General features: G+C 43.8%; 2 protein-coding genes across 2 annotated transcripts; both read left to right on the top strand.

Annotated features, from left to right (window-relative positions):
- Positions 1 to 41,749: 41,749 nt before the first annotated feature.
- Positions 41,750 to 43,265, top strand: LOC123418464 (mannose/glucose-specific lectin-like). Its single transcript, XM_045107009.1, has 4 exons — positions 41,750 to 42,072; positions 42,273 to 42,459; positions 42,570 to 42,770; positions 42,860 to 43,265. The coding sequence occupies exons 1-4, from the start codon at positions 41,792 to 41,794 to the stop codon at positions 43,103 to 43,105; spliced, it is 915 nt and encodes a 304-aa protein (XP_044962944.1). The 5' UTR covers positions 41,750 to 41,791; the 3' UTR covers positions 43,106 to 43,265.
- A 17,333-nt stretch (positions 43,266 to 60,598) lies between these two features.
- On the top strand, positions 60,599 to 62,109 carry LOC123418463 (jacalin-related lectin 10-like). Its single transcript, XM_045107008.1, has 4 exons — positions 60,599 to 60,940; positions 61,141 to 61,327; positions 61,434 to 61,634; positions 61,724 to 62,109. The coding sequence occupies exons 1-4, from the start codon at positions 60,660 to 60,662 to the stop codon at positions 61,967 to 61,969; spliced, it is 915 nt and encodes a 304-aa protein (XP_044962943.1). The 5' UTR covers positions 60,599 to 60,659; the 3' UTR covers positions 61,970 to 62,109.
- The last annotated feature ends 9,980 nt before the right edge of the window (positions 62,110 to 72,089 follow it).

Below are 72,089 nucleotides of genomic sequence, written 5' to 3'. Positions count from 1 at the left end.
CGGAATGCCATCTAATTCCTCTTCCGACAAATGGGCACTTGATATTTCCTATTTATAATAAAAGTCATGATGAAATCCACAAAAAATCACTCTCTGTGCTTGTGGGCCTATTGGGCCTACTGCGGGCCTGCATCCTGGCCCTAGTAATGGGTTTCTAGTCGTATGCAGGTCGTGGTGGCCATGTAGGTGGCACTTTTTAAAAAAAAAATCCTGTTTTTTGCTTTCTTTTTTGTTTCTAGTTACTTATTTATTTTCTTTTACGATAATTATTTTTGCTATTAAAGTTTGTAACAAAATTCTAATTACTTATTTATTTTCTTTTATGATAATTCTTTTTGCTTTTAATGTTTTGAACAAAATTCTAATTACTTATTTATTTTCTTTTATGATAATTCTTTTTGCTATTAAAGTTTGTAACAAAATTCTATATAATTTTAGTTTCAATAATACTAGAGGCAAAAACTGGATGCACTTCGTGTACAGAACGGACAATCTCTTTCGAAGTATCAGGGTTTCATACGGAAACTCATCTGTTATAAAGGGATTTCATTTTTTTGAACTTATTTGAACTCCATAGTTTTTCTGTGTTCAAAATGCACCATTCAAAGCCACATCATCAATTGACAACCATTTCTGACTTCATTTGTTATTTTTCATGCATTTACTGATTATTTTGAGTTATAAGACCATGAAATTAAAAAACATTTGAAATGAACTCTCAAAAGGTTCCAAGTTGGCATTGGTATCTGTTGGAAATATGCCCTAGAGGCAATAATAAATTAGTTATTATTATATTTCTTAGTTCATGATAATCGTTTATTATCCATGCTATAATTGTATTGATTGGAAACACAATACTTGTGTGGATACATAGACAAAACACTGTCCCTAGTAAGCCTCTAGTTGACTAGCTCGTTAATCAAAGATGGTCAAGGTTTCCTGGCCATAGGCGAGTGTTGTCACTTGATAACGGGATCACATCATTAGGAGAATCATGTGATGGACTAGACCCAAACTAATAGACGTAGCATGTTGATCGTGTCATTTTGTTGCTACTGTTTTCTGCGTGTCAAGTATTTATTCCTATGACCATGAGATCATATAACTCACTGACACCGGAGGAATGCTTTGTGTGTATCAAACGTCGCAACGTAACTGGGTGACTATAAAGATGCTCTACAGGTATCTCCGAAGGTGTTAGTTGAGTTAGTATGGATCAAGACTGGGATTTGTCACTCCGTGTGAACGAAGAGGTATCTCGGGGCCCACTCGGTAATACAACATCACACACAAGCCTTGCAAGCAATGTAACTTAGTGTAAGTTGCGGGATCTTGTATTACGGAACGAGTAAAGAGACTTGCCAGTAAACGAGATTGAAATAGGTATACGGATACTGACGATCGAATCTCGGGCAAGTAACATACCGAAGGACAAAGGGAATGACATACGGGATTATATGAATCCTTGGCACTGAGGTTCAAACGATAAGATCTTCGTAGAATATGTAGGATCCAATATGGGCATCCAGGTCCCGCTATTGGATATTGACCGAGGAGTCTCTCGGGTCATGTCTACATAGTTCTCGAACCCGCAGGGTCTGCACACTTAAGGTTCGACGTTGTTTTATGCGTATTTGAGTTATATGGTTGGTTATCGAATGTTGTTCGGAGTCCCGGATGAGATCACGGACGTCACGAGGGTTTCCGGAATGGTCCGGAAACGAAGATTGATATATAGGATGACCTCATTTGGTTACCGGAAGGTTTTCGTGCATTACCGGAAAAGTTTCGGGCTCATCGGTAGTGTACCGGGAGTGCCGGGAGGGGTGCCGGGGACCATCGGGAGGGGTGTCACGCCCCAAGGGGGCTCATGGGCTATGGGAAGAGATAAACCAGCCCCTAGTGGGCTGGAATAAGTTCCCACTAAGGCCCATAAGGTTTGAGAAGGAAAAAACACAAGGTGGAAAGAGTTTCCAAGTGGGAAGGTGGAATCCTACTCCAAGTAGGATTGGAGTAGGACTCCTCCACCTCCAATTTCGGCCAAACCTTTGGGTTTTGAGGCTGCCTCCTCCCCTCCCTCCCACCTATATATACGGAGGTTTTAGGGCTGATTTGAGACGACTTTCTCACGGCTGCCCGACCACATACCTCCATAGTTTTTCCTCTAGATCGCGTTTCTGCGGAGCTCGGGCGGAGCCCTGCTGAGACAAGATCATCACCAACCTCCGGAGCGCCGTCACGCTGCCGGAGAACTCTTCTACCTCTCCGTATCTCTTGCTGGATCAAGAAGGCCGAGATCATCGTCGAGTTGTACGTGTGCTGAACGCGGAGGTGCCGTCCGTTCGGTACTAGATCGTGGGACTGATCGCGGGATTGTTCGCGGGGCGGATCGAGGGACGTGAGGACGTTCCACTACATCAACCGCGTTCACTAACGCTTCTGCTGTACGATCTACAAGGGTACGTAGATCACTCATCCCCTCTCGTAGATGGACATCACCATGATAGGTCTTCGTGCGCGTAGGAAATTTTTTGTTTCCCTTGCGACGTTCCCCAACAGTGGTATCAGAGCTAGGTTCATGCGTAGATGTCTTCTCGAGTAGAACACAAAAGTTTTTGTGGGCGGTGATGTGCGTTTTGCTGCCCTCCTTAGTCTTTTCTTGATTCCGCGGTATTGTTGGATTGAAGCGGCTTGGACCGACATTACTCGTACGCTTACGAGAGACTGGTTTCATCGTTACGAGTAACCCCCTTTGCTCAAAGATGACTGGCAAGTGACTGTTTCTCCAACTTTAGTTGAATCGAATTTGACCGAGGAGGTCCTTGGATGAGGTTAAATAGCAACTCATATATCTCCGTTGTGGTGTTTGCGTAAGTAAGATGCGATCCTACTAGATACCCTCGGTCACCACGTAAAACATGCAACAACAAAATTAGAGGACGTCTAACTTGTTTTTGCAGGGTATGATTGTGATGTGATATGGCCAACGATGTGATGTGATATATTGGATGTATGAGATGATCATGTTGTAATAGAAATATCGACTTGCACGTCGATGGTACGGCAACCGGCAGGAGCCATAGGGTTGTCTTTATACTAACGTTTGTGCTTGCAGATGCGTTTACTATTTTGCTAGGATGTAGCTTTAGTAGTAATAGCATAAGTAGCACGACAACCCCGATGGCAACACGTTGATGGATGATCATGGTGTGGCGCCGGTGACAAGAAGATCGTGCCGGTGCTTTGGTGATGGAGATCAAGAAGCACGTGATGATGGCCATATCATGTCACTTATGAATTGCATGTGATGTTAATCCTTTTATGCACCTTATTTTGCTTAGAACGACGGTAGCATTATGAGGTGATCTCTCACTAAAATTTCAAGACGAAGTTGTGTTCTCCCCGACTGTGCACCGTTGCGACAGTTCTTCGTTTCGAGACACCACGTGATGATCGGGTGTGATAGACTCAACGTTCACATACAACGGGTGCAAAACAGTTGCACACGCAGAACACTCGGGTTAAGCTTGACGAGCCTAGCATGTGCAGACATGGCCTCGGAACACATGAGACCGAAAGGTCGAGCATGAATCGTATAGTTGATATGATTAGCATAGGGATGCTTACCACTGAAACTATTCTCGACTCACGTGATGATCGGACTTGAGATAGTGGATTTGGATCATGTACCACTCAAATGACTAGAGAGATGTACTTTTTGAGTGGGAGTTCTTAAGTAATATGATTAATTGAACTAATTGTCATGAACATAGTCTAATGGTCTTTGCGAATTACGATGTAGCTTGCGCTATAGCTCTACTGTTTTTTTTATGTTCCTAGAGAAAATTTAGTTGAAAATTGATAGTAGCAAACTTTGCAGGCTGAGTCTGTAAAACCGAGGATTGTCCTCGTTGCTGTGCAGAAGGCTTATGTCCTTAATGCACCACTCGGTGTGCTGCACCTCGAGCATCGTCTGTGGATGCTGTGAACATCCGACATACACGTTTCTGATGACTACACGATAGTTCAGTGCAAAGTACTTAATGGCTTAGAAGCAAGGCACCGAAAACGTTTTAAACGTCACGGAACATAAGTGATGTTCTAAAGAGATGAAATTGTGATTTCATGCTTGTGCCCTTGTTAAGAGGTACGAGACCTCCAACAAAATTCTTTGACCACAAAGTAAAGGAGAAAAGCTCAATCGTTGAGCGCGTGCTCAGATTGTCTGAGTACGACAATCACTTGAATCAAGTGGGAGCTAATCTTCCAGATGAGATAGTGATGGTTCTCCAAAAGTCACTGCCACCAAGCTTTGAGAGCTTCGTGATGAACTATAACATATCAAGGATAGATACAATGATCTTTGAGAGATTCGCGACGTTTGACACTGCGAAAGTAGAAATCAAGAAGGAGCATCAATAGTTGATGGTTTGAAAAACCACTAAGTTTCAAGAAAGGCGAGGGCTAGAAGGGATACTTCGTGAAACGGCAAAACAGTTGCTGCACTAATGAAGAGACCCAAGATTAAACCCAAACCCGAGACTAAGTGCTTCTGTAATAAGGGGAACAGTCACTGAGGCGGAGCAACTCTAGATACTTGGTAGATAAGAAGGCTGGCAAAAGTCGAGAGAAGTATATTTGATATACATAATGTTGATGTGTACTTTACTAGTACTCCTAGTAGCACGAGGGTATTGGATACTGGTTCGGTTGCTAAGTGATTAGTAACGCGAAATGAAAGCTACGGCATAAACGGAGACTAGCTAAAGGCGAGGTGACGATACGTGTTGGAAGTGTTTCCAAGGTTGATATGATCAAACGTCGCACGCTCCCTCTACCATCGGGATTGGTGTTGAACCTAAATAATTGTTATTTGGTGCTTGCGTTAAGCATGAACATGATTGGATCGTGTTTATTGCAATACGATTATTCATTCAAAGAGAATAATGGTTACTCTATTTGCTTGAATAATCACCTTCAATGGTTTATTGAATCTCGATTGTAGTGTTACACATTGGTGCCGAAAGATACGAGTTAATGATGATAGTACCACTTACTTGTGGCACTGCCGCTTGAGTCATGTTAGTATAAATTGCATGAAGAGGGTCCATGCTGATGGATCTTTACTCACCTGATTTCGAATCACTCGTGACATGCAAATCATACCACATGAGCAAAGCCTTGTTTTCATTGAGATGAAACAAGATAGTAACTTGTTGGAAGTGATACATTTTGATGTATGCAGTCCAATGAGTGCTGAGGCACGCAGTGGATATCATTATGTTCTTACTTCACTGACGACTTGAGTAGATACAGGAGTATTTACTTAATGAATCACAAGTCTGAAATGTTGAAAAGTTCAATTTCGTTTCAGAGTGAAGTTCGTCGTAACAAGAGGATAAACTGTCTACGATATGATCATGGAAATGAATATCTGAGTTACGAGTTTTGGTACACAGTTAAGACAATGTGGAAATTGTTTCGCAGTTCATGCCACCTGGAACATCATAGTGTGATGATGTGTCTGAACGTCATAGCCACACACTATTTGGTATGGTGCATACTATGATGTCTCTTATCGAATTACCACTATCGTTTATGGGTTATGCATTAGAGACAACCGCACTCACTTTAAATAGGGCACCGCGTATTTCCATTGAGATGACACAGTATAGACTGAGGTTTAGAGAAATCTAAACTGTCGTTTCTTGAAAGTTTGGGGTTTCGACACTTATGTGAAAAAGTTTCAGTCTGATAAGCTCGAACCCAAAGCGGATAAATGCATCTTCATAGGATATCCAAAACAGTTGGGTACATCTCCTATCTCAGATCCGAAAGCAAAGTGTTTGTTTCTAGAAACGGATCCTTTCTCGAGGAAAGGTTTCTCTCGAAAGAATTGAGTGGGAGGGTGGTAGAACTTGATGAGGTTATTGAACCATCACTTCAAGCAGTGTGTAGCAGGGCGCAGGAAGTTGTTCATGTGGCGCCTACACCAATTGAAGTGGAAGCTGATGATGATGATCATTGAGCTTCGAATCAAGTTACTACAAACCTCGTAGGTCGACAAGGTCGCGTACTGCTGCAGAGTAGTACGGTAACCCTGTCTTGGAGGTCATGTTGTTGAGCAACAGTGAACCTACGATTTATGGAGAAAGCGATGGTGGGCCCAGATTCCGACAAATGGCTGGAAGCCATGAAATCCGAGAGAGGATCCATGGATGAAAACAAAGTGTAGACTTTGGAAGAATTACTTGATGTTCATAGGACTATTGAGTAAAGATGGATCTTTAAAAGAAGACAGACGATGATGGTGATAAGTCACTATTAAGAAAAGCTCGACTTGTCGCAAAGATGTTTTCGACAAGATCAAACAGTTGACTATGATGAGTCTTTCTCACTCGTAGCGATGCTAAAGGTCTGTTAGAATTATGTTAGTAGTTGCTGCATTATTTATGAAATATTGCACGTAGGATGTCAAAACATTGTTTCCTCGACGGTTTCCTTGAGCAAACATTGTATGTGATACAACCAGAAGGTTTTGTCGATCCTAAAGATACTAGCAAGTATGCAAGCTCCAGTGATCCTTCAATGGACTGGTGCAAGCATCTCAGAGTTGGAATAAGCACTTTGATGAGATGATCAAAGATTTTGGGTGTGTACAAGGTTTATGAGAAACTTGTATTTCCAAAGAAGTGAGTGGGAGCACTATAGAATTTCTGATAGGTATATGTGGTTGACATATTGTGGATCAGAAGTAATGTAGAATTTCTGTAAAGCATACAAGGTTGTTTGAAAGAAGTTTTCAAAGGAGTACCTGGATTATGCTACTTGAAGGTTGAGCATCAAAGATCTATGGAGATAGATCGAAAGCGCTTAATAGAAGTTTCAACAAGATGCATGCCTTGACAAGTTTTTGAAAGAGTTCAAAATAGACCAGCAAAGAAGGAGTTCTTGGTTGCGTTGTGAGGTGTGAATTTGAGTAAGACTCAAAACCCGACCACGGCAGAATAAAGAGAATAGATGAAGGTCGTCTTCTATGCCTTAGCCGTAGAATCTAAAGTATGCCATGCTGTGTACCGCACCTGAAGTGTGCCTTGACTCAAAGTATGTTGAGAGGTACAGAGAGTGATCCATGTTTGAATCACTAGCAGCGGTCAAAATTTATCCTTAGTAACAAATGGACTAAGGAATTTTTCTCGATTATGGAGGTGGTTAAAAAGTTCGTCGTAAAGGGTAACGTCGATGCAAGCTTTGACACTAATCTGAATAACTATGAGTAGTGAAACGGATTCATATAGTAGAGTGGATATTTGGAGTATTTCCGAATAGCACGTAGTAGCAGCATCTATAAGATGACATAAAGATTTGTAAAGAACGCACGGATCTGAAAGTTTCAGAACCGTTGACTAAAACCTCTCTCACAAGCAAGACATGATCAGACCCCATAACTATATGGGTGTTGGATTCGTTGGAATCACATGGTGATGTGAACTAGATTATTGACTCTAGTGCAAGTGGGAGACTGTTGGAAATATGCCCTAGAGGCAATAATAAATTAGTTATTATTATATTTCTTAGTTCATGATAATCGTTTATTATCCATGCTATAATTGTATTGATTGGAAACACAATACTTGTGTGGATACATAGACAAAACACTGTCCCTAGTAAGCCTCTAGTTGACTAGCTCGTTAATCAAAGATGGTCAAGGTTTCCTGGCCATAGGCGAGTGTTGTCACTTGATAACGGGATCACATCATTAGGAGAATCATGTGATGGACTAGACCCAAACTAATAGACGTAGCATGTTGATCGTGTCATTTTGTTGCTACTGTTTTCTGCGTGTCAAGTATTTATTCCTATGACCATGAGATCATATAACTCACTGACACCGGAGGAATGCTTTGTGTGTATCAAACGTCGCAACGTAACTGGGTGACTATAAAGATGCTCTACAGGTATCTCCGAAGGTGTTAGTTGAGTTAGTATGGATCAAGACTGGGATTTGTCACTCCGTGTGAACGGAGAGGTATCTCGGGGCCCACTCGGTAATACAACATCACACACAAGCCTTGCAAGCAATGTAACTTAGTGTAAGTTGCGGGATCTTGTATTACGGAACGAGTAAAGAGACTTGCCAGTAAACGAGATTGAAATAGGTATACGGATACTGACGATCGAATCTCGGGCAAGTAACATACCGAAGGACAAAGGGAATGACATACGGGATTATATGAATCCTTGGCACTGAGGTTCAAACGATAAGATCTTCGTAGAATATGTAGGATCCAATATGGGCATCCAGGTCCCGCTATTGGATATTGACCGAGGAGTCTCTCGGGTCATGTCTACATAGTTCTCGAACCCGCAGGGTCTGCACACTTAAGGTTCGACGTTGTTTTATGCGTATTTGAGTTATATGGTTGGTTACCGAATGTTGTTCGGAGTCCCGGATGAGATCACGGATGTCACGAGGGTTTCCGGAATGGTCCGGAAACGAAGATTGATATATAGGATGACCTCATTTGGTTACCGGAAGGTTTTCGTGCATTACCGGAAAAGTTTCGGGCTCATCGGTAGTGTACCGGGAGTGCCGGGAGGGGTGCCGGGGACCATCGGGAGGGGTGTCACGCCCCAAGGGGTCTCATGGGCTATGGGAAGAGATAAACCAGCCCCTAGTGGGCTGGAATAAGTTCCCACTAAGGCCCATAAGGTTTGAGAAGGAAAAAACACAAGGTGGAAAGAGTTTCCAAGTGGGAAGGTGGAATCCTACTCCAAGTAGGATTGGAGTAGGACTCCTCCACCTCCAATTTCGGCCAAACCTTTGGGTTTTGAGGCTGCCTCCTCCCCTCCCTCCCACCTATATATACGGAGGTTTTAGGGCTGATTTGAGACGACTTTCTCACGGCTGCCCGACCACATACCTCCATAGTTTTTCCTCTAGATCGCGTTTCTGCGGAGCTCGGGCGGAGCCCTGCTGAGACAAGATCATCACCAACCTCCGGAGCGCCGTCACGCTGCCGGAGAACTCTTCTACCTCTCCGTCTCTCTTGCTGGATCAAGAAGGCCGAGATCATCGTCGAGTTGTACGTGTGCTGAACGCGGAGGTGCCGTCCGTTCGGTACTAGATCGTGGGACTGATCGCGGGATTGTTCGCGGGGCGGATCGAGGGACGTGAGGACGTTCCACTACATCAACCGCGTTCACTAACGCTTCTGCTGTACGATCTACAAGGGTACGTAGATCACTCATCCCCTCTCGTAGATGGACATCACCATGATAGGTCTTCGTGCGCGTAGGAAAATTTTTGTTTCCCTTGCGACGTTCCCCAACAGTATCCATTACATCTAGGGCACAACATTACATTTGTTCAAGTTCACAACAATGCACAAATGATAGAATTACATCTAGGACACAACACACTAGCAGAAACATAATACAAATGATAGAAACACAACACACAAATGATAGAATTTCATTTGTTCGTGGCATAAACCGGGGCCAAAGCCCCCCCTTCTAAACCGGTTCAAGGCATGAACCGGTACCAATGGATGTGGGCCAGGAGCGCGGCCCATTGGTCCCGGTTCGTGCCTAGAACCGGGACAAATGGGTCCACACGAACCGGGACCAATGCCCACGAGGCCCCGTGTGACAGCCCGATGTCGACGTTCCAGAAGATTCCCCTTTTCTTTCCGTTTTTGACGTGTGTCTATTTTTATTTGTCGCGTCATCATCACATCATGCGCATCATCAGCATTGCATCGGCATCTCCGTTGCCGCCAGTTTTCAAAAGTTGCATCCGTTGTTAGTTGCCGGTTCTCGTCGTTGTTCGTTCCGAGCCTGACCACACACGCACGCGCCCGCGGCACCGTCGAAACCCTGTCTTAAAAGTGTGCATAAAACTTTCTCTGGTCGGGTTGAGATTTGACGTGCGGTCTTATTTTAATATAGCCAGGCCGCCTGTCGAATTTCGTCGCGATCGGAGTCCGTCTGGTACCCGAACGATCGACCGTAGCGGCACCGTATTCGGTCTACCGTCGGACGTCTGTCGGTGTTTTAAAATCGTTGCCGCGCCGCCCGTTTTCCCTCTCATCCCTGCTGAGCCCCTCTACACAGTGCACCGACCATACGCGTAGCCTAGTCCGGAGACCTCCCGAAACCCGAACCGGGTGCTCGTGACCGTTAGGTCCAGATCAACCCGGTTTTACTTTAAATCGTCTTCGGTTTGTCCATTGGACTCCCTACCCTAATTATCTGAATCACCCGATCTAAATCGAAAGGTCCAGATACCTCTATACCTAACCCACTAGCTTTATAGGCTACCCTAGCTCAAATAGACAGAGACCCTAGAAATTCTCCCCTGTCCTACGCCGCCGCCGCAAACCACCTGGTCTCCTTCCTTGTTTACCCCACCTTCCAGTCAGATGCTCACCTAGCTTTCCCCGCCAGGAAGACTACAGCAAGCGAGCCCCTGCATCCCCCAGCTCCCTGCCTCGGGTTCCCCTCTTCCCCAGTGCCGCTCTAGCCCAGCTCAGGAGAGTCCCGTCCCGCTGCGCCGCTGTGGGCCAGGTGGCCAGCTCTCAGGTGTCGCTCCCTCGTTGATCTCCTCGGGAGGCCGCCTTCCCGCTCGATCTGGTCGGACTTTGACCGAGCGCCGCCCCATTCCGCGATCTGGGGATCCAGATAGGGTCCCGTGTCCCGCCGCCGCCCTGACACCGCGACCCATGCTGCCTCGATCGAGTCCCGCCGCCAGTTCCTCCTCGCCTGGAACCGACGCGAGTGCAGCACTCGCCTTCCCGCCGCGTGGGCCGTCCCAGCGCGCCTGGGCCGAGCGCCCTAGGCCCAGCATCCGCGCCGCAGGAGCCCCGCCGCCATGCCCCATTGACCCGAGCCTCAGCTCCTCCCGCCTGGGCCTCGGCTCCTCCAGCGCCCGCCAATGGGCCCCGCAGCCGGCCCAGTCGTCCCGCTCGCCAGCGCCGGCCCAGGCCAGCTCGGCCCACCCCCGCGTCAGCGCCGCTTCGGCCACTCCGCCCCAAGCCGGACCGCTTCCCCGAGCCCATCACCAGGCCGACTTGAGCTAGGCCCAATGTGAGCGCCCCTCTGCCCCTCTATCCAGCGCATGTGCACGTTTTAGTATCTTGCGCTTATCAGTTTTGGCCCGATTAGAATTTAGGGATTTTCTGCGACTTAATAATTTCAGGAAATTAGGATATTTTCGTATGCCCGTAGATTTGAAACCGTGTATCGGATCGCGACGTATTGAATATGTATCTCGTGTAGTTTTTCATGTAGATTACGTATTTGAAACTTGCATAATTGTTTGGCGTCGATTGGCGTGCCGGATGCCTAGAGTAACATGCTGTTTTAATAGGATGCGCCCCGTATTTCATTTTCGCGCAAGTCCGGATTGTTCGTATGGCGTATTAGAAATGTCTATGTTTTTAGGACCATTATTCCAGGTATTTTAGAGTAGCCGTTGGTATTTTTGCGTGTAGAGAATTGCCTCTAGTTTATTTTCCCGTATATAGGTTATTTTCCCGCATTAATATGTGGCTTTATTTTGTGGTGCAAACCCCACATATTTTATATGTTTTCGGGGTAGAAAAATTCCATGGATTTTTCTGTGCAATTAGTTTTAGCTTTCGAGTAAGTTAGTTCGCGAAATATTTTGCTATATTGCCCCTTTGATTAATTCGTAGGATTTATTTCGTGCCTCGTTTGAATTAGTTGTCAACTAGAGAGTTGATTTTGGATGTTTTGTTTAGCCCCTGGTATTTTTAGTTGCAATAGAAATGCATGTTAGGGTGTGTTTTGCTTGCTCTCAAGTTGCTAGAAATAGTGCTGTTTTGGACGTGCTGAAATATTTCTAAGTCTGGAATCTGTTATATTTTGTTGCTGTCTTGTCTTGCTTGCATCTTGTGATCTGTAGCTCTTTTGAGGTTGGTCCAATGTAGTTAGTTGTACCCCTTGTGTTTCCCTAGCATGCTGTTAATTTTAATGCCATTTGGAGACCTGTAGCTTAGGGTTGTGCTGCTGTCAATATGCCTTCAGGCCGAAAACTGCACTTTCATGAGGTGTTATTTTCACTAAGTCTGAAATAGTGCGTGAGATGCCATTTTGTGTCTTCTTTTCCTAGAGCTCCTTGTTGCCATGCTAGTTGTTGTTAGTTGTTTGTAGTAGAGCTTCTTGCCCTCTTTCGTGTCATGCCTTGCTTGAGTTTAACGGAGTTGTGTAGCTCGTAGTTGTGGGGCGTAGAAAGTGCTATGTGGCTGATTTTGACAGATTGTAGTCAATTCTTGTTTTGCTCGTAGTTTTTGATCCGTAGCTCCGATTTGATCGTGTCCTACATGAAACTTGCTTAGAATCTTGTGTAGTTTCATTTTCTCTTGCTGGTTGTTTGTTTTGAAGTGCTCGTAGCCGTCGTTGCACACATATTGCTTTCATGTCATCATATCTTGCGGTGCTTGTATCTTTTGAACCGTAGCTCCGTTGGAGATGTTCTTTATGTGTAGCTTGCTCGAAATGACGCGTAGAATCACGTGAACCTATTTGTTTTGCTGTTTAACAACTAATTAAATGCATTAGTTCAGATCTGGACATAATTGTAAATTAAGATGAGAGGTCGTCTCGGAGGTGCTATATGTCATTTCCGACCTCATTTAAAATGCTAGATAGGTAGATTAATTACGCTTCACCTCTTGCCATGTTTAATCACAGTTAATATTGCCGTGTATTTAATCGGGATAGAACTAAATAATAAACGTGGAGTTTCGTCAATATGCAACTCGTTGCATATTGAACTTCATATTGGGCATCGAACTTGAACCCTAGGTGATGCACCATCGACATGTCAGATGGTAACTAGCACAAATGCCCGTACGTTGCAATGGGAGACATTGTTACATGTCTTATGACTACAGCTATTTCCCTCCTTTTTCGTCTCAATTTGTCACACGTACATGTGTTACAACTGAATAAAAAATCTTTAGACTCTTACGGTTTTCGCATATGCTCTTCGGAGAGGAAAAAAAGACCAGCTTAATTAATGAAGCACGTTAAATACCTCGATAGGTTATCAACACATTTTATTATGCTCACCAGTGTTTCATATATTTTCATTTTGAGTACTCACTCCGTTTAAAAATTTGTGCGCCATATATTTAAATTTGTGCGTGGAACAAAAACCCTTAAAAGCGGCCCACAGTTCTTTGTTTTATTAATATAAAAAATACATGCTCAATAAAAAAAATAACAAAATAAGCTTATGTGGGATTGAATCGAGGATTATGGGGTAAAAGGGTTGAGTTCTAGCCATTTGGGCTACTAATATGCTAAAATGGCAGGGGACACAGCAAGTTTTTAAATATGAATTTTGAAAATTACGTGACCAATTTTAAATGATTTTTAAAATGTTTTTCTTAGGATTTTCAAAAGATTTAAATGCAAACGAATTTATTTTGGATGGAAAAGTAGTGGGGATTGAAGTGAGATTGTTTCTATATAGTTGTTGTTGTCGTTAATATTCAAACGAAAATATGTATTAACTATGCAGAAAGCTAACCATCAAACAAAAACATGTTTTACCTATGAAAAATGCTAGCAAACAATTTTTGGCACTATTTGAAGTAGATCTGAAGACCGAACCACACACAGTTCCCTCATCATCATAGAAAAACATACTTATCTAGTAAATTTTAGATGGAGGCCACGTACACCATCACGTGTACACCTCGTCTAATCTAGTCAAATTCGTTGGCTTCCCCTTCCAAGCCTATCCTCATCTCTCTTCCTCACCCATCCATCCACCGCCCCATCCGTTGTCGCCATTTTCCTCTGAACCCTCGAGCTCTCTGCTACTTTGAGGTTCGCGCAATGCCTCTGCCCTCACTTCTGCACATCTCCACCACATCTCCACCTTCACCTGCCATCTCAAGCTCGTCTTCCAGTCACCCCTTCCCACCCCTTCCTGTCCTGGAGCTCTCCTCTGCTGTCGCCCGATCTGGTCGACCGCTTGGAGCTCTCCTCTCTCGTCTTTTCTGTTGCACTGATATATTACACTTCGGATTTTGTAGGTTTCTGCAGGTTGTCAGACATGTTTGAGACATTCAGCTAATTTAAATTTATGACAACTTTTAGTCCCATAGAATTGATTTGTTCTGCGGGCAGATGTAGTTGTTGTATGTTATGCAAATGATTGGATTCCACACAAAAATAATGCAGAAAAAATACACTGATTACACAGACTTCCACATATAGAGAAAATCAAGGATTGAGAATCTCAGGTTCTGCTGCTATTCATGTTTCAACATGAGAGAGCGTCTCTTCACTGCATCCTGTCAAATTATGTATTAAACTAAGACTATATTCCCGTAGCCAATCACTATTATATATCTGGTACTGCTCTTCGGAATATGTGTGTATCTGTACCCATATTCATGAGTGATGTCATGTTTGCCTCTTCGGCATGCATGCTCTCTCCCTCATAGCTATATGCACCCAGTCATCGGTAAGCTTTGTGCACAAAGCCTCTAAAGCAGCCATTTAATCTCTGCCATTTTGATTAGCAATAACTGAGTCCCTATCCAATCATCCCGTGGCTGAATTTTCTTCAAGATTTTTGTCTGACGTAAAGGCTCCCAGGGGTCGAGCTATATCCGCCATTGGGTGCCATTGTGCCGATCAATGATGAAGTACTACTATGTCGAGCGGGTAATGCGATTTTTATCGCAGCGGTCCTTACAATATTGTCACCAAACATAAAACGACGAGTTGCTTCAGCTTTCTACATGCTACTTATGCGTACCATTTGTTCGATTTCAAATTTGGGAGCTACTCCCTATGATCACAGATATATGATGTCAAACTAGTATAATTTTGTATAATTTTGTATAATTTTGTTCACTAGAAGCAATTAGCTACAACTAGTCGTCAACCCGTGCTACTGCACGGGCTAGAATTCTTTGGAGAATTATAAAATTGTCAATAGAGTGTTTTTTGTAAATATAATTTTGTATAAAATATTGTAGAAATTAGAAATAAGAAAAACTTATATTAAATTATACTCCCTCCATCCCAAAATAAGTGTCGTTGCTTTAATATTAAATTTATAATAACTTAGTACTAAATTTGCGTCATTTATTTTGGGGCGGAGGGAGTCTATTTAACTAACTATGTTCATTATAAACATTTAACTCCTCCTATTTTTTGCAATCGCTAAATACTTAGGAAGATGTGTTTTCTTTTTAACATTATTATACATATATAATCTATGATTGTTCTATCTACCGGTTACTATTAGCACCTCACTCCATGGTTGTGCATGCATGCATGTGGTTAAAACATTCTATTAAAACATGGTGCAACAACTATTGTGTGCCCATAGTTTATTCCAATCACTCTTCATCTAGTTGACATTTTTCACACATCCATATCTAACTTATCGATTCCCCTACCAGCCAAATGTTTATCAGTTCAATATGCCGGTGAGCTCCGCGCCATGATAAGGGGTTCGACTCAGTTCAAGCCTCTCCTTGTACTTCTAATATGTTCGTTGAACTTCTCGAGGTTTGTTTTTATACTTGTTAGCCTTTTCTGTATTTTCAATAATTTTACATTTCTAGTTTTCTGAATGAATCGTTCTTTTGCTCGACTATAATCCCTTATAGCATCCTTATATTTTAAATTTCAGTATTGATTTTTGAATGTTTTTTTGAACATTCTAGATGCTCACACTTATGTTGTCCCAAAATTTCAAGGAATAATTGGATGTCTGCATGTAAGACTTTACATTTCACTTTCTATATTTTCCTAAAAATCATCCTTATTACATCCCAACTGAGCCATTGCGAAAAGTTATGATGCCATTTTTCATCAAGCGATGACCGCTAGCTAGCATGTGTCCTAGACAATGATATATAACATTACCCAACGGAGAATTATGTACATTTCTCCTTTTGGTTAGCTACTATTATTTTTTTCTTTTATTAATTAGGGGCTTTCACATTATTTTGGTCTTTTTTCTTAGTTATTAAGCTTAAACGGCATGCCCGGACTTCTGAAACCTAGTGGATTCTGATGCGCTTGAACAATTTAGCAATATTCATTTTTTTATGATATATTTGCGATGGAAATTTCAATAATTTTTGACAATTTTTTTCTGAAAACTATGTGCATGTCCGAAACGAATTTGAGGGTGTGGGTCATTTGTAGACCGAATTGTTTTTTTTACATGCATATATCACTTTAGATTGTGCGTGTGGTGATTTCTAGATGAGAAAAATAGTTCATGTACCTAAATATGCACACCACACATTGAGATGTCGTGCGCGTCTGTCAAAAAAATATTGTATGCATATTTTTAACAAACTGGACAACGTTGGATTTGGGTTGATTCGTGATACATACGGAGTAGTATGCTTCATGCATGCATGTGTGGCTTCGCTACCGGAAAGAAAAACTATGTATTATTAGGTGATATTAGTTTAGACGTTTCCTTTGTTTTTTTATTTGAGGGGATGGAGGTTTCCGTCTCTTTTTCTTTTCATGGTCTTTTTTTATCACCTGGATGTTTCTTGCCTGGTGTAACACGTTGGACTCTTGGCCATGTTGAATATCTTTTTAAAACGTAACTACTTCTAATCATGACGTGATAGAGTATATATATGTATCTCATTTTTTCTCCAAAAAGAAAAACACATATCTCTTTTAATCCTAGACACACAATTAAGATCTAATGGTTATTTTAATGTAGTTTTTGAGAATTAATATGGAGGCTTGCTGGAGCAGCAGCTATATCTATGTTTACTGGCAAATGAAGAAGCACAACCATCCTAGATTAACAAAGATCTACTTCCATGTGTACAGTATCAAGTATAAATGTGAAATTTTCTCGTAAGACTATATACTTGCGTACCTAGGCTGTGTAATGTACCTTGAAGCAATATATAAAACACCACATACAATGCATACGTGTGGCCATCGAGCGGTTGCATATGATTGGTGTTGTTTGCAGCAAGTACACACATGAGATAAGGTATGCATGCGGATCAATCGGAGGAAGTGAGGTTGCTTCATCATCTCGCTTCCGTTATAATTAGTTGGAGACACAGGTTGTGCTAACTCATATGGCTTATCTACCCTGCTTCAGATCTCTAGTATAATAACACTAACTAATCGAAGAAAGGGTGAAGGATTGAACTCTCGTCCTCACCAGATCGAGGAGGAGGTGGAGAGGTAGAACAATCAGGGACATGCGCTAGGATTGTATTCTCGTCTTCGACAGATCAAAGAGGAAACATACATGTTGTGATGATGATCCATGAGGATGGACGGGGGGCTGCTCATGGATGACTGAATAATGAGGAGGAGAGACAGGGAAGAGGACCTATAAGCTTTCAAGCCATGAGGGATAGATGCATCTACGTTTTCTTCATCTTTTTTTTTGCAGGGTACAATTTTTCCACGTCGAACTGGATTGGAGGACTACAAATCGTATATCTCTAGGACTGTTACCACAATTACAGATTTCACGTGAACCATAGATTTAAGAGGAGAAGAGTAAATTTATCTATTTTCTCATATTTGACATGGTAAATACTTTTTGATTAATGTCTAAATTAAACGGGTTAATCTGGACCGTAATAACTCGGTCCCACAAGATTAACGGCTCATAATTACTGATTAATGTGGTAATTTCTAGGGAGTCTCTAATTAGTATAGGTACTAGTCGTCAACCCGTGCGTTCGCACGTGCTAGTGTATATTTTGTATGGATTTTTTGTTTGAATCCAAAAGTGTGTTCACATTATACATGGTCTGATTTCATACTTTCATTTTTGAACTTTGCAAGTTTACACGTAAAAGATGAGATGCCTTATTGTTAAAAATACGTGTGCAAATTTGTCTATATGAAACATTTGGTTAACTGTACAAATTGACTATTCTATATCTATAATGTGAGTGTATGTCATATTTACTATTAAATATGGAAAATAAACATTTTACTCGGTTCACAGAGTTACATATATATTTGGACTAACGTTTTATTAAACCATACATATACGTTGAATACACCTAAAGAGGAACTATTAAAAGCTAAACATATATAGTTACATGCATTAGCATTTAAGTACATGTTCAAGACTTCATTTTCTTTAATAAGTAGTTTTCATGGAGATGTCACCTAATTAGATATGAATTGACATTTTACAAACCTGAGATTTTGATATAGTTAACCCTAATTAAAGATCGATTACTGCTACGGCTGTGTATAAGATGCAGAGATCTCATGTGAAATAGAAATATATTATACAGAAATTATGATGTATAATTATCTGAGATAAATTTATATTTTGATCATCCATAACGTATGCTACCAGATTCAAAAAGATGTAGATATAATGTATGGGAATTGAATTGGGTGTTTATTGCGTGCAAATTGAGCCTGTTTTTCACCACGTATATCCTAGGGTGCTTTGATAGAGCAATTATATGGATTGAACGGTTAAATAATTTTTACTGATCTGGATTGAGAAAAAATATATTATATGGGTCGATCTCTACCGTAATAACTCGGTTCCACCAGATGAACGGCTCGTAATTTTTGATTAACATGGTAATTTCTTAAGAGTCTATAATTAGTATAAGTATAGTGTGATTATGGAAATCCAATGAAAAATCACAAAATCTAGCAAATAGAAAACAGGCGAGATTAAGTGAAGATGCAAACAGGCATGTGTATTAACTAATGCATGCACATCAACTTCAAATGATCGTTAATGAAATCTTTCGACGACAGGAAGTTATAAGCGAGATGATCAGCTGGATCGGTGGCACAATTGCCATGTGGTGTTGCATGCCTTCGTGGCGGTGGCCTACTGCGGCTGTCTAGGAGAAGAACAATCGATACCTATTTTTGTCATACGTGAGGAAAAAAGTGGTAGCCAGAAAATTGCCCACATAAGGCGATGAACGGCTAGGATAGGACACTTTGTGTTGCTGTGGACCGAACATGTATTGATCGTGCTACATGCATGAGGATTATTATATATAGAAGTGTTGCAGTATTAGGAGAGAGTACCAAGGTGAGAGTCCATGCATTTAAAAAGCTGAGAGTCCGTTGCTACTCTTTTTTAAAGTGAGAGTCCATCTCACATACGTTACACCGTGTGTCTTTGCCGGATGAACTTTTTTAATGTGGAAATTGAATTGGGTGTTTATTGCGTGCAAATTAAGCCTGTTTTTCATCACGTATATCCTAGGGTGCTTTGATAGAGCAATTATATGGATTGAACGGTTAAATAGTTTTTAGTGATCTGGACTAAGAGAAAAAAAATGTGGATCAATCTCTACTGTAATAACTTGGTCCCACCAGATGAACGGCTCGTAATTTCTGATTAACGTGGTAATTTCTTGAGAGTCTATAATTAGCATAAGTATAGATATAGATTTTTGTATATGGATAACGAGCACATGGTAGAACTTACTTATGTGTCACTTTTTTCCGTCAGTACCACTATGTTTTCCTATAGTAGATAGTAGTATATGTTGCATGTCCAATGTTTCTAAGATCTTAAAATATTTTTATTATCTTGGATGGTTTGAACCTTTTCCACAACCGATGCATTATTTTATCTAAGTTGCAACCCTGCAGTTCCCAAGAAATAGAAAAACCATACTGTTTCACTCAGTTCATACAGTAGTGCTTTTTATTGGAATCCATCGTCAGTATGTAAAACAGTTTTTTTACCACACTATTTTTGTTTAAATTGGGCCAAGTGCTTTGTTTTACTTCCTTCTATTGGAAAGTAGTGTAGTATGTTTGATCGAGCATGATGTGTGTTTATCAGTATATATAAAGTTTTCACTCTGTAATTAACAAGTTGAATTGTTCATCCTAGCATGTATCATATACTCTTTACATACTTTAGTCTGAAGATCTGTCTAATTTCTCAGTTTTTAGTTGTATAGATTTGTGTTATAAATTGATTAACTATTTGATTAATTTTGTTTTTCAAACACTTAAGCCTATTATACATATTTTTAGAAAGAAAATGGCAAACATAAACTCTATACATACATATATGGGAGACGTTCAACGAAGATTAATTGGTTATCATGGAATGAAATAAATATCACCATTCACGTACTATATATATACATGTGATTTTATGTAAACCAATTACTCTTTCTGTTCGTAAATTTAAGAAGTTTTGGACAAAACAAGTTATACCTTTTTGCTTTGAGATTTGATTTACATGTCATGTGTAAACCTTAAAATATTCCAAAACTACTTCCTATAAATATTCTGCGACAATATTATCCCTCAGGGCAATATTTTTAAACCAAGTTCGCCCAAAACACATGAGTTTGGCAACATTAGTTCTAATGATATCATTTGGCTAACCATCATATATTCTCCTATATGAGTTCACATGTCTCTATACCTATGATCCGATATACACCCCACCAAAAGAACAAATCAATATAACATAACTGGTCCATGCGAATGCACGGGTTGACGACTAGTAAACTACTAAAAGCTAGAATGTCGATGCAAGTATATGTAACCGAAAAAATTTCTTGGTTGAAGAGTAATTTCAACTTATCATCAGTAATTAAGTTAAAAATCTATAATCAAATCCATCAGTGATTACAAGCTATCACATCTATCAAGCTATCACATCAATCAGGCCTTCTGCATAGCATTACAAACAAGGGTCATGTAATGTGGATACACTATAAAGTGATATATGTAAATGGTGCCGAGATCAGCAAATCATTCTCACTTTAGCAATTTAGCAACTCATGTAGTAAGAGCATCTCAAGCCGTTTGGCTCCTAGTCCGCCCCCGCGATAGCCTTTTTGATGTTTCATCGGTGCTATTCTTAGCCTGAGGGCAAGCAAGTTTTCAGTCGCGCCACCAGGTTTCGACCCCCAGATGCTGACGTTTTTAAAATTCCTATTTCCCGCTGCCCAAAAACATACGCGAATTCGGCGATCAGTGCCATAGTTCAGCAATCAAACACATCGATAGTTCGGCGATCGAAAGGAAAGGATAAAAATGGGTCAGACGGCCAACTCGGCGGGGTGCGGCTCCTCCACATGCGCTCTGTGTGGCTGACTGCCGTCGTCGTGGTCGCCGTTGCGGTCGCTGTTGTTGTCGCCGTCATGGTTGTGGTTGTGGTCGCCGTCGTGGTTGCCATGGGCGCTGTCATCTGGTTCAAGATGAGGTCGTGTAGTACTATGTACCACTCATTCACCTTTGAGTGATTCAAGTGTCCTGACTTGGCACATGTTCACGCATGTAGTTGAAACAAAATCAACATAGCATCTATGATATTCATGTTCATGGTGATTTATATCCTACTCATGTTTGCACTCAATGTTGGTTAATTTCAATGCATAATGATGACTGTTGTCGCTCTCTAGTTGGTCGCTTCCCAGACTTTTGCTAACCTTCACTTGTACTAAGCGGGAATACTGCTTCTGCATCCACTTCCATAAACCCAAAGTTGTTCCAAATGAGTCCACCATACCTACCTATATGCGGTATCTACGTGCCGTTCCAAGTAAATTTGCATGTGCCACTCTCTAAACCTTCATGTAATAATCTGTTTTGTATGCCCAAACCGCTCATGTGGTGACAAGGGGCGATCAGTATCTTCCATGCTAGGCGTGTTATCCTCGATACGTGTTTATTCACTATCACTCACGAGAAAGGGGCCGGTAATTGGAATGCCCAGTTCCATGCTCAAATCAAAAAGTTAATTGCAAACAAAACTCCCCCTAGATTGTTGTTGGTATGGACGGCACCCGAGGATTCGGCTAGTCGTGGAGTGTGATTGATTGGTGGTGGGGGAGTCAAAACTTTACTTTTCTGTTTGGGAAGTGCCTATAGTATGTGTAGCATGGAAGATGGTGAAAACTCTTGGTCATTGCGTTGACAATGAAAGCATACCACCCAAAATTATTTATCTCTGTTTTAAAAGCTTGAGCTCTGGCACCTTTGCAAATCAATGCTTCCCTCTGCGAAGGGCCTATCTATTTACATTTCTGTTGAGTCATCCTCTTCTTATAAAAGGCATCAAGTAGAGAGCACCTCTGTCATTTTTATGCTTGCTATTAATTGATATTGAGTATGACTGTGACTGGATCTTCTTTGCCATGAATTACAATGTTCAGTCACCCCTTGGTCTTGGAAGGTGCTCTGCATTTATGTTTTGCAGTCTCAGAAAGGGCTAGCGAGATACCATCTGTTCATATTGCTTCATGATTGTTTTGATTGAAGTGTTGACGTTTGAAACTTATTATTATTGCTCGTTAGTTGGTTATGCCATTGATATGAGTACATCATGAGACCTAAATTTCATTGCTTATGTGGTTAGCTTATGATCTTGTTGAAAATCCGAATGTGAGTTAGACTTAATTACAACAAGATAAAACAGAGTTCATAAATGTTTTTCTTTTGTCTCTTTGAGTTTGTCAACTGAATTGCTTGAGTACAAGCAAGGCTTTAAGCTTGGGGGAGTTGATACGTCTCCATCGTATCTACTTTTCCAAACTCTTTTGCCCTTATTTTGGTCTCTAATTTGCATGATTTGAATGGAACTAACCCGGACTCATGATGTTTTTAGCAGAATTGCCATGGTTTTGTTTTTGCGCAGAAATAAAAGTTCTCGGAATGACCTGGAAATTTACGAGGAACTTTTGTGGAATATATAAAAAAATACTGGCGCAAGAATCACCTGGAGGGACGGAGCCAGGAGCTCACAAGCCCACCAGCCCCCCCCCCCCCTAGCCGGGCCTGGCAGGCTTGTGAGCCCCCCGGGGCTCCGCCGCCTCCAACTCCAACTATATTTAGTCTCTTTCGACCAAAAAAAATCAGAGAGAAGAGTTCATCGCGTTTTACGATACGGAGCCGCCGCCACCACCTGTTCTTCCTCTGGAGGGCAGATCTGGAGTCTGCTCTGGGCTCCGGAGAGGGAGAATCGACGCTTTCGTCATCACCAACCATCCTTCATCGCCAATTCCATGATGCTCTTCACCGTTCGTGAGTCATCTCATCGTAGGCTTGCTGGACGGTGATGCGTTGGATGAGATCTATCATGTAATCGAGTTAGTTTTGATGGGGATTAATCCCTAGTATCCACTACGTTCTGAGATTGATGTTGCTACTACTTTGCCATGCTTAATGCTAGTCACTAGGGCCCGAGTGCCATGATTTCAGATCTGAACCTACTATGTTTTCATCAATATATGTGTGTTCTTGATCCTATCTTGCAAGTTGTAGTCACCTACTATGTGTTATGACCCGGCAACCCCGGAGTGACAATAGCCGGAACCACTCCCGGAGATGACCATAGTATGAGGAGTTCATGTATTCACTAAGTGCTAATGCTTTGTTCCGGTTCTCTATTAAAAGGAGAACCTTAATATCCCCTAGTTTCCATTAGGACCCCGCTGCCACGGGAGGGATGGACAATAGATTTCATGCAAGTTCTTTTCCATAAGCACATTGACGAACTGGAGGTAGTTACATATCTCCCCATGTTATAACTGTCACATGATGAATGTCATCCGGCATAATTGTCCATCACCGATCCAATGCCTACGATTTTTCCTATTGGTCCTTGCTACGTTACTTTGCCGCTACTGTTGTCACTGCTCCTACTGTTACCACTACTGTTGTCATTGTTGTTACTGTTACCATTGCTACTGTTACTATCACACTACTCTGCTACTGAAACTTTGCTGCAGATACTAAATCTTTCAGGTGTGGTCGAATTGACAACTCAACTACTAATACTCGAGAATATTCTTTGACTTCCCCTTTTGTCGAATCAACAAATTTGGGTTGAATACTCTACCCTCTAAAAATGTTGTGATCCCCTATACTTGTGGGTTATCACGCATGCATGTATCTTATGCACCTCCAATTCTAGAGGGCATAGAACCTTCTTTGCTTCGTACATACAGGCGGGCAATTCGTTATCCTTTGGAAGCTTCTTCTTAATTATTTTCAGTAGCGAACTAAATCCCTTGTCAGATACACCATTGTCTGCCTTCCATGGCAGCAATTTCAGTGTGCTACCGAGCTTTGTGTTGTCATCTTCGCAATTTGGGTACAACCCTTTTTTGTGATCCTCTAACATACGATCGAACTTCAGCTTCTTCCTTTCACTTTCGCATTCTCTCTGTGCATCAACAATGACCCGACGAATATTATCATCGGGCACATCGTCTAGTTCCTCTTGATCTTCAGCTTCACCCGTTGCAGCATCACCGTATTACGGGGGCGGGTAGTTTTCATCATCCTCTTCTTCTTCTTTTTCTTTCATCATAACCCCTCTTTCTCCGTGCTTGGTCCAAACACTATAGTGTGGCATAAAACCCTTCTCAAACAAGTGGAAGTGAAGGGTTTTAGAGTTGGAGAAAGCCTTCGTATTCCCATAGACAATACATGAACAATGCATAAAACAATTCTGCTTGTTTGCCTCAGCCGCTTCGAGAAAATTATGGAGGCCCTTAATATACTCGGAGGTGCGTCGGTCACCGTACATCAATTGTCGGTTCATCTGCGTGCGTTATATAATAAAGTGTATTAAAAACCATTGCAATATATCATGAATAGAAAAGTGACCAAATTAATAGAAATTCATCATTACATTAAAGCCAAAGTACAATAATGACCAAAATAAATACATAACGTTCATACATAGTTCTCATCATTGAACAACATATAGCTCTCTAGAGGCCTCTAATTAAAACATATATTGAAACTATAAAATTTAAATGCAACAACAAATGCCATCTTAAACGCAACTAAGATATCAACTGATCCAACGACATAATGATACCAAGCCGCAGTATGAATGACATATTTTCTAATCGTTCTAATCTTTAAGTGCATTGCATCCATCTTGATCTTGTGATCGTCGACGACATCGACAACATTAAACTCCAATTTCATCTTCTCCTCTTCAACTCTTTGTAATTTTTCTTTCAAGTAATCGTTTTCTTTTTCAACCAAATTTAACTTCTCGACAAGAATTTGTATGTCGGTTGGAATTTCCGGTTCACATACCTCCTAGATTAAAAAATGCATGTCACGTTGGTCGGCATAATTGTCATAAACACTAAATAAAACGAATAGTTATAAAAGGTAATATATACCACATCCGAATCATAGATAGGACGAGGCCCGACGGAGGTGGATACCAAAACCCATCGCACTATATAATAATAAACAATAATAAAAGTCAAAAAATTACACAAGTATCTATCTAAATCATACAAGTAAGAACTTTTTTCCTTTTAGAAAGAAGATAAGAAGAAGACGCTAACCACGGTGGTGTCGGCGCCGAGATGGGCGCAGGCGATCGACGACGGTGAGGACGGGGACGGGACAGGACGGACCGCCAAACCTGGACAAATCTTGAGGAAAATGGAGCTTGGACAACGAGCTTCGAGAGGAGGAAGCTTAAGTGTGTCTTGGGCATTTCATCGAATACCTCATGTGCATAGGAGAAGAGCTAGAAAACCACAAAGCTCTCCCACGGCCGACCAAAAAAACAGTGCAGTGCACAGTTTTGCTCGCGTGCAGGGGGTATATATAGGCCAACAATTGGTTCTGGTTTGTCGCTGGAACCGGGAACAAATGGTGTCCTTTGGTCCCGGTTCCAGCCACAAATCGGGACCAATGGTTGTGGGCCAGGAGCGAGGCCCATTGGTCCCGGTTTGTGTCTGGAACCGGGTCCAAAGGGGTGAGATGAACCGGGTCCAACGAACCATGAGGCCCGGCCGGCGCCCTCGCCTTACGAACCAGGACCGATGCCCCCATGGGTCTCGGTTCGTGAGTGAACCAAAATTAATGGGATTTCAGTAATGGACCGAAGCCCAGTTTTCTACTAGTATATTTTTCTAAACCATACTTTCAGAATTCTAGATACACATATCGATCATTGTCACAATATATTTGTGTTTTGTTGTTTTCCCACATAGCCACACCATACTTCATACTTTTGAGTCTAGTATATATATTCTATTAGCATACAAGGGAATGTGTGATGCACGACCCTATCTCTCTTGGACATGTAGTAATCATTTTCAGTCCTTTATTTCATGGTCCATTCCATATGATTCCACAATTTACCATTTAGAATTTTCAAACTAAATCTTATATACCAAAGTACTACTAAAAAGATGCATATAAGGACCATTGCATAGTAAAGGTATCTTCAACATGGACTCTCAAACCGCCCACAAGCGTCCAGCCCACGCGGTCTCGACGCACTTTGCGATCCAACATGGTACCCCATCTGTACACGAGTGCAGTTGTCCGTTTTCCTACAAAATTGAATGCAAACCAGAAGGCTTTGTGGGCATCTAGACTGCAACCAGGTAAGCATCAGCTCTCTGTGCCGCATTCATGCCAGCCTAGAGAAGGTGGGGCCTCTCACTACAGCCAATATTGAAGCGGTGCACCGGCTGAGAGCGTCGCCCGTGCCGCATCCTGGTCTCCACGCCCGTTCAATGCCGAATAGACATGACTGGACCTGACAACGACACAACAAACTACCGCATCCAAATAGGCTGCCCCCCCCCTCCTCATGCCAGCATTAGGCAGGCCCGTCGGCGGGAAACCCACTCTGTCGCCCGTGTTGACACAATTGGTTGCTTGGCTTGGCTGTCATCGCTATTTAACAATGGCAGAGCTTGATCCATAAACATGGGAGGAGGGGGGGGGGGCAAACCTCATTACTTTCAACTGATTTGTAGAAAAAAAATAGACCTAACATAAATGGATATAGGCTTGTTTTTCTTTTGAGCCGGGGGAGGGGGGCATGGCCCAAGGTCACACCCACCAAGCTCCGCCACTGCAATGATGCGCACCGCACCACATCCGCTTTTCATCCTCCTCCCTGCACCACATCATTCATGATTGCAAGCTCTAGGGCATTGCGACAGAGTCGATGGAGCAGAAGAATGAGTTGGATGTATACAAACATGTTTTAGTGTTCTTGTTCACTCATATTAGTTCCAGTGTAGTCCATATTAAAATATATGAAACATCTTATATTTTTGAACGAAGGGAGTATGAATTTACACTCTTTCTTTGCATATGTTTTGTAGTTATACGAAAAAGGAAATTTAATTGAACTTAAAATATTAAAATAGTCGAATTACTAACAAGATCAATGTAAGGACCGTTATACACTAATGATGCTTTTCTGATTATGAGCATTGATCAGAGAGGGCTCGTGATGCACAAGGTGCACATCCTCAGTCTAACACCGCATGCGGCGTTACCCATACCTTTGTTTCTTACTACCAGCGTTACCCATACATTTGTTTCTTACTACCACCAGATCTGATATTCTCTTGTCGGTTAGACAAGTTCTTGAGAGGCACGAGCCCCGAATAGCAAACGTTGTCCTAATTATTGCATGTAAAATTGCGTAAATGGGCTGGCTTATGAATACTCCCTCCGTCCCGGTGTATAAGTCTTTTTGGATGCACCGTGACCAAGACAAAGAGAAAAACGAAAAAATCAATGCTTAGTCTTATTAAAAACATACACATCCCACATCTCTTATTGGTTGATTTCTTTATTCATGTCAAAAAATAAGAAACGAGGTGGAAGTTAATGAACCGCGACTAAGTGTGTCTTGATATTATTTGGTTTTTGTAAGATGACTTATACACGGGACGGCGGGAGTATCAAATTTACTAAGGGATAGTGAGTTTTACAATTACTAAGGTTATCAAGAAGTAGTACTCAGTTATCATCTGAAATTTTCAAACACATTTTTTGCTTGAAATAAAAATTTCTAAGATGTTTGGGCTCTGAAGTTTGAAGATAGGCGTGATGCACGACCCTATCTCTCTTGAACCTGTAATCATCTTCACCTCTCCATTTCATGATCCATCCCATAGGATTCCACAGCTTGCCGTTGAGATGTGAAAGTCATTTTGAAACTGACAACATGCAGCTAATCAGTAATTGCGGCCTCCCAGGCAAAATCTTATCCTGATTGTAGCACTGAGGACATGCTTGAGCTCGTATTGCACGAGGTGTACTACTCCTTGGTATGAGTCCCCAGCGGGCGCCTTTTTTACCGACGCCGCCAGAAAAAAAACCTAGTCACTTGCACAATCGATTGACTCAGCTGGAAGTTGAACTTCTGGATGATGCAGTCATTGACAGAATCTTTCAGTCGTTTCCACCTAGCTATAAGGGCTTTGTGATGAACTACAACATGCAAGGGATGAAGAAGACCATTCCTGAGTTGTATTCAATGCTGAAATCTGCAGAGATAGAAATCAAGAAAGAACATCAAGTGTTGATGGTGAATGAGATCATCAGTTTCAAGAAAGGCAAGGGTAAAAATAAGTTCAAGAAAGACGGCAAAACAGTTGTCGCGCTCGGTAAACCAGTTGTCGGTAAGAAGTCAAAGAGAGGACCCAAGACCTAGACTGATTTACTATTACTGCAAGGAACCAGTCAATGAAAAAGGAATTGTCCCAAGTACTTAGCGGATAGGAAGGCCGCCAACGTCAAAGGTATATATGATATAGATGTTATTGATGTGTACCTTACCAGCGCTCGTAGTACCTCCTGGGTATTTGATACCGGCGCTGTTACTCACATTTGCAACTCAAAACAGGAACTGCGGAACAAGCGTAGGCTCGCAAAGGACGAGGTGACGATGCGCGTCAGATATAGTTCCAAGGTCGATGTGATCGTCGTCGGCACGCTACCTCTACATATACCTTCGGGATTAGTTTTAAACCTTAATAATTGTTATTTAGTACCATCTTTGAGCATGAACATTGTATCGAGATCTCGCTTGATGCAAGATGGCTACTCATTTAAATCTGAGAATAATGGTTGTTCTATTTATTTGAGTGGTATGTTGTATGGTCATGCCCCGCTGGTCAATGGTTTATTCTTGATGAATCTCGATCGTGATGTTACACATATTCATAGTGTGAGTACCAAAAGATTAAAGGTTGATAATGATAGTCCCACATACTTGTGTCACTGCCGCCTTGGTCATATCGTTGTCAAGCGCATGAAGAAACTCCATACATATGGACTTTTGGAGCCTCTTGATTTTCAATCATTTGACACATGCGAACCGTGCCTCATGGGCAAGATGACCAAGACTCCATTCTCCGAAACAATGGAGCGAGCAACCAACATATTGGAAATAATACATACTTATGTATGCGGTCCAATGAGCGTTGAGGCTCACGGTGGTTATCGTTATGTTCTCACCCTCACTTATGATTTGAGTAGATATGGGTATGTCTAATTAATGAAGCACAAGTCTGAAACCTTTGAAAGGTTCAAAGAATTTCAGAGTGACGTAGAGAATCAACATGACAAGAAAATAAAGTTCCTACGATTAGATCGTGGAGGAGAATATTTGAGTCACGAGTTTGGCACGCACCTAATGAAATGTGGAATTGTTTCACAACTCACGCTGCCTGGCACACTGCAGCGTAACGGTGTGTATGAACGCCGTAATCGCACTCTATTGGATCTGGTGCGATCTATGATGTCACTAACTGATTTATCGCTATCATTTTGGGGATATGCATTGGAAACTGCCGCATTCACTTTAAATAGGGCATCGCCTAAATCTGTTGAGACGACACCGTGTGAATTATGGTTTGGCAAGAAACCTAAGCTGTCGTTTCTGAAAGTTTGGGACTGCGATGCTTATGTGAAGAAACTTCAACCTGACAAGCTCGAACCCAAAGCGGAAACATGCTTCTTCATACGATACCATCAGGAAACTATTGGGTATACCTTCTATCTTAGATCTGAAAGCAATATCTTTATTGCCAGGAACGAATCCTTTCTAGAGAAGAGTTTCTCTCGAAAGAAGTAAGTGAGAGGAAAATATAACTTGATGAGGTAATCGTACCTCCTCTTGAACCGGAGAGTAGCACAACACAAGAAATTGTTTCTGACTTGCCTGCAGTGACTAGAGAAGAAGTTAATGATGATGATAATGAAACTCCAGATCAAGTTGTTGCTGAACCTCTAAGGTCCACAAGGACATATTCCGCACCAGAGTGGTACGGCAACCCTGTCTTGAAAATCATGTTGTTGGACAATAGTGAACTTCAAACTACAAAGAAGCGATGGCGGCTCGGATTCCAAAAAATGGCAAGAAGCCATGAAATCCGAGATAGGATCCATGTATGAGAACAATGTATGGACTTTGGTGGACTTGCTCGATGTTCGGTGAGCCATAAAAAATAAATGAATCTTTAAGAAGAATACTGACGCGGATGGTAATGTGACCATCTATAAGGCTCGATTTGTTGCTAAGGGTTATCGACAAGTTCAAGGGATTGACAACGATGAGACCTTCTCACCCGTAGCGATCCTAAAGTTGGTCTGAATCATGTTAGCAGTTGCCAAATTTTATGATTATGAAATCTGACAAATGAACGTCAGAAAGGTTTTCCTGAATGGCTTTCTTAAGAAAGAATTGTATATGATACAGCCGGAAGGTTTTTTCGATCCTAATAACGCTGACAAGGTATGCAATCTCCAGTGCTCCATCTATGGACTGGTGCAAGCATCTCGGAGTTGGAACATTTGCTTTGATGAGGTAATCAAAGCGTTTGGGTTTGTAAAGACTTATGGAGAAGCCTGTATTTACAAGAAAGTGAGTGGGAGCTCTCTAGCATTTCTCATATTATATGTGGGTGACATATTATTGATGGGAAATGATTTAGAACTATTGGAAAGCATAAAGGCCTATTTGAATAAGAGTTTTAAAATGAAGGACCTTGGAGAAGCAGCTTACATATTAGGCATCAAGATCTATAGAGGTAGATCGAGACGCCTCATAGGTCTTTCACAAAGTACATACCTTGACAAGATATTGAAGAATTTCAATGTGGATAAGTCCAAGAAGGGGTTCTTGCTTGTATTGTAAGTTGTGAGGTTGAGTATGACTCAACGCCCGACCACGGCAAAATATAGAGAAAAGATGAGTACCGTCCCCTATGCTTCAGCCATAGGCTCTATTATGTATGCCGTACTGTGTACCAGACCTGATGTGAACCTTGCCATAAGTTTGGTAGGGAGGTACCAAAGTGATCCAGGAGTGGATCACTCGATAGCGGTGAGGAACATCCTTAAGTACCTGAAAAGGAATAAAGATATGTTTCTCGTTTATGGAGGTGCCGAAGAGCTTGTCGTAAAGGGTTACGTCGATGCTAGCTTCGACAAAGATCCGGATGACTCCAAGTCACAAACCGGATACGTTTATATTTTGAATAATGGGGCAGTTAGCTGGTGCAGTTGCAAGCAAAGTGTCGTGGCGACATCTACATGTGAAGAGGAGTACATAGTTGCTTCAGAAGCAGCACGTGAAGGAGTCTGGATGAAGGAGTTCATCACCGACCTATGAGTGATTCCTAATGCGTCGGGTTCAATGACTCTGTTTTTTGACAACACTAGTGCTATTGCCATTGTCAAGGAGCCCAGGTTTCACAAGAATACCAAGCACACCAAGCGTTGCTTCAACTCCATTCGTGGATATATCCAGGATAGAGATATAGATATTTGTAAAGTACATACGGATCTGAATGTCGTAGACCCGTTGACTAAACCTCTTCCACGAGCGAAACTTGATCAGCACCAGAACTCTATGGGTGTTTGATTCATCACAATGTAACTAGTTTATTGACTCTAGTGCAAGTGGGAGACTATTGGAAATATGCCCTAGAGGCAATAATAAAGTGGTTATTATTATATTTCCTAGTTCATGATAATTGTCTATTATTCATGCTATAATTGTATTAATCGGAAACCGTAATACATGTGTGAGTATATAGATCACAATGTGTCCCTAGTGAGCCTCTAGTTGGCTAGCTCATTGATCAATAGATGATCATGGTTTCCTAATCATGGACATTGGATGTCATTGATAACGGGATCACATCATTGGGGAATGATGTGATGGACAAGACACAATCCTAAGCATAGCACTAGATCGTATTGTTTGTCTGCTAAAGCTTTTCTAATGTCAAGTATCATTTCTTTAGACAATGAGATTTTGCAACTCCCGGATACCGTAGGAGTGCTTTGGGTATATCAAACGTGACAACGTAACTGGGTGATTATAAAGATGCACTACAGGTATCTCCGAAAGTGTCTCTTGGGTTGGTACAAATCGAGACTGGGATTTGTCACGCCGTGTGACAGAGAGGTATCTCTGGGCCCACACGGTAATCCATCGTCATAATGAGCTCAATGTTACTAAGTTGTTAGCCACGGGATGATGTGTTACAGAACGAGTAAAGAAACTTGCCAGCAACGAGATTGAACAAGGTATGGGGATACCGACGATTGAATCTCGGGCAAGTATCATACCGGTAGACAAAGGGAATTGCATACGGGATTGATTGAATCCCCGACATCGTGGTTCATCCGATGAGATCATGGTGCAGCATGTGAGAAACAACATGCATATCCAGACCCCGCTGTTGGTTATTGACCGGAGAGGTGTCCCGGTCATGTCTGCATGGTTCCTGAACCCGTAGGGTTTACACACTTAAGGTTTCGATGACGATATGGTTGTAATGGGAATAGTATGTGGTTACCGAAGGTTGTTCGGAGTCCCGGATGAGATCCCGGACGTCATGGGGAGTTTCTGAATGGTCCGGAGGCAAATATTCATCTATAGAAAGTGGAGTTTTGATCGCCGGAAGTGTTCTGGGATTCGTCGGTAATGTACGTACCGGGACCACCGGAAGGGTTCCGGGGGTCCACCGGGAGGAGCCACCAGCCCAAAGAGGCTACATGGGCCAAAAGTGGATGGGAACCAGCCCCTAGCTGGGTTGATGCGCCACCCACCTAAGGCCCACAGCTTACAAGGGCAAGAGGGGCCAACCCTAGGGCGCGGAGGGGCTTGCCTTGGGTTGCAAGCCAGCCTAGGGCGCCACCTCCTCCTCCTTCTTGGTCGCCGCACCTCCTAGGGTTTCTCTAGAGGTGTTCGTCCCTCCTCCTCCTCCCTCCTATATATAGTGGGTGGTTTTGGGGCTGCAACAGACAAGTTCTTCCACCTCCAAGGCGCAACCCTACTCCTCCTCGTCCTTGTCCTCCATAGAGCTTGGCGAAGCCCTGCCGGAGTACCACGCAGCTCCACCGTCAGCACGACGCCGTGCTGTTGGAGCTCATCTTCGACCTCTCATCTCTCCTTGCTGGATCAAGGCATAAGAGATGTCACCGGGCTACACTTGTGTTCAACGCGGAGGCTCCGTTGTTCGGCGCTTAGATTGAAATCCATCGCGATTTGAATCGCTACGAGTACGACTCCATCAACCGCGTTCTAGCAACGCTTCCGCTTAGCGATCTTCAAAGGTATGAAGATGCTCTATTCCTTTGCTCGTTGCTGGATTCTCCTAGATAGATCCTTGTGAAGCGTAGGAATTTTTTTGAAATTACTACGTTCTCCAACAAGCACAGTGGCGCAAACTGGTGGTAATGGTCATGAGTGTTGCCGGTGCTCGAACGCCTCCCGCCGGACAAACAGCGTGTTTTCTATTTCTCCCGAGCTCGAACTCAAGCTCGGCGTAGATTACAATGGCTTGGGGCGGCTTTATGCACGCGCGCGCCCGCACGCGCCACGCCACGCCCACCCCCGCTCGTCACGATCCGCGCCCACACAGCCCACGCGCCCGCCACGCGCGTACACGGACGACGCGGCGAACTAACGGCACCTCGCGACTTGGTCCTGCCCTACCGACGCTCCCGCTGTGCCAACAAACGCACACACGCAAACCTACATCCGACGCGCACACGCGCACCCTTACACCCGAGGCGCACACAAGCGCATTGGTCCTGCCCCGGCTCGCACCCGACGCTCCCAGCGTGACGCGAGACGCTCGCGTCACGGCACTACCGCGGCTTATTCCCTTCATCCGTGATGTAAGCATGGATTATGATTGAGTTGCCGATCAATGTGCTCAGTTTGCTTGCACATTGGATATTTGAGAATTTGGCTTGATAAGAGCCCTCACTTTCTAGTTTTCAGCCTGGTGGTGCTGATTGTAACGGGGCCGTTGTTAAGTAATGAAATCCCCAGAGTTCGATCCAAAATAAACAACATCATGGTACTAGATTTACACCTTTTCCCTACATATAATTATGAAATTTCACTAGAAATAATTAAAAAAATTAAACTACGAGCAAGATCAATGTAAGGACTTCGATGTACAGTAATGATGACCTCCCTTAAAAGAATTTTGTTTTGATTGTCAGCATTAAGCAGAGAGGGCTCGTGATGCACAAGGGGTGTGTTTGGTTGCCTGGGTGCATCCAGGGTGTATTGCATGAAGGAGCGTGGGTGGTCCTGTCCTGGTTGAGCTGATGCAAAATAAAAATGAGATGTGTGTTTGGTTGGGTGCATGGTACGAGTTGGGTTCAGCTCAGATTTTGTTTGGTATGTTGCATCTTGGGTTGTATGAGAGATGCAACATACAACAGATGTTGTTTGGTCGGTTGTATGATGTCAAACAGATCCATCATGTCCATCAAATTCTAAATGGTAACATATTACCTTAAAATACGGGTAGAAGCGCCTACTATGTAGGATTTTTGGATGAACTTCATTGGATGGGGGCTTGATCATCTCATCACGCAACTCTCCAATTGCATATAAGACTGCCTTAAAGTATCGACTGATTATTTCAATTGACCTCCTAAATATGGGTTTCATTGCCCTAAACCTATGGTTGTGCCCAACTACAAGAAGGTACATTGCAAGCTGCTCCTCAATGGAGGTATGAATGCTGTCTTCCAGCAACTTTCGGTCACGGAACAAGGCACACAAGTTATAAAATGGAGCCCTATTCATCCTTAGTAGATCATGGCAATTTATATCATTGGTATCATAGATAAAACGTAGATTGGACAACCTAGCTATGTCACTCTCAAGCATAACATAACGGAGTGGAGCACGATAATTTCTAATTCTAGCCCTTGTAGTTATAGTGGCCATATATGCACACAAAACAGCAACCAAACCAGCAGGTTGCACTATCAGCGTATCTCGAGTCTTGCTGTTGTCATCCATATATATAAATTTGGCACATATTTAATAATGATAAATTAACACTGATAATATTTACATCAAAACAAAATAAAATATGTGCAAAAATTGTAAACAGGGGTCAACATTTAGCACAGGTTCAGATGCATAGTAAGAAAGACCTACACGAACCTTTAGAACCATAAATTTAGCACATGTTCAGATCTTAGCATGTGAAATGGAGGGTAGGTCAACATTTAACACAGGTTTAGATCAACATTTAGAACCATAAATTTAGAAAGCATGTGCAGGAGCATCTCCCATGACCATGGCCACGAAGGACCTACACTGAAAATTGTAAACAGGGAGCAGCTCCCATGGCCACGATGGCCATGGCCAGGAGCTCCGCTCCGACCAAAGCGTCCGCAGGCGACGAGCTCGCGAGGGCTGGCAGCTGCTCCCGTGCAGGCGGAGGTGCGCTTGTGGCGGTGGCGTACTTGCCTGGGTCTATCAGATCCGAGAGGGATGGAGGGAGGAGGAGAACCAACCTGTGGGGAGGAGAGTGGCGAGCCGGGGTGGGGACGAGAGCGGCGCGTCGGGGTGGGGGACAAGAGCGGCGCGTCGGGGTGGGGGACGAGAGCAGCGCGTCAGGAACGAGAGCGGCGCGTCGGGGTGGAAACCCTACCCTCTTTCTCGCACGTGGGTGTCGCTGCACGCGCCGACGCAGGCTCGCGGAAACGGCCGAAACATGCATTTCCGCTCAGCCTGGCCCGGAGGCCTTTTTTGCATCTATCGGGCCAGGTCCAACTAGACATGCAGCATACCAAACAATCAATATATTGCATGGTGGGTGCAAGCCAGATGCAATACAACAAACCAAACAAGCTCAAGGTGCACGCCCTCAGTCGAGTTACCCATGCATTTATTTCTTAGTGCCACATTCAATTATTTATTACTGCCACATTCAATTTGGAAGCAAGGAGCTCCCATATACATTTGATATGATGTCATTTTCTGCAATCAAATTATAGACAGAAAATGTACCTATTTTGTTTTCAATTGCAGAGATGACAAAAGAAATAATTTGACAACAAAAGCAGTGGGACACATTTTCGAGAGCAACGCTCGAAAATACACCCCCTTTAACAAGAGCACCTCCTCGGAAGAGGGGTCATCTGAGCGGTTCAACAGGCTTCCGAGGGCTCCTCTCCGAAAAGAATAACACCCTGGTAGTGCCATTCTTTTTCGAGAGCATGTACATCTCGGTAAAGGTAGCACTCGAGTAGTGGTATTCTTTTTCGAGAGCATGCACTGCCATGTGGGACACGCGAACCTACCTGTCAGGTTAGATTGTTTTGGTCATATGTGGGTTGCCGAGCGGCGTTCCTAGCTCGCGGTAAATAAAATTGCATGTCACGAAGCCGTTAGATGCAAATGGTCGTGTCTTCTTCCTGGCAACAACATCTCGTTGCCATGTCCTTGTCTTTGCCGTGTGCTACTCCCAGCATATGTCTGTTTACCGAGTGTATGTGCTTTGGCCCTTAGCGAAGGATCAAACACTCGGCATACGCGGAAAATCTAGTAATGACAACAGGTTTTCCCGTCAGCGGCAAGAACATGGTACTGAATTTACACTTTTTTCCCTAAACATAATTATGGAATTTTGCTAGAAAATTGTTTAAAAAATCAAATTACAAACAAGATCAATGTAAGGGGTGCGATGTACAGTAACGATGCCCTCCCTGAAAAAAAATCTAGTTCTAGTTGTGAGCACTTAGCAGAGAGGGCTCGTGATGAACAAGGTGCACGCCCCCAGTCAACAATGCATGCAACGTTACCCATGCATTTATTTCTTACTAGATCATTGATGGCGCGCATTGCTGCGCCCATCTATTTTGACTCTTAGTTGTTAGGGATAAAAAGTAACTTGTATACATATGTTTGTAATACATTTAAATATTGTGCTTGTCTCCTTCAATTTGCAGAATATAGTGGTATATAACTGAAGAGAGAGAAATAATAGGAATATAATGGTATGCAACTCAAAGAGAGAAATTTAGTCTGGTTGATCTACAAAAAAGTAGTGATCGAGAGTGTGATCTCTTTTTACTCCTAAAAAGACTCCCACAAAGGCTCCCATCACAATAACTAAAAAATAAATATATTAAGAAAAGACATCAGGAATATACGAGAGAAAAATAGGAAGTACAAATATTTTTAAACTTTTGGACAATATTATTATTTAAAAAATCCCAATGCGTTCTGAATAGTAATACTACAGTTATACAGTCTCAATGCGTTCTACACAGTAATACTACAATTATATACATTGTGATCCAAGGGATAAATATTGTTGCAACATCAGGAATATACGAGAGCAAAATAGGCAGTACAAATATTTTTGAACTTTTGGACAATATTATTATTTAAAAAATCCCAATGCGTTCTGAACAGTAATACTACAGTTATACAGTCCCAATGCGTTCTACACAGTAATACTACAATTATATGCATTGTGATCCAAGAAATAAATATTGTTGCATCGCGTCATGGTAGATGATTGAATGTGTACTTTCTCAGATGATGTCATAGAGTTCCGTCTGATCAACAATAATAGAAGTTCTATTAAGCTCAGTATCAAAATGCTAGTGGGTTGTTGCGAAACAATTGGTACATCTTAAGCAACTTAAAATTGCTTACATTGAAGTAAAGACAAAATACATGTTAGTGAGGCAAATCAATTGAGGAAATAGCTACGTAAGTACTGTCACAAGGAAGGAAACAATAATGACAACATTACCTACAAAACATTTTTGCTAGTATCTGTAAGAGAGCACCATCTATCAAATCAAAATCATAAATCGAGCTTGGCTTCCAGAACTTTCCTTACTATATCTTTGAAGCTGTGAAAATAAAATCTAGATCATGTGTAGCAAATGAGAATTGCATGAATTCGTTAAAGCTCAGCGCATGTGCATGTATGTAGATGTTCCTCTAATAATTATGATACCTTCCACACGCCAACGTTGGAGTAAAATTAGCCACTTGCTTTAAGACACGGCAAAATATTAAAATAAATTACTGCTATTATAATCATGTGATTTAACTTTTTTCAAAATAAGTTTATCCCATTTTGTAGCTCAGAGATACCTAAAGTAATGTGTGACAAAGATTGCAAACCAGACACTTGATGGTGCGTGAATGTTTAAGAATCTTTTGTTAAATATTGGAGTCTAATTTTTAAGGTCCCCTCTTTCCAGAACCTATGTGGCCTTGAACTAAGCACCAAACCAAAATGTGCAAGCCAAAACTAAGCTCAAGAATAACTAATGGGGTGGCATTCATGACAATTGATAGATATCAACATGCTTACACCATTCAATCAGTAAGCATTAGCCTTTATGTACACAAGGAGGCTATATGTATTAAATAGAGGATTTGCCCATCATTTGTAATTATCATTTAAAAGCATGAGAAACCAGTCGGCCTGCTCACAATCCAAAAAAATAGAAGTGCCTTAATCAACTATTTTACCATACCTTATATGATTCCAGATATTCTCACAAACCAGAAAAAAAAAAAAGCAAGCTCAAACAGAATTGAAATAAGGTAGGAAAACCTCACATTCATGTGTATCATTAAGTAATAGTTATGTACCAGGGGTTGTGGTCATGTGGTAGGTGGCGCAAGTAGATGCACTAACGGTGGCGGTCTCTTTGTGCTCTGGCTCACAGCCTCTTTTGGTGCCTTCCTCAGTTGAACGGATCTTATATTACTATATGACTCGATTTAGCATATGAGCATACTTGTATTGATTCTTTTATCAGAAATTCATGTAGTAATTAGTACTCTTAACATGTAGAAAACAACCAAGAAACATGTTACGGTATTGTCTCATTGGTAAGGAAAATACGTTACGAAGTCTATTTAAAATGATCTAATAATATATTTCACAGCTGGAACAGTGAACAGTGGTCTAGTAGTGAAACCCAAGCTACATATAATGGATAGGGATTGAACAATCACAACTGAAACCAGGGGGGTAAATGAGAAAGGATGTCTCACCTTTGTTTGAACGACGGCCATTCCGGAATGCATGTGGGCTTGAGATTCAGTTTTGTACTACAATTTACTGTCGATGGGAAAACTAAAATAAAGAAGTTAGTAATTAAATAGATACTTATTCTAGGCCTATACTACAAATGTGTTGGTGGGGTTGTTCAAGAAGATAGAACTAAAGAGCACAAAAGAAAAACATTTTTGAGCATCTTGGACGGATCTGTTTCGGTTTGCGCCTGGTGAACATGTTTGTAAGCAATAACAAAGGTACTGAAAATGACTTCTCATAAGTGATGACATGCATGTCAATAAAGCGATGAGCCCAATTTCTATATGATGATGTTCAAACAAGACTTGCGAAGCTATAGCAGCCTCATTTTCTTCAAGAACACCACAGGTGGTACACTTGCAGACAAGACTACGTCAATTCGTTAATTAATTGGTTTTTTTCAATTGCTAGCTAGACATTATACCACAGATCCCCTGAGATTAATCCTCAGCCATTGAATGAATCTGCATGATGTGAAACCATTTCAGAAGAGGGGTGAATGTTTGAACGAGGAAGGATGCTAACCTTTGTTTTCCAGAATGTGTGTGTGCGGGCTAAAGTAGTGGCAGAACTATTGCAAGCGCAAATCAAATGTTGGAGTTATCATAGTGAAATATTTTTTGCATTTGTTCGTAGATTCAGTTTGTACAAACTTTCAATCAAGAAATTAAAATCTAACTGCATGGAGCCTTGCAGACACGTCTGAACATGCTGTCTGGCCGCCTGGAGAAGAGATAGGGACGAGAGTGTGGATTGCTACGTGCGACCTGGAGGTTGTATCGCGCGCCCGTGCTTGCTCGCCACTGCCGTCACTCGACGCTGGTGTGCCCAGTCTGAGACCAGCCGTCGTGGTACGTTACGGGTATGTACGTTGCTGTCTCTCAGCCGAGCCGCCGAGACCGAATCCCCTTTGAAGCTAGCGCCGCTCGCCCGCTGCCCCGCTACTAGTCCACGTCATGGAAGACGAAGAGACGATGGGAAGAAGAGGGAGAGGCAGCACCGTAGAGGCAAAGCGCACGTCGTGGAGCAGGGGCACGCCGAGGCGGCTGTTGACGAGGTACTGGCACATGTCGATCCACGGGTACCAGTGTTTGCTGCTCCTGGACGGAGGGGAAGCGCGGCTAGGCGATCAGGAGCTTCTTGACCTGCTGCTCCTGTACGGAGGGAAGCGCGGCTGGGCGCCGTCCTCGTGGCCGGGCGCGGGGGAGGCGATGACTAGGTACTGGTGCGTCGGCCAAACGGGCGCCGCGCGGTGGCAGTAGACGATGAGTAGCCACGGGGTGGCCAACAGCACGACGAGCAGGACGAGGCGCGGCCATAGTTTTAAATTTCAGTATAGAAAAAAATTCAGCACCAACCGAAATCACTGAAATTCAGTAATTTCAGTTTGCATTTCGGCCAAAGGGCCGAAATATTCATTTGAATTTAATTAAAAATTTGAAATTTTTGAAAAATATTTAAAAAATATTTGATTTCGAGTGTACTATTGAAATTGCTGAAATATTTTGACCGAAACGTAATATTTCAGTGTCTACTGAAATTAATGAAATTCAGTGAATTTCATTGAAATACCACTGAAAATGAAAACCATGGGCGCAGCAGCCAGATCTCCACAGGGCATCCAGGCTCGGCTCCTTCCGCCGGTGTTTGTTTAAGAAGTTACTGTCATTTTACAACTGGATTAAAAATACTATCCTATGAGTGTATTCGATTGGAGACAAGTATAATACAAATGTAGAATATTACAAGGGTAGTATAAAAACTACATTCCAAACGGAGCCTAAGGGATAGTGAGTTGTATAATTACAAAGGTTATCAAAAATTGGTACTCAGTTATCATCTGAAATTTTCAAACACAATTTATGCTCGGAATAAAAATTTCTAAGATGCTTGAGATCTGAAGTTTGAAGATAGGCGTGATTCACGGCCCTATCTCTCTTGAACCAGTAGTAATCATCTTCAGCTCTCCATTTCATGGTTCATCCCATAGGATTCCACAGCTTGCCGTTCAGATGGCAAACTCATTTTGCAACTGACAACATGCAGCTAATCAGTAATTGCGGCCTCCCACGCAAAATCTTATCCTGGCATGAGCTCGTGTTGCACGAGGTGTACAGTATGAGTTACCCGTACGAGGGTGAGCCAGCGCCATCAGTTCTCCCCTTGTACGTATCCTAGCGTGTTCATATTCTTAATTTCAAGATTTTTTAGGAAACATACAATAATAATCCGATCCATCCAACAGTTAATTCTTCAAAATTCATACGGGTATATTTTCACAAAGACTTAGAAGCATTAATGTTTAACTACATACATTAGATCTTACTGTCATCATATCTAAAAACGAGTGATTCCCTTGCTCGTGATGCACAACGGTGAGTCAGCACCAACAGTTCTCCCCTTGTACGTATCCTAGCGTGTTCATGGTACACATGGCTGATCCTCACAAGCACAAAACACGTGGGATGTTTCGGTCCATCTAAGCCTAGACACGCTTGCATTGGCCTTGGCTATCTATAAATAACACTCCCAACCTTCCTGTTATCACACACAGCAATACTAGCATCTCATATGCCTACATCATCTCTTGAGCCAGAGCCCCGCCCAACTCACCAGTCACCATGGCCAATTTCCAGAAAACTCCCTCCGCCGCGTTTGTAGAGATCACTGAGCTCAACTTCAGCAACCTGTACCTTTTCCACACGCCCCTCGGTTCAAACCAAAATCAGTCAGTTATAATAGACTCCAATGCCACTACTGGTTTGGGTTCGACTGTTGTTAACAACTGGTCGATATGTGATGGCCCTAGCCCTGGCGCCACTGTCGTTGCGCGTGCGCAAGGCCTGCATATCTATGCTGGTAACTGGGAGAATACTTTCAGCATAACCTTTGAGATTGAAAGGTGCGTACACACACAAACACATGGTTATATATACATTAGTTGTCGCAAAATTAGAAAACACGGTTATATATCTTTGTCAAGTGACACATTTTCATATACATTATAGTTAGATTACATCTGATTCTATTATTAGGAAGTACCCTATTACAGTCTATTTGGGTGCATGATACATGTACTAACAATATATGAACATTGTACAGGTTTAAGGGGTCAACGCTTCAAGTGATGGGGATATCTGTTGAAGAAGGCGAGTGGGCTATTGTTGGTGGGACGGGACAGTTTGCAATGGCAAACGGTGTCATCCACAAAAAGTTCCATGAACAAAGGAGCGACGGTAACATCATAGAACTCACTATCCATGGGTTTTGCCCCGTGTTGAAATCAGAGGTTTGCTGAATACCGCATGTATTTATTTCAAGATATAGCTATCAATTTTTGCCCACATTAATTGATCCTTTTATTTAAACAAAACATCATATAATCATTATATCATGTAGAGCCTTCTCACAAAGCTTGGACCATGGGGTGGAAATGGAGGGGATGATAAAGACATTTTAGAGGCAGTACCAAGGCGTCTGGAGAGCATCACAGTTAGCAGCGGCTCAATTGTTGATTCAATCAAATTTTCTTATGTTGACCAGACTGGACAGAAGCACACCGCTGGACCATGGGGAGGTTCGGGAGGAAATCAAAACACGGTCAGTGGACCCCGAAGAAATATTTATGGAATTTTCACACTTGCATATATAAGCAACTAATCGTACTTCTCTTTTTTGTTCCAATGCAGTTTGTGCTCGGCGCTTCTGAGTTTGTGAAGGAAGTTTCTGGAACATTCGGCATTTATGACAAAGACCTACACAACATAATAACTTCCTTGAAATTTATCACCAATGTGAAGACTTACGGGCCTTTCGGAGAAGCGAAGGGAACCCCTTTCACCATAGCCGTGCAGAAGAATAGTAGCATCGTTGGGTTCTTTGCGCGCAGCGGGATATATCTTGATGCGCTTGGTGCCTACGTGCGCCCACTCTAACCAATAGAGGCTAGTGTTCTTATTTTCAGTGTTTGTTTCCAATTCGAATAACAAGATGGGATCGAGTAGTCCTTTCTACTCCAGAAGATCCGATGTAGCCCCCATGTGGGCATGTAGTTGTCTTTGTTGTGATGAATAAAAGGATCAGTTTTTTTATATATGTGCGATGTGTTTCATGTAATAATAATACAATGGGTATTTGTTCGAAAATGAAAGACGAAGCCCCAAACAGGATAAAACAAGAATACAACAACAGTAAGAAACAAAGCAGGAAACAAACATTTAAGAAACATGGCAGCCTGAAACTCATGGCCCTACCATAGTTATGTGAAAGATTAGACCCAGTATGGAGGGTAGCAAAGTATTTCCTTTTGCTCTACGCACCAGCCAGTGAAGTTCTGTTTTGAATCAGCACACGCAGCATATAAACTAAGAGTATATTGGTGGACACTCCCTCACACTGATATGATGATGTATGTTGGTGGATATTCCCTCACACTAATATTTTGATCTTCGGTGATGATCGCTCATCTTTTCATTCCCGCTTGCATTATTAAAACCTCTAGCACACGGGAATGGAGGAGGAAGCGACCCCACGACAACAATCAGGATTCTTCCTCTGATATTTTGACCGTCGATGCTGGTTGCTTCCTCTTCTTCTCTCGCTCATTGTACCTAGGTATATATCGCGAGAAGATGAAGAGGAAGAGGGCAACGACCCCACGAGAACACTCATGATTCTTCCTCCGACATTTGAACTGTTGGTGATGGTCGCTTCCTCTCCCTCTCTCGTGCATTATACCAAAGTATATATCGCGAGAAGTGGAAGAGGGAAGCGACCCCCACAACAACAGTCAAGATTCTCCCTCTGATATTTCGACCGTAAGTGCTGGTCGTTTCCTCTCTCTTTCTCACGGATTATACCAAGTAATATATCATGAGAAGAATAATAGGAAAGGACCCCCATGATAACAGTTGGGATTCCTCTATCAAAAACATAATAAAAGTCGCATGAGGAATTCCGACAGACTGCAATTTAAACCAAATCATAAGTAATTTAACATTACATTTATGGAGCAGTGACATAAAAAATGTGCTATGTTTTGCCGGAATGCCACCTAATTCCTGTTTCGACAAATGGGCACTTAATATTTCCTACTTTTTAATAAAAGTCATGATGACATCCACACTAAACATTTATACCTAAATTTTCTATACTACAAATTTTTATACCTAAATTTTCTATACTACAAATTTTTATACATAAATTTTCTATACTACAAAATTCTACAAGAACAGAGGGAGGTTCTTGACCTAATATTTCTATAAGAAGAGAGGGAGGAGAGAGAGAGGGAAGTGGAGGGAGGAGGGAAGAGGGTCGAGGGATGGAGGAGGAGAAAGGGCGGCGGCCAGAGGAGGTGTATGGAGGGAGAAAGAGGGAGAGAGAGGGAGGGAGAGGGAGAGAGAGAGGGAGAGCGAGCGAGAGAGAGAGAGAGAGAGGGAGGGAGGAAGAGAAACGCGGGCGAGGGGAAGAGGACTATGGTATATTAGCAGCAGCGCGGGTACGGGCACAGCCGCGTAGACGATCGGTAGGGGAAGGCGAGGAAATGGTTATTCCTCCGCCCTTCGCCCTTGTGTTTATATTTTATTTATGTTTAAATTAGTTTGCATTGTTTGCCGTTAAATATGACGACCTATGCTTATTTTGTCCGGCAAGGAAATGATGATCTGATAAAATATGTGTGATGATCGACATTTACGCGTAGCATTGCATAGGTTTGTATGGTTTTGATGGTTTGGATATGAAGGACAAGGGTGTGGAAGGCATTATTCAAGACACGCCCGATCAGTGTCTACGGACGCGCCCAGACGCGTTCACGGACGTTTGAGGGACCGGATTTACAGGTCATGGAGTAGATGATCTTAGTCCATATGTAGTTCATATTAAAATATGCAAAACATCTTATATTTTCAAACAAAGGGAGAATGAATTTACATTCTTCTTTTGCATATGTTTTGTAGTGTAGAAAAAGGAAAATTTATTTAACTTAAATTATTTAGAACACTAAAAAATCGAATTACTAACAAGATAAACGTAAGGACCGTCGTACAGTAATGATGCTTTACTGATTGGAAGCACCGTGGAGAGAAGGCTCGTGATGCACATGGTGCACGACTGATGTAGCGTTAACCATGCCTTTATTTCTTACTGCTATCAGATTTGATATGCTCTTGTCGGTTAGACAAGTTCTCGAGATGTACGAACCTCGAAATCGTTATTATGGCATGTAAAAATGTGCATACCATCATGCTATTGCATATAAAAAATTATTTCGTTAAATTAATCGGTATACAATGTCTCATTAATAGCATGCTATAGCACACTATAACACGTTCAAGGCATATTTTCAGGGACAACCCTATTTCATATAGTGTGCTATTTTTTCCTTGACTTTAACTCCCATGGGGATTATTCTTTTTCTAAACCATAATACTCTCAGAATTCCACATACACATATCTATCATTGTCACAATATATTTCTGATTTGTTGTTTTCCCACATAGCCATACCATACTTCATACTTTTGAGTCAAACATATATATTCTATTAGCATACAAGGGAAGGTGTGATGCACGACCCTATCTCTATTGGACATGTAGTAATCATTTTCAGCCCTTTATTTCACGGTCCATTCCATATGATTCCACAACTTACCATTTAGTATTTTCAAAATAAATCTTATATACCAAAGTACTACTAAAAAGATGCATATAAGGACCATTGCATAGTAAAGGTATCTCCAACATGGGCTCTCAAACCGACCACAAGCGTCCAGACCGCCCAGCCCGGGCGGTCTGGACGCACTTTGCGACCCAACATGGTACCCTATCTGTCCGTACAGAAGTGCGGTTGTCCGTTTTCGTACTAAATTGAATGCAAACCAGAAGGCTTTATGGGCATCCAGACCATAGCCATCTAAGCATCGGACACGTTGGGTCCACCCAAAAACATCTCCTGTGCCAACGCATTTCAGCTCTGTGTGCCGCATTCATGCCAGCCTAGAGAAGGCGGGGCCTCTCACTGCAGCCAACCTTGAAGCGGTGTGCCGGCTAAGAGGGTCGCCCGTGCCGCATCAAAGTCTCGATGCCCGTTCAATGGTGAACAGACATAACTGGACCTGATAACATGACTAATTACCGCATACAAATGGGCTTCCCTCCGTCCTCATGCCAGCATTAGGCAGGCGGCGGCGGCGGGAAACCCACTTTGTCGCCCGTGCTGACCCAACTGGTTGCTTGGCTTGGTCGTCATCGCTATTCAACAACGACGGAGCTTGAACCAAAAACATGGGAGGGGAGGGGGGCAAACCTCATTACTTTCAACTGTTTTGTAGCGAAAAATAGATCTAACATAAATGTATATAGGCTTGTTTTCTTTTGAGCTGGAGGGGGGGCATGGCCCAGGCTGAAACCCCCAAGCTCCACCACTGCAATGATGCACACAATACCACATCCGCTTGTCATCCTCCTCCGTGCACCACACCATTCATGATTGCGAGCTCTAGAGCATTGTTGTGACAGAGTCGATGGAACGGAAGCATGAGTTAGACGTATACATACAAGTTTTAGTGTGCTTGTTCCCTCATATTTGTTCCTATGTAGTTCATATTAAAATATGCGAAACATCTTATATTTTTGAACGAAGGGAGTATGAATTTACACTCTTCTTTTGCATATGTTTTGTAGTTATACGAAAAAGAAAATTTAATTTAACTTAAAGTATTTAGAACACTAAAAAGTCGAATTACTAGCAAGATCAATGTAAGGACCGTTATACAGTAATGAGGCTTTTCTGATTGTGAGCATTGAGCACAGAAGGCTCGTGATGCACAAGGTGCACCTCCTCAATCTAACAGCGCATGCAGCATTATCCATACCTTTATTTCTGACTGCCACCAGATCTAAGATTCTCTTGTCGGTTAGACAAGTTCTCGAGATGCACGAGCCTCGAATTGCAAATGTTGTCCTAATTATGGCATGTAGAAATGCGCAAATGGGTTGGCTTGTGAATACTCCCTCCGTCCCGTGTATAAGTCATCTTGGGTTATGCACCGTGACCAAGACGAAGAGGAAAACGAGAAAAATCAATGCTAATTTCGTAATTAATATTATTACATGCAATGAAATGACCATTGCGTGTCGTGGTAGTTAGTCTTAAGTCATTAATAACATACACACCACACATCTTTTATTGGTTGGTTTCTTTATTCATGGCAAAAAACAAAAAACGAGGTGAAAGTTAATGCGTCTGTCCAACTGTGTTTTGGATTATTTGGTTTTCGTAAGATGACTTATACACTGGAACGGAGTGAGTATCAAATTTACTAAGGGATAGTGAGTTCTACAATTACTAAGGTTTTCAAGAAGTAGTACTTAGTTATCATGTGAAATTTTCAAACACATTTTTTGCTCGGAATAAAAATTTCTAAGATACATGGGCCCTGAAGTATGAAGATATGCGTGATTTACGACCCTATCTCTCTTGAACCTGTAGTAATCATTTTCAGCTCTGCATTTCATTGAACCTGTAGTAATCATTTTCAGCTCTGCATTTCATGGTCCATCCACAGCTTGCCGTTCAGATGGGATGACAAGATGCAGCTACTGATCGATGTATAGTAATTGCGGTCTCCCAGGCAAAATCTTATCCTGATTGTCACATGCATGAGCTCGTGTTGCACGGCAAAATCGACAAATATGACCATTAGATGGTAAAAATTTACAAATTGAACTACGTTCGAAATTTTTTCACTCAGCTAACCCTTTTGTGTGACGCCCGATACTTAGACGCCACACTATACTGTGTGACGCCTAAGCCTCGGACGTTGCACATGCTGCAGTGTGACGCCGAGAGCTTAGGCGCCACACATGCACTTATGCTCGGCGCTCAGTCACTCCTCCAGCACCTCCACCCACAGAGCGCCGGCGCCCACGTCGGCGTACGCATGGGCGGTGGCCTTGCCGCTCGCCCACGCCGCCACCACCACCACGGTCCGGAGCGAGTGCCCGACGCCACGCGCAACCGCGGTCGCCCTCGAGGCAGGCGCCGGAGCTCCGAGGGGTCCCGAGACCAGCATAGCACCTCGGAGACGGCGTGCTCAGCCTTCATCCCCTCGAGCCGCCGAAGGATGAACGCGGGCGGCGGCGACTTGCCCTCCTCCTCGGCCAGGGTCAGCCACGCCTGCCGCTCCAGCCGCGTGTCGTCCTCCACCACCACGCCCTCCCACTCGAAGATGACGCCAACCCAACCACATCCCATGCGCTCGAGACGCATCAGGGGGTTGTGCAGGCTGGGGTTGTCGGCCCTGTTCCGTGGCGGCTACGACGGCGTTGCCGCTGGGGGAGCATCATCGGTCCCCAGGCCGCCGGTGTCGCCCTCTCCCGGGATGCCCCGGAACTCCTTCCGCGGGACGGCCTCCTTGGTGAACCCGACCGCGGCCAGGGCCCTGGCCGGCCAGTCGGCAAGCCGCCTCGCGGGCTGCCTCGTGGGCACCACCCGTGCCACGAGGCGGCGGTCGGCGAAGGCCACCGCCCATGCGTACGCGGACGTGGGCGCCGGCGCTCTGTGGGTGGAGGTGCTGGAAGAGTGCCTGAGCGCCGAGCATAAATGCATGTGTGGCGCCTAAGCTCTCGGCGTCACACTGCAGCATGTGCAACACCCGACGCTTAGGCGTCACACAGTATAGTGTGACGCCTAAGTATCGGACGTCACATAAAAGGGTTAGCTGAGTGGAAAATTTTCGAACGTAGTCCAGTTTGTAAATTTTTACTATCTAAGGATCATATTTGTCGATTTTGCCGTGTTGCACGAGGTGTACTACTCCTTATTATGAGTTACCCGTACGAGCCTTTATTTCTTACTGCCATCATATCTCAGAACGAGTGATTCCCTTGCTCGTGATGCACGAGGGTGAGTCAGCACCAACAGTTCTCGCCTTGTATGTATCCTAACGTGTTCATGGTTCATATGGCTGATCCTCACAAGCACAAAACACGTGGGGTGTGTCGCTACATCGTACTCTGTACATAATGGTTTTTTTAGCCTTCTTTTCTTATACTCCCTCCGAAATATAAGACTTTTTAGAGATTTTATGACTGACCAAATACAGATGCATCTAGACATATTTTAAAGTATAGATTCACTTATTTTGTTTTCTATGTAGTTTATAATAATTTTTTAAAAGATCTTATATTTAAGAAAAGAGGAAGTATATGAAGAGGCAATGCTTCTGTTGGTTCCTCAACGCTTCTGAAATCCATTCATTGTTTCAAAAATCAGGTGCCTTTGCTGTATACCTGGAGCCCTGACATGCTGATATTTTTGAGTTCCTTGATCTGAGGAAGAACCATGGCAAGGTAAAATGTTAGCCCAGCATTATCTAATTACTGTTTTTGTTTTGCAACTGAAGTACATAACCATTCAAATCTTCTGTGCTTTCTATGACATTCAGATTTACCTCATACATTTAAAGAGCACCCTGTCCTACAGATGCCTCTGCAAGTCTTAGTTTGCTGCAATTTATGTCCATACAAGAGAATACTTGATATTAACATACTATTTATGTAGTACATTTTTGCATAATATGGAGGCTTTTAAATATTTATCTGATTACTATGACCCAAACCTATGCACTTTGTTTGTGATGTGTGTTTCTGTCATATACCATCTCTAGAAGGTGTTCTGATGAATGCCAATTTAACAGGAGGAGAACCGTGGGAGGAATCTTTTCTTTGCTCTCTCGGTTCCTGATCTATTCATGCAAAGAGTACAAAATAATGAGGATTGGTCCCTGTTTTGTCCTAATGAAGCTCCGGGGTTGGCTGATTGCTGGGGTGAGAAGTTTGAGGAATTGTACAAGAAATATGAGAAAGCAGTAAGTTCAAAACTCTACCCATATATAGCGAGTTAGAAAGGAACACGCTTCAGTAATCATTCAGCAAATTCTGCATTGGAAAATGATGTCTTTCGGAATCATGCTGGTCCTCAGTCATTTCCGACACTTTTGACCTTTGAGCAGAATATGCAGTGGCATAGAACGATCTGAACAAGCCTGGTAGGTATCGAAAGAACAAGCAATGAAATTGAACCCATTTTCTGGATGGGGTCAAAGATCTATAGGCTGGGATTACTCTTGTCACTGCCCTATAGATTTGGGTTGTATCGTTGTGTATTATATTTTCTATGGAGCTATGTATGTATGGATGCTATGAAACTATATGTATATATGGATGCTATGGAATTTTGGATGTATGGATGCTATGGAGTTTTGATATATGGATCATGAAATTTGTTATGCAACTTTGCATATATGTTATGTGTTGTGGATCAGTAAAACTATTGGGCACATATTATGTATTATATATTTGATATATGTGTTATGTGCTGTTGAATTTGTGGTTTTGAAACAAAACATATATATGCTAGAATACCATATACTAATGGAGCACCATGGGCTATACTAATGGCACACCTGGGAGGCATACTAATGGCGCACCTCGGAGGCATACTAATGGCGCACCTCGGAGGCATACTAATGACGCACCTCAGAAGCATACTAATGGCGCACCTGGGAGGCATACTAATGGCATACTAATGGCGCACCTGAGAGGCACTGCCTGGTGCGCCATTAGTATACCAGATACTAATGGCGCACTTGTGGTGCGCCATTAGTAAAAAAATCTAATGGCGTGATGCTAGTGGCGCACCTATAGTGCGCCATTAGTAGCCAAAATAGATGCGCCATTAGCAAGCCTTTTCCTAGTAGTGAGCGCCACCCACCTAAAGCCCAAGGCGCACACAAGGGCAAGAGGGGCCAACCCTAGGTCGTGGAGGGGCTTTCCTTGGGTGGCAAGCCAGCCTAGGGCGCCACCTCCTCCTCCTTCTTGGCCGCCGCACCTCCTTGGGTTTCCCTAGAGGTGGCCGGCCCTCCTCCTCCTCCCTTCTATATATAGTGCAGGGTTTTGGGGCTGCAACACACAAGTTCTTCCACCTCCAAGGCGCAACCATACTCCTCCTCGTCCTCGTCCTCCATAGAGCTTCGCGAAGCCCTGCCGGAGTACCACGCAGCTCCACCGTCACCACGGCGTCGTGTTGCCGGAGCTCTCCTTCAACCTCTCCTCTCTCCTTGTCGGATCAAGGCGTAGGAGATGTCACCGGGCTACACTTGTGTTGAAAGCGGAGGCGCTGTTGTTCGGCGCTTCGATCGGAATCGACCACAATCTGAATCGCCACTAGTGGGGACGGGGCCTTTAGCCCCGGCCCGTAAGGGGCTTTAGTCCCGGTTCACCAACCGGGACTAAAGGGGCGGGACTAAAGGCCTAACCTTTAGTCCCGGCCCTGTTACAAGCCGGGTCTAAAGGTGCTCCACGTGGGCGCCTCGTAGCGCCCCAGGGGCAGGACCTTTAGTCATGGTTCGTTACACGGGCCGGGACTAAAGAGTTTCAGATTTTGCTTATTTTTGGGTTCTTTTTTAATGAAATTATTTTTTTTAATATTCCGGAGGCAAATATTCATCTATAGAAAGTGGAGTTTTGATCGCCGGAAGTGTTTTGGGATTCGTCGGTAATGTACGTACCGGGACCACCGGAAGGGTTCCGGGGGTCCACCGGGATGGGCCACCAGCCCAAAGAGGCTACATGGGCCAAAAGTGGATGGGAACCAGCCCCTAGGTGGGCTGGTGCGCCACCCACCTAAGGCCCAAGGCTTACAAGGGCAAGAGGGGCCAACCCTAGGGCATGGAGAGGCTTGCCTTGGGTGGCAAGCCAGCCTAGGGCGCCACCTCCTCCTCCTTCTTGGCCGCCGCACCTCCTAGGGTTTCTCTAGAGGTGGTCGTCCCTCCTCCTCCTCCCTCCTATATATAGTGGAGGGTTTTGGGGCTGCAACAGACAAGTTCTTCTACCTCCAAGGCGCAACCCTACTCCTCCTCGTCCTTGTCCTCCGTAGAGCTTGACGAAGCCCTGTCGGAGTACCACGCAGCTCCACCGTCACCACGCCGCCGTACTGTTGGAGCTCATCTTTGACCTCTCATCTCTCCTTGCTGGATCAAGGCATAAGAGATGTCACCGGGCTACACGTGTGTTGAATGCGGAGGCGCCGTTGTTCGGCGCTTAGATTGAAATCCACCACGATTTGAATCGCTACGAGTACGACTCCATCAACCGCGTTCTAGCAACGCTTCCGCTTAGCGATCTTCAAAGGTATGAAAATGCTCTATTCCTTTGCTCGTTGCTGGATTCTCCTAGATAGATCCTTATGAAGCGTAGGAATTTTTTTCAAATTACTACGTTCTCCAACAAGCACAGTGGTGCAAACTGGTGGTAATGGTCATGAGTGTTGCCGGTGCTCGAACGCCTCCCGCCGGACAAACAGTGTGTTTTCTATTTCTCCCGAGCTCGATCTCAAGCTCGGTGTAGATTACAATGGCCTGGGGCGGCTTTATGCACGCACCCGCCGCGCCACACCCACCCCTGCTCGTCACGATCCGCGCCCACACAGCCCACGCGCCCGCCACGCGCGTACGCGGAAGACGCGGCGAACTAACGGCACCTCGCGACTAGGTCCTGCCCTACCGACGCTCCCGCTGCGCCAACAAACGCACACACGCAAACCTACATCCGACGCGCACACGCGCACACTTACACCCGAGGCGCACACAAGCGCACGGGTCCTGCCCCGGCTCGCACCCGACGCTCCCAGCGTGAACGCACACGCTCGCGTCACGGCACTACCGCGGCTTATTCCCTTCATCCGTGATGTAAGCATGGATTATGATTGAGTTGCCGATCAATGTGCTCAGTTTGCTTGCACATTGGATATTTGAGAATTTGGCTTGATAAGAGCCCTCACTTTCTAGTTTTCAGCCTGGTGGTGCTGATTGTAACGAACCGTTGTTAAGTAATGAAATCCCCAAAGTTCGATCCAAAATAAACAACAACATGGTACTAGATTCACACCTTTTCCCTACATATAATTATGAAATTTCGCTAGAAATAATTAAAAAATTAAACTACGAGCAAGATCAATGTAAGGACTTCGATGTACAGTAATGATGACCTCCCCTAAAAGAATTTTGTATTGATTATCAGCACTAAGCAAAGAGGGCTCGTGATGCACAAGGGGTGTGTTTGGTTGCCTGGGTGCATCCAGGGTGTATTGCATGAAGGAGCGTGGGTGGTCCTGTCCTGGTTGAGCTGATGCAAAATAAAAATGAGATGTGTGTTTGGTTGGGTGCATGGTACGAGTCGGGTTCAGCTCAGATTTTGTTTGGTATGTTGCATCTTGGGTTGTATGAGAGATGCAACATACAACAGATGTTGTTTGGTGGGTTGTATGATGTCAAACAGATCCATCATGTCCATCAAATTCTAAATGGTAACATATTACCTTAAAATATGGGTAGAACCGCCTACTATGTAGGATTTTTGGATGAACTTCATTGGATGGGGGCTGGATCATCTCATCACGCAACTCTCCAATTGCATATAAGACTGCCTTAAAGTATCGACTGATTATTTCAATTGACCTCCTAAATATGGGTTTCATTGCCCTAAACCTATGGTTGTGCCCAACTACAAGAAGGTACATTGCAAGCTGCTCCTCAATGGAGGTATGAATGCTGTCTTCCAGCAACTTTCGGTCACGGAACAAGGCACACAAGTTATAAAATGGAGCCCTATTCATCCTTAGTAGGTCATGGCAATTTATATCATTGGTATCATAGATAAAACGTAGATTGGACAACCTAGCTATGTCACTCTCAAGCATAACATAACGGAGTGGAGCACGATAATTTCTAATTCTAGCCCTTGTAGTTATAGTGGCCATATATGCACACAAAACAGCAACCAAACCAGTAGGTTGCACTATCAGCGTATCTCGAGTCTTGCTGTTGTCATCCATATATATAAATTTGGCACATATTTAATAATGATAAATTAACACTGATAATATTTACATCAAAACAAAATAAAATATGTGCAAAAATTGTAAACAGGGGTCAACATTTAGCACAGGTTCAGATGCATAGTAAGAAAGACCTGCACGAACCTTTAGAACCATAAATTTAGCACAGGTTCAGATCTTAGCATGTGAAATGGAGGGTAGGTCAACATTTAGCACAGGTTCAGATCAACATTTAGAACAATAAATTTCAAAAGCATGTGCAGGAGCATCTCCCATGACCATGGCCACGAAGGACCTACACTGAAAATTGTAAGCAGGGAGTAGCCTGTACTGGAAGCAGCTCCCATGGCCACGATGGCCATGGCCAGGAGCTCCGCTCCGACCAAAGCGTCCGCAGGCGACGAGCTCGCGAGGGCTGGCAGCTGCTCCCGTGCAGGCGGAGGTGCGCTTGTGGCGGCGGCGTACTTGCCTGGGTCTATCAGATCCGAGAGGGATGGAGGGAGGAGGAGAACCAACCTGTGGAGGAGGAGAGTGGCGAGCCGGGGTGGGGACGAGAGCGGCGCGTCGGGGTGGGGGACAAGAGCGACGCGTCGGGGTGGGGGACGAGAGCGGCGCGTCAGGAACGAGAGCGGCGCGTCAGGGTGGGAACCCTACCCTCTTTCTCGCACGTGGGTGTGGGCGTCGCTGCACGCGCCGACGCAGGCTCGCGGAAACGGCCGAAACATGCGTTTCCGCTCAGCCTGGCCCGGAGGCCTTTTTTGCATCTGTCGGGCCAGGTCCAACTAGACATGCAGCATACCAAACAATCAATATATTGCATGGTGGGTGCGAGCCAGATGCAATACAACAAACCAAACAAGCCCAAGGTGCACGCCCTCGGTCAACACCGCATGCAGAGTTACCCATGCATTTATTTCTTACTGCCACATTCAGTTATTTATTACTGCCACATTCAATTTGGAAGCAAGGAGCTCCCATATTCATTTGATATGATGTCATTTTCTGCAATCAAATTATAGACAGAAAATGTACCTATTTTGTTTTCAATTGCAGAGATGACAAAAGAAATAATTTGACAACAAAAGCAGTGGGACACATTTTCGAGAGCATCGCTCGGAAATACACCCCCTTTAACAAGAGCACCTCCTCGGAAGAGGGGTCATCTGAGCGGTTCAACAGGCTTCCGAGGGCTCTTCTCCGAAAAGAATAACACCCTGGTAGTGCCATTCTTTTTTGAGAGCATGTACATCTCGGTAAAGGTAGCACTCCAGTAGTGGTATTCTTTTTCGAGAGCATGCACTGCCATGTGGGACACGCGGACCTACCTGTCAGGTTAGATTGTTTTGGTCATTTGTGGGTTGCCGAGCGGCCGTTCCTAGCTCGCGGTAAAGAAAATTGCATGTGACGAAGCCGTTAGATGCAAATGGACAAGCCACGTGACATCTCTTTGCCGTCTGGTGCTCTTGGCGTTTCTTCCGTTTATCGACTATGCCTTCTTGGTCTTGTCTTCTTCTTGGCAACAATATCTCGTTGCCATGTCCTTGTCTTTTCCGTGAGCTACTCCCAGCATATGTCTGTTTGCCGAGTGTATGTGCTTTGGCCCTTAGCGAAGGATCAAACACTCGGCATACGCGGAAAATCTAGTAATGACAACAGGTTTTCCGGTCAGCGGCAAGAACATGGTACTGAATTTACACTTTTTTCCCTAAACATAATTATGGAATTTTGCTAGAAAATTGTTTAAAAAATCAAATTACAAACAAGATCAATGTAAGGGCTGCGATGTACAGTAACGATGCCCTCCCTGAAAAAAAAATCTAGTTCTATTTGTGAGCACTTAGCAGAGAGGGCTCGTGATGAACAAGGTGCACGCCCCCAGTCAACAACGCATGCAACGTTACCCATGCATTTATTTCTTACTAGATCATTGATGGCGCGCATTGCTGCGCCCATCTATTTTGACTCTTAGTTGTTAGGGATAAAAAGTAACTTGTATACATATGTTTGTAATACATTTAAATATTGTGCTTGTCTCCTTCAATTTGCAGAATATAGTGGTATATAACTGAAGAGAGAGAAATAATAGGAATATAATGGTATGCAACTCAAGAGAGAAATTTAGTCTGGTTGATCTACAAAAAATTAGTGATCGAGAGTGTGATCTCTTTTTACTCCTAAAAAGACTCCCACAAAGGCTCCCATCACAATAACTAAAAAATAAATATATTAAGAAAAGACATCAGGAATATACGAGAGAAAAATAGGAAGTACAAATATTTTTAAACTTTTGGACATTATTATTATTTAAAAAATCCCAATGCGTTCTGAATAGTAATACTACAGTTATACAGTCTCAATGCGTTCTACACAGTAATACTACAATTATATACATTGTGATCCAAGGGATAAATATTGTTGCAACATCAGGAATATACGAGAGCAAAATAGGCAGTACAAATATTTTTGAACTTTTGGACAATATTATTATTTAAAAAATCCCAATGCGTTCTGAACAGTAATACTACAGTTATACAGTCCCAATGCGTTCTACACAGTAATACTACAATTATATGCATTGTGATCCAAGAAATAAATATTGTTGCATCGCGTCATGGTAGATGATTGAATGTGTACTTTCTCAGATGATGTCATAGAGTTCCGTCTGATCAACAATAATAGAAGTTCTATTAAGCTCAGTATCAAAATGCTAGTGGGTTGTTGCGAAACAATTGGTACATCTTAAGCAACTTAAAATTGCTTACATTGAAGTAAAGACAAAATACATGTTAGTGAGGCAAATCAATTGAGGAAATAGCTACGTAAGTACTGTCACAAGGAAGGAAACAATAATGACAACATTACCTACAAAACATTTTTGCTAGTATCTGTAAGAGAGCACCATCTATCAAATCAAAATCATAAATCGAGCTTGGCTTCCAGAACTGTCCTTACTATATCTTTGAAGCTGTGAAAATAAAATCTAGATCATGTGTAGCAAATGAGAATTGCATGAATTCGTTAAAGCTCAGCGCATGTGCATGTATGTAGATGTTCCTCTAATAATTATGATACCTTCCACACGCCAACGTTGGAGTAAAATTAGCCACTTGCTTTAAGACACGGCAAAATATTAAAATAAATTACTGCTATTATAATCATGTGATTTAACTTCTTTCAAAATAAGTTTATCCCATTTTGTAGCTCAGAGATACCTAAAGTAATGCGTGACAAAGATTGCAAACCAGACACTTGATGGTGCGTGAATGTTTAAGAATCTTTTGTTAAATATTGGAGTCTAATTTTTAAGGTCCCCTCTTTCCAGAACCTATGTGGCCTTGAACTAAGCACCAAACCAAAATGTGCAAGCCAAAACTAAGCTCAAGAATAACTAATGGGGTGGCATTCATGACAATTGATAGATATCAACATGCTTACACCATTCAATCAGTAAGCATTAGCCTTTATGTACACAAGGAGGCTATATGTATTAAATAGAGGATTTGCCCATCATTTGTAATTATCATTTAAAAGCATGAGAAACCAGTCGGCCTGCTCACAATCCAAAAAAATAGAAGTGCCTTAATCAACTATTTTACCATACCTTATATGATTCCAGATATTCTCACAAACCAGAAAAAAAGCAAGCTCAAACAGAATTGAAATAAGGTAGGAAAACCTCACATTCATGTGTATCATTAAGTAATAGTTATGTACCAGGGGTTGTGGTCATGTGGTAGGTGGCGCAAGTAGATGCACTAACGGTGGCGGTCTCTTTGTGCTCTGGCTCACAGCCTCTTTTGGTGCCTTCCTCAGTTGAACGGATCTTATATTACTGTATGACTCGATTTAGCATATGAGCATACTTGTATTGATTCTTTTATCAGAAATTCATGTAGTAATTAGTACTCTTAACATGTAGAAAACAACCAAGAAACATGTTACGGTATTGTCTCATTGGTAAGGAAAATACGTTACGAAGTCTATTTAAAATGATCTAATAATATATTTCACAGCTGGAACAGTGAACAGTGGTCTAGTAGTGAAACCCAAGCTACATATAATGGATAGGGATTGAACAATCACAACTGAAACCAGGGGGGTAAATGAGAAAGGATGTCTCACCTTTGTTTGAACGACGGCCATTCCGGAATGCATGTGGGCTTGAGATTCAGTTTTGTACTACAATTTACTGTCGATGGGAAAACTAAAATAAAGAAGTTAGTAATTAAATAGATACTTATTCTAGGCCTATACTACAAATGTGTTGGTGGGGTTGTTCAAGAAGATAGAACTAAAGAGCACAAAAGAAAAACATTTTTGAGCATCTTGGACGGATCTGTTTCGGTTTGCGCCTGGTGAACATGTTTGTAAGCAATAACAAAGGTACTGAAAATGACTTCTCATAAGTGATGACATGCATGTCAATAAAGCGATGAGCCCAATTTCTATATGATGATGTTCAAACAAGACTTGCGAAGCTATAGCAGCCTCATTTTCTTCAAGAACACCACAGGTGGTACACTTGCAGACAAGACTACGTCAATTCGTTAATTAATTGGTTTTTTTCAATTGCTAGCTAGACATTATACCACAGATCCCCTGAGATTAATCCTCAGCCATTGAATGAATCTGCACGATGTGAAACCATTTCAGAAGAGGGGTGAATGTTTGAACGAGGAAGGATGCTAACCTTTGTTTTCCAGAATGTGTGTGTGCGGGCTAAAGTAGTGGCAGAACTATTGCAAGCGCAAATCAAATGTTGGAGTTATCATAGTGAAATATTTTTTGCATTTGTTCGTAGATTCAGTTTGTACAAACTTTCAATCAAGAAATTAAAATCTAACTGCATGGAGCCTTGCAGACACGTCTGAACATGCTGTCTGGCCGCCTGGAGAAGAGATAGGGACGAGAGTGTGGATTGCTACGTGCGACCTGGAGGTTGTATCGCGCGCCCGTGCTTGCTCGCCACTGCTGTCACTCGACGCTGGTGTGCCCAGTCTGACACCAGCCGTCGTGGTACGTTACGGGTATGTACGTTGCTGTCTCTCAGCCGAGCCGCCGAGACCGAATCCCCTTTGAAGCTAGCGCCGCTCGTCCGCTGCCCCGCTGCTAGTCCACGTCATGGAAGACGGAGAGACGATGGGAAGAAGAGGGAGAGGCAGCGCCGTAGAGGCAAAGCGCACGTCGTGGAGCAGGGGCACGCCGAGGCGGCTGTTGACGAGGTACTGGCACATGTCGATCCACGGGTACCAGTGTTTGCTGCTCCTGGACGGAGGGGAAGCGCGGCTGGGCGATCAGGAGCTTCTTGACCTGCTGCTCCTGAACGGAGGGAAGCGCGGCTGGGCGCCGTCCTCGTGGCCGGGCGCGGGGGAGGCGATGACTAGGTACTGGTGCGTCGGCCAAACGGGCGCCGCGCGGTGGCAGTAGACGATGAGTAGCCACGGGGTGGCCAACAGCACGACGAGCAGGACGAGGCGCGGCCATAGTTTTAAATTTCAGTATAGAAAAAAATTCAGCACCAACCGAAATCACTGAAATTCAGTAATTTCAGTTTGCATTTCGGCCAAAGGGCCGAAATATTCATTTGAATTTAATTAAAAATTTGAAATTTTTGAAAAATATTTAAAAAATATTTGATTTCGAGTGTACTATTGAAATTGCTGAAATATTTTGGCCGAAACGTAATATTTCAGTGTCTACTGAAATTAATGAAATTCAGTGAATTTCATTGAAATACCACTGAAAATGAAAACCATGGGCGCAGCAGCCAGATCTCCACAGGGCATCCAGGCTCGGCTCCTTCCGCCGGTGTTTGTTTAAGAAGTTACTGTCATTTTACAACTGGATTAAAAATACTATCCTATGAGTGTATTCGATTGGAGACAAGTATAATACAAATGTAGAATATTACAAGGGTAGTATAAAAACTACATTCCAAACGGAGCCTAAGGGATAGTGAGTTGTATAATTACAAAGGTTATCAAAAATTAGTACTCAGTTATCATCTGAAATTTTCAAACACAATTTATGCTCGGAATAAAAATTTCTAAGATGCTTGAGATCTGAAGTTTGAAGATAGGCGTGATTCACGGCCCTATCTCTCTTGAACCAGTAGTAATCATCTTCAGCTCTCCATTTCATGGTTCATCCCATAGGATTCCACAGCTTGCCGTTCAGATGGCAAACTCATTTTGCAACTGACAACATGCAGCTAATCAGTAATTGCGGCCTCCCACGCAAAATCTTATCCTGGCATGAGCTCGTGTTGCACGAGGTGTACAGTACGAGTTACCCGTACGAGCGTTTATTTCTTACTGCCATCATATCTAAAAACGAGTGATTCCCTTGCTCGTGATGCACAACGGTGAGTCAGCACCAACAGTTCTCACCTTGTACGTATCCTAGCGTGTTCATGGTACATATGGCTGATCCTCACAAGCACAAAACACGTGGGAAGTGTCGGTCCATCTAAGCCTAGACACGCTTGCATTGGCCTTGGCTATCTATAAATAACACTCCCAACCTTCCTGTTATCACACAAAGCAATACTAGCATCTCATAAGCCTACATACTCCCAACTCACCGGTCACCATGGCTACTTTCCAGATTACTCCCTGCGCCGCGTTTGTAGAAATCACTGAGCTCAACTTCAGCAACCTGTACCTTTTCCACACTTCCCTCGGTTCAAACCAAAATCAGTCAGTTATAATAGACTCGAATGCTACTACTGGTTTGGGTTCGACTGTTGTTAACAACTGGTCGATATGTGATGGCCCTAGCCCTGACGCCACTGTCGTTGCGCGTGCACAAGGCCTGCATATCTATGCTGGTAACTGGCAGAATACTTTCAGCATAACCTTTGAGATTGAAAGGTACGTACACACACAAACACATGGTTATATATACATTAGTTGTCGCAAAATTAGAAATCATGGTTATATATCTTTGTTAGGTGACACATTTTCATATACATTATAATTAGACTACATCTGATTCTATTATTAGGAAGTACCCTATTACAGTTTTTATGGGTGCATGATACATGTACTAACAATATATGAACATTGTACAGGTTTAAGGGGTCAACGCTTCAAGTGATGGGGATATCTGTTGAAGAAGGCGAGTGGGCTATTGTTGGTGGGACGGGACAGTTTGCAATGGCAAATGGTGTCATTCATAAAAAGCTCCATGAACAAAGGAGTGACGGTAACATCATAGAACTCACAATCCATGGATTTTGTCCCGTGTTGAAATCAGAGGTTAGTTGAACACCCCACATATTTATTTGAAGATATAGATATCAATTTTTGCGCACATTGATCCTTTTATTTAACAAAAATATCATATAATCGTTATACCGTGTAGAGCCTTCTCACAAAGCTTGGACCATGGGGTGGAAATGGAGGGGGTGATAAAGACATTTTAGAGGCAGTACCAAGGCGTCTGGAGAGCATCACTGTTAGCAGCGGCTCAATTGTTGATTCAATCAAATTTTCTTATGTTGACCAGACTGGACAGAAGCACAACGCTGGACCCTGGGGAGGTTCGGGAGGAAATCAAAACACGGTCAGTGGACCCCGAAGAAATATTTATGGAATTTTCACACTTGCATATATAAGCAACTAATCGTACTTCTCTTTTTCGTTCCAATGCAGTTTGTGCTCGGCGCTTCTGAATTTATGAAGGAAGTTTCTGGAACATTCGGCATTTATGACAAAGACCGACACAACATAATAACTTCCTTGAAATTTATCACGAATGTGAAGACGTACGGGCCTTTCGGAGAAGCGAAGGGAACCCCTTTCACCATACCCGCGCAGAAGAATAGCAGCATCGTTGGGTTCTTCGGGCGTAGCGGTATATATCTTGATGCGCTTGGTGTCTACGTGCGCCCACTCTAAGCAATAGAGGCTAGTATTTCTTTTCAATTCGAATAAGAAGATGAGATCGAGTAGTCCTTCTACTCCAGAAGATCCTATGTAGCCGCCATGTAGGCCTTTAATACTCTTTGGTGTGATGAATAAAAGTATCTGTTTTTTAATATGTGTGCGATGTGTTTGGTGTAATAATAGTACAAAAAATATTTTTTTGAAAAGGAAAGACTAAGCACCAAACAGGATAAAATAAAAATAAAACAATAGTAAAAGAACAACAAAGCAGGAAATAATAACGGGAAAATCTAACTAACTGCGCTGCATATTGTTATTAGCGTGCGGCAGCTGGCACACTCTTCGTCATGCATGCATGCAGATTTGTTTTGAATGACCGAAATTTAAAAAGTGTTATCGATCGATGATCCGTTTTCGCCACTGATTTTATCGCGACGAGATCTTCAAAACTAGATCCCATGTCGACATGTTTCGACAACTTTTTTGTTTCTCGTACTTACCACATTTGTTGCACTTACTTGTCATATTAGTAAGTACTTACTTGTGTGATAAAAATAACTTAATCGTCATATTATTTGGAAATTGCGTATAAATATGACATCTCGACATAATCAAACGAGCAAGCACAAACAACTTTTTTTAGGCGATCACGCGCAAAAATATGACAACTCAACATATTTAAAACCGATGACCACAAGAAATCTTTTTTGGTCATCGTTTGTAAATATGACAACTTGGCACAGTAAAACTAAGAAGCATACAAAATAGTTTTCTGGCAAATTTATATGTAAATATGACAAGTTGACATATTTAATTTGACAAACACAACCTACTACATGCTTTTTATATCATGTATGATGAAAACTACTACAAGGCTTTGTACAAAATCAATATTAAAAAATGACAATCAAGTTATTTTTTTAGACAAGTAAGTGGTTAATGATATGGCAAGTGAGTCAAAAAATGTGGCAAGTATGAACGAAAAAAATAGTTGACGGAACATGTCGACATGGGATCTAGTTTCGAAGAACTCGTCGCGAGAAAGTCAATGATGAAAACGGATCATCGATTGAATTAACGGTTTTGTAGATAAAACTTTTTGAATTTCAAACATCAAAGTGAATCTTGCATATGGTAGGTCGTGCTTAGTTTGTTGGAGCCGCCGCACGGCAAGGCTTTCCTGCGGCGCCGCTCCCTAGTCCGGTCCAATAATAACATGGCTGCCTGAAACCCATGGCCCTACCATAGTTATCTGAAAGATTGAATTCAGTCTGGAAGGGTAGCAAAAGGTTTCTTTTTTGCTCTGTGCACCATCAATTGAAGCTATGTTTTGAATCAGCACATGTACCATATAAACTGGGGGTGATGTTGAAAATGAAGTCACTCCTTGTATTCCACCCTCAAAAGATATCCTGCCAAAAGTCTGTAGAAGTTAATCATGTTGTTTCTTTAGGATTAGGAAAGAAAGCAAACCGAGTCCTAGTAGTATTAGGATTCCTAGTCCTAGTCTATTTTCATAGTCCCTTGTGGACGTGTATAAAAGACACCCTAGGGGTGTTGATTGTAACACCAGAAAAACGAAAAGCAATACAAAGCAAAGGCTCGACACGGGCCTTTAGCCATCTAATCCATCGATCAGTTTTATTCGTGTCGCTAGTTACGCAAGTTCCGTCAAGTAGCCGGCCAAAGCAAGAATCGCGTTGGCACGCCTGTACAGCTGCATACGCACGTTCAAAAGCCAACAATTTGTATCTAGAGCCTCGACGATCTACGATCTACGATGACGGACAGCGACGCTGAGTCGGTCAAGTCCGGCAAAGGTGGTCCGAAGGCGAACAAGAACGGCGACAAGGTGAAGAAGGGCGGCAAGTCAGCAACGAGTGATGGAGGAACGAGCGGCGCCAACGTCCAGGCGCATCGCAACATCCCCATCCAGTACCCGATGCTCACCGACGCCAACTATGGCGTGTGGGCGGTGAAGATGAAGATTATTCTCCGAACCCTTCGAGTGTGGCAGGCAATCACGGACGACGACGTCGATGACGAGTCCGACGAAGGTGCCATGGCCGCCATTGCCCAGTCCGTGCCGGATTTCGTGCTAATGACATTGGCGGAGTTCGAGACGGCAAGAGAGGCGTGGAACGCACTCAAGGAGATGAGGATCGGAGAAGTTCGTGTCACCAAGGCTCGGGCACAAGTGCTGAAGCACCAATTTCACAAGTTGCAGATGGAGGAAACTGAATCGGTGAACGACTATGCCATGCGTCTTACTACTTTCGTGGAAGAGATCCGCGCGCTTGGTGCAAAGCTCGAGGAGACCGAGATTGTGGAGAAATTTTTCAATTCAGTGACTGACAAATTCACGTACATCATCAGCACGCTCGAGCAGCTTTACGACATCGACGACATGACCATAACGGAGGCGATCGGACTCCTGCGGACGTGGGAAGAGAATGCTCGTGGCTGTCGAAAAGGCAAAGGAGGAGGTAGTGACCAACTCATGTACTCGCGCGCAGATTGGGAGGCCCCAAGTAGCAAAGGAAGGCGTGACGGTGGCGAAGGCTCAAGCAACACGAAGGGCGATGGACAAACCGGAAAAGGCAAAGGAAAAGGCAAACCACAAGGTCGTGGTAAGGCGGGCCAATCTAAAGAGCAGAAACCACGGAACTTGGACTTGTCCGAGGTCAAGTGCTATAACTGCAATAAGATGGGTCACTTTGCGAAGGATTGTCCAAAGCCTAACAAGCGGGAGATCAAGGCAAATTTGGCAAAGCAGGAAGACGAAGGTCCAGGTCTTCTGATGGCCGAAGTTTGTGATCTCGCTGAAACGGTGGTTGTGAAACCAAGCCGGAAGTTGCTACTTCATGAGGAAAAAGTGACACCAAAGTTATCCGGTGATCAGAACGTGTCGTGGTATCTCGACACGGGTGCCAGTAACCACATGACGGGGTGCAAGGAGAAATTCCTCGAGATGGAATACGATGTTGAAGGCTCGGTCAAGTTCGGTGATGGTTCAGCTGTGGAGATTTGCGGGCAAGGATCTGTCCTCTTTGAGGGTCTCACAGGCGAACATCGCATACTCACCGGAGTGTACTACATCCCATGGCTGCGCAACAACATCATCTCTATTGGGAAGCTTGACGAGAATGGATGCAAGGTGAATATCGAGAGCGGAGTGATGACGATATTCGACAACCTCCGAAACGTGCTAGCTCGTGTTAATCGCACACGGAATAGGCTATATATCCTCAACCTTGATCAATCTCAACCAGAGTGTTGGCTCGCCAAGAGTGACGATGATTCGTGGTTATGGCATGCTAGATTTGGACACGTTAACTTCTACGCCTTGAAGAAGATGTCAAATATGGAGATGGTATCCGGGATGCCAGTTATCGACCATGTTGATCGAGTATGTGACGGGTGCTTGGTTGGAAAACAGCACCGCAGGCCATTCCCTGCTCAGTCTACCTATCGTGCAAGTGATGCACTCGAGCTGCTCCATGGTGATCTATGTGGCCCTATCACCCCGGGAACTCACGCTGGAAAGAAGTATTTCTTCCTTGTGGTAGACGACTACTCGAGATATATGTGGGTCATTCTCCTACGGTCTAAAGATGAGGCGTTTGAAGCATTGAAGAAGCTAAAGGCTGCAACAGAGATGGAACACAAGCTCAAGGTTTGCGCTCTACGGACAGATCGCGGCGGAGAGTTTACGTCGAATGAGTTCAACGACTACTGCGAGAAGATTGGCATAAAGAGGTTCCTCACGGCACCTTACACGCCACAGCAGAATGGGGTCGTTGAAAGGCGCAATCGAACCGTCGTTGACATGGCAAGGAGTTTACTCAAGAGCAAGAACCTGCCGGGGACTTTTTGGGGAGAAGTTGTCTCGACGGCGGTCTATCTTCTCAACCGGGCTCCAACGAAGGCGGTGATCGGCAAGACTCCGTATGAAGCAATTTACGGACGTAAGCCGAATGTGTCTCATCTACGGACATTCGGGTGCGTGGCACATGTGAAGACGGCGGAGCCGCACCTCTCAAAGCTTGCCGATCGTAGCACCAAGATGGTGTTCATCGGATACGAGAGCAGTTCTGGCACAAAGGCATACCGTTTCTACGATCCACAAACCAAGCGTCTACGGATTTCACGCGACGTCGTGTTTGAAGAAAACCAAGCGTGGAATTGGAGCGCCACAGCCGACGATGCTCCAAACAGTAACATATTTGCAGTTGAATTTCCAACTGATGATGATGCAGGGAAGGATGTCCAGGTGGTTGGCAAGACGCCCAACCAAGGTGACCACAATGGTAGTGATCATCATGGTGCCGACACCGACGACGACGCGCATAGGTCGCAAGGAGATGGCGACAACGCCGCGCACGACACAGGCGGAGATCTCGACGACAACATCGACAACGAGGCGCATAGTGACGACGACAATCAAGATGATGGTCACGGTCACGACGACTACGCCGACGACACGGATGTCGATGACACACCAAGGTCTCAGTCGTCTTCCTCAAGTGCATCAACACCGACACAATTTGTGTCGCCTCCTTCGCAAGCCACAACGGATTCCTCAGGGCCTCGTCGCTACAAGACCCTCAAGAAAGTCTACAAGTACACAAAGCCAGTTACGCTCGAGTACTCCGGACTATGTCTGTTCGGAGTTGAGGAGCCGGCGAACTTCGTTGAGGCGAGCAAAAGTCCTAGCTGGACGCACGCCATGGATGAGGAGATGAAGGCAATTGAGAGCAATGGCACGTGGACTTTGGTAACCCCACCTCCAAACCAAAAGACGATAGGTTTGAAGTGGGTTTACAAGTTAAAGAAGGACACGGAGGGTGCCATTGTGAAGTACAAGGCAAGACTCGTTGCAAAGGGCTACGTACAACGTCAAGGAGTGGACTATGATGAGGTGTTTGCACCGGTTGCTCGAATCGAGACGGTGAGAGTGCTCCTAGCTTTGGCAGCACAAGAGGACTGGAAGGTTCGTCATATGGATGTTAAATCCGCTTTCCTCAACGGCGATCTCACAGAAGAAGTGTATGTGGAACAACCCCTCGGCTACGAGAAGAAAGGCGAAGAAGGGAAAGTTTACAAGCTCAAGAAGGCACTTTACGGGTTGAAGCAAGCGCCAAGAGCTTGGAACACAAAGTTAGACCGAAGTCTGGTCTCGCTCGGGTTCAAGAGATGTCCCCTCGAGTACGCAGTCTATACAAAGAACTCCAAAGGCTCAAACCTGCTAGTTGAAGTTTATGTCGACGATCTGATTATCACCGGAGATAGCGTACAAGAAATTGAACGTTTCAAGACGCAAATGAAGAACAAGTTTAGCATGAGTGATCTGGGATTACTCAGCTATTACTTGGACATCGAAGTGAAGCAAAGCTCCGGAGAGATTTCCCTATGTCAATCGGCTTATGCGGTCAAGTTATTGGAAAAGTGTGGCATGTCCGGTTGCTACGAGACACAAGTTCCAATGGACCAACGTCACAAGTTGAGCAAGCGTGGCTCAAATCCGCCGGTGGACACCACAATGTATCGAAGCGTTGTGGGCAGCCTAAGATATTTGGTGCATACCCGACCTGACTTGGCTTATTCAGTCGGGATCGTGAGTCGTTTCATGGAGAATCCGACAACCGAGCACATGAGCGCGGTCAATCAAATCTTGCGCTATGCGAAAGGCACCATTAATATTTGTTGCACGTACAGAAAGGGAAAGGAAGGATTGATCCTTCGTGGATATTCATATAGTGACATGGCAGGTGATGTTGATGACCGAAAGAGCACAACGGGCATGGTTTTCTACCATGGCCCGAATCCGATTAGCTTGAATTCTTAGAAGCAAAAGGTGGTGGCATTGTCTTCATGCGAGGAAGAATACATAGCGGCAAGCACGGCGGCTTGTCAAGCAGTGTGGCTGAGAAGACTCCTAGCTATTCTTGCAAAGCGGGAGGTGCAGAAGGTGTCACTGAAGATCGATAACCAAGCTGCAATCTCGTTGTGCAAAAATCCGGTTCATCACGAAAGGAGCAAGCACAAAGATACCCGGTTCCACCATATCCGAGAGTGCATTGAAGAAGGGTTGACCGAGGTTCAACATGTGAACACGAAAGACCAACTTGCCGATATTTTCACCAAGTCCCTCGGTCGACAGAAGTTCATCGAGATGAGCAGGAAAGTCGGAGTACAAGAAGTGAAGTCAAGCAACAAGATTAAGGAGGTGAATGTAGAAGTTAATCATGTTGTTTATTTAGGATTAGGAAAGAAAGCCAAACCGAGTCCTAGTAGTATTAGGATTCCTAGTCCTAGTCTATTTCCATAGTCCCTTGTGGACGTGTATAAAAGACACCCTAGGGGTGTTGATTGTAACACCAGAAAAACGAAACGCAATACAAAGCAAAGGCTCGACACGGGCCTTTAGCCATCTAATCCATCGATCAGTTTTATTCGTGTCGCTAGTTACGCAAGTTCCGTCAAGTAGCCGGCCAAAGCAAGAATCGCGTAGGCACGCCTGTACAGCTGCATACGCACGTTCAAAAGCCAACAATTGGTATCTAGAGCCTCGACGATCTACGATGGCGGACAGCGACGCTGAGTCGGTCAGGTCCGGCAAAGGTGGTCCGAAGGCGAACAAGAACGGTGACAAGGTGAAGAAGGGCGGCAAGTCAGCAACGAGTGGTGGAGGAACGAGCGGCGCCAACGTCCAGGCGCATCGCAACATCCCCATCCAGTACCCGATGCTCACCGACGCCAACTATGGCGTGTGGGCGGTGAAGATGAAGATTATTCTCCGAACCCTTCGAGTGTGGCAGGCAATCACGGACGACGACGTCGATGACGAGTCCGACGAAGGTGCCATGGCCGCCATTGCCCAGTCCGTGCCGGATTTCGTGCTAATGACATTGGCGGAGTTTGAGACGGCAAGAGAGGCGTGGAACGCACTCAAGGAGATGAGGATCGGAGAAGATCGTGTCACCAAGGCTCGGGCACAAGTGCTGAAGTGCCAATTTCACAAGTTGCAGATGGAGGAAACTGAATCGGTGAACGACTATGCCATGCGTCTTACTACTTTGGTGGGAGAGATCCGCGCGCTTGGTGCAAAGCTCGAGGAGACCGAGATTGTGGAGAAATTTTTCAATTCAGTGACTGACAAATTCACGTACATCATCGGCACGCTCGAGCAGCTTTACGACATCGACGACATGACCATAACGGAGGCGATCGGACTCCTGTGGACGTGCGAAGAGAATGCTCGTGGCTGTCGAAAAGGCAAAGGAGGAGGTAGTGACCAACTCATGTACTCGCCCGCAGATTGGGAGGCCCCAAGTAGCAAAGGAAGGTGTGACGGTGGCGAAGGCTCAAGCAACACGAAGGGCGATGGACAAACCGGAAAAGGCAAAGGAAAAGGCAAACCACAAGGTCGTGGTAAGGCGGGCCAATCTAAAGAGCAGAAACCACGGAACTTGGACTTGTCCGAGGTCAAGTGCTATAACTGCAATAAGATGGGTCACTTTGCGAAGGATTGTCCAAAGCCTAACAAGCGGGAGATCAAGGCAAATTTGGCAAAGCAGGAAGACGAAGGTCCAGGTCTTCTGATGGCCGAAGTTTGTGATCTCGCTGAAATGGTGGTTGTGAAACCAAGCCGGAAGGTGCTACTTCATGAGGAAAAAGTGACACCAAAGTTATCCAATGATCAGAACGTGTCGTGGTATCTCGACACGGGTGCCAGTAACCACATGACGGGGTGCAAGGAGAAATTCCTCGAGCTGGAATACGATGTTGAAGGCTCGGTCAAGTTCGGTGATGTTTCAGCTGTGGAGATTTGCGGGCAAGGATCTGTCCTCTTTGAGGGTCTCACAAGCGAACATCGCATACTCACCGGAGTATACTACATCCCACGGCTGCGCAACAACATCATCTCTATTGGGAAGCTTGACGAGAATGGATGCAAGGTGAATATCGAGAGCGGAGTGATGACGATATTCGACAACCTCCGAAACGTGCTAGCTCGTGTTAATCGCACACGGAATAGGCTATATATCCTCAACCTTGATCAATCTCAACCAGAGTGTTGGCTCGCCAAGAGTGATGATGATTCGTGGTTATGGCATGCTAGATTTGGACACGTTAACTTCTACGCCTTGAAGAAGATGTCAAAGATGGAGATGGTATCCGGGATGCCAGTTATCGACCATGTTGATCGAGTATGTGACGGGTGCTTGGTTGGAAAACAGCACCGCAGGCCATTCCCTGCTCAGTCTACCTATCGTGCAAGTGATGCACTCGAGCTGCTCCATGGTGATCTATGTGGCCCTATCACCCCGGGAACTCACGCTGGAAAGAAGTATTTCTTCCTTGTGGTAGACGACTACTCGAGATATATGTGGGTCATTCTCCTACGGTCTAAAGATGAGGCGTTTGAAGCATTGAAGAAGCTGAAGGCTGCAACAGAGATGGAACACAAGCTGAAGGTTCGCGCTCTACGGACAGATCGCGGCGGAGAGTTTACGTCGAATGAGTTCAACGACTACTGCGAGAAGATTGGCATAAAGAGGTTCCTCACGGCACCTTACACGCCACAGCAGAATGGGGTCGTTGAAAGGCGCAATCGAACCGTCGTTGGCATGGCAAGGAGTTTACTCAAGAGCAAGAACCTGCCGGGGACTTTTTGGTGAGAAGTTGTCTCGACGGCGGTCTATCTTCTCAACCGGGCTCCAACGAAGGCGGTGATCAGCAAGACTCCGTATGAAGCAATTTACGGACGTAAGCCGAATGTGTCTCATCTACGGACATTCGGGTGCGTGGCACATGTGAAGACGGCGGAGCCGCACCTCTCAAAGCTTGCCGATCGTAGCACCAAGATGGTGTTCATCGGATACGAGAGCAGTTCTGGCAACAAGGCATACCGTTTCTACGATCCACAAACCAAGCGTCTACGGATTTCACGTGTCGTCGTGTTTCAAGAAAACCAAGCGTCGAATTGGAGCGCCACAGCCGACGATGCTCCAAACAGTAACATATTTGCAGTTGAATTTCCAACTGATGATGATGCAGGGAAGGATGTCCAGGTGGTTGGCAAGACGCCCAACCAAGGTGACCACAATGGTAGTGATCATCATGGTGCCGACACCGACGACGACGCGCATAGGTCGCAAGGAGATGGCGACAACGCCGCGCACGACACAGGCGGAGATCTCGACGACAACATCGACAACGAGGCGCATAGTGACGACGACAATCAAGATGATGGTCACGGTCACGACGACTACGCCGACGACACGGATGTCGATGACACACCAAGGTCTCAGCCGTCTTCCTCAAGTGCATCAACACCGACACAATTTGTGTCGCCTCCTTCGCAAGCCACAACGGATTCCTCAGGGCCTCGTCGCTACAAGACCCTCAAGAAAGACTACAAGTACACAAAGCCAGTTACGCTCGAGTACTCCGGACTATGTCTGTTCAGAGTTGAGGAGCCGGCGAACTTCGTAGAGGCGAGCAAAAGTCCTAGCTGGACGCAGGCCATGGATGAGGAGATGAAGGCAATTGAGAGCAATGGCACGTGGACTTTGGTAACCCCACCTCCAAACCAAAAGACGATAGGTTTGAAGTGGGTTTACAAGTTAAAGAAGGACACGGAGGGTGCCATTGTGAAGTACAAGGCAAGACTCGTTGCAAAGGGCTACGTACAACGTCAAGGAGTTGACTATGATGAGGTGTTTGCACCGGTTGCTCGAATCGAGACGGTGAGAGTGCTCCTAGCTTTGGCAGCACAAGAGGATTGGAAGGTTCGTCATATGGATGTTAAATCCGCTTTCCTCAACGGCGATCTCACAGAAGAAGTGTACGTGGAACAACCCCTCGGCTACGAGAAGAAAGGCGAAGAAGGGAAAGTTTACCAGCTCAAGAAGGCACTTTACGGGTTGAAGCAAGCGCCAAGAGCTTGGAACTCAAAGTTAGACCGAAGTCTGGTCTCGCTCGGGTTCAAGAGATGTCCCCTCGAGTACGCAGTCTATACAAAGAACTCCAAAGGCTCAAACCTGCTAGTTGAAGTTTATGTCGACGATCTGATTATCACTGGAGATAGTGTACAAGAAATTGAACGTTTCAAGACGCAAATGAA

This window comes from Hordeum vulgare, unplaced genomic scaffold, assembly GCF_904849725.1.
Source record: "Hordeum vulgare subsp. vulgare unplaced genomic scaffold, MorexV3_pseudomolecules_assembly, whole genome shotgun sequence".
NCBI lineage: Eukaryota > Viridiplantae > Streptophyta > Magnoliopsida > Poales > Poaceae > Hordeum > Hordeum vulgare.
Note: the sequence above shows the minus strand (reverse complement) of the source record. Positions and strands in the feature narration are given on the sequence as shown.

Bases quoted from the DNA above. Each gene is read 5' to 3' on its own strand.
- LOC123418464 (XM_045107009.1), top strand. From the start codon at position 41,792: ATGGCCAATTTCCAGAAAACTCCCTCCGCCGCGTTTGTAGAGATCACT. The intron at 42,073-42,272 runs GTGCGTACACAC...AACATTGTACAG, and splicing joins ATAACCTTTGAGATTGAAAG to GTTTAAGGGGTCAACGCTTC. The intron at 42,771-42,859 runs GTCAGTGGACCC...GTTCCAATGCAG, and splicing joins CGGGAGGAAATCAAAACACG to TTTGTGCTCGGCGCTTCTGA.
- LOC123418463 (XM_045107008.1), top strand. From the start codon at position 60,660: ATGGCTACTTTCCAGATTACTCCCTGCGCCGCGTTTGTAGAAATCACT. The intron at 60,941-61,140 runs GTACGTACACAC...AACATTGTACAG, and splicing joins ATAACCTTTGAGATTGAAAG to GTTTAAGGGGTCAACGCTTC. The intron at 61,635-61,723 runs GTCAGTGGACCC...GTTCCAATGCAG, and splicing joins CGGGAGGAAATCAAAACACG to TTTGTGCTCGGCGCTTCTGA.